At 42.6% G+C, this 72,089-nt stretch overlaps 1 protein-coding gene across 1 annotated transcript; it reads right to left on the bottom strand.

Moving 5' to 3' along the window:
- Positions 1-42,332: 42,332 nt before the first annotated feature.
- LOC138759106 (basic proline-rich protein-like) lies at positions 42,333-44,525 on the bottom strand. Its single transcript, XM_069929060.1, has one exon. It carries the CDS (start codon positions 44,523-44,525, stop codon positions 42,333-42,335), a length of 2,193 nt encoding a protein of 730 aa, XP_069785161.1.
- Between the last annotated feature and the right edge of the window lie 27,564 nt (positions 44,526-72,089).

Raw genomic sequence — 72,089 nt, 5'->3', positions numbered from 1 at the left:
GTTTACCTATCTCGGCTGCACCATTTCATCAGATGCAAGGATCGACAACAAGATAGACAACAGACTCGCCAAGGCAAATAGCACCTTTGGAAGACTACACAAAAGAGTCTGGAAAAACAACCAACTGAAAAACCTCACAAAGATTAGTGTATACAGAGCTGTTGTCATACCCACACTCCTGTTCGGCTCCGAATCATGGGTCCTCTACCGGCATCACCTACGGCTCCTAGAACGCTTCCACCAGCATTGTCTCTGCTCCATCCTCAACATTCATTGGAGCGACTTCATCACCAAGATCAAAGTACTAGAGATGGTAGAGGCCGACAGCATCGAATCCACGCGGCTGCAGATTCAACTGCGCTGGGTAGGTCACGTCTCCGGAATGGAGGACCATCGCCTTCCCAAGATCGTGTTATATGGCGAGCTCTCCACTGGCCACCGTGACAGAGGTGCACCAAAGAAAAGGTACAAGGACTGCCTAAAGAAATCTCTTGGTGCCTGCCACATTGACCACCGCCAGTGGGCTGATAACGCCTCAAACCGTGCATCTTGGCGCCTCACAGTTTGGCGGGCAGCAACCTCCTTTGAAGAAGACCGCAGAGCCCACCTCACTGACAAAAGGCAAAGGAGGAAAAACCCAACACCCAACCCCAACCAACCAATTTTCCCTTGCAACTGCTGCAACCGTGTCTGCCTGTCCCGCATCGGACTTGTCAGCCACAAACGAGCCTGCAGCTGACGAGGACATTACCCCTCCATTATTCTTCATCCGCGAAGCCAAGCCAAAGAAAAGAGAAAGAAATAGAATGGGCCAGTGGTCAGGTGTGCATTAATGGGTGGGCAGAGTCCAACCTTGATTGACAGTTGATGCAGATTCTGACTAGGTTCCAGTTGTGTGACCCTCCACAATCCCACCAGGTTCTAGATGGAGAGGTCACATGAGCTTCCACAAGCCACACTCCCACCAGGCTTAGAATTAAAAAGCATAGGTAGAAATTTAGCTCCGTCAGGAAACAATGTAATTGTAAACAACTACTTTTGTTCCCTGTGGTTGATACATATTTCTTAAAATGTACTATTGACTTAGATCTGGGTATGCAGGGCCCAACCATAAAATTTCACAAAACTTGAAAGCATTGTAATTTCAAAGTAGATATGTACAGATTAAATGTGAAATCTCAGTTAAAAGATCAAAGAGAGCCATTAATAATTAGAAGGCATGTTTCTAAAGCAGGCACAAAATACAATGAACCTATGTAAAATACTGACACAGTTGGCAGCAGAAGCATTGGGTTCCATTTTGAACACCAGATTCGAGTAGTCTTATGAAACGCCTAGAGAGAGCACAAAAATGATTTATTAGAATCAGTCCCAGAATGAGGGACTTTAATTGCGTGGATAGACTGGAGATTCCTTGTTCTCCTTGGAACAGAGAAGGTTGACAGAGTGAGTAAAGAAGATCTTCTGTTGCCAGGAAGGTTAAACAACCATAGGGACATAGAAGGAAGCCAATTGTTGAAATAACCAAAGGTGACATTCGGAAAAGTATTATTATACAGTAAAAGTCTTAAATTCTGGACTGGTTGGGGAAAGGGTCAGTCAGAATTTTTGGATTTTCTGGATTCTTGTGATTATACAATGCACGCATGCAGGCAATGGACTCGAGCACACAACAGCCGAGATTTTTCGAGAAGTCCGGATTTCAGGCAAGAGTTTTTGAGATGTTCAGATTCTCGGGTGATCCGGATTTCCCACTTTTACGGTAGTGAGTAGTTAAGAGCTTGAACGGACTGCAGAGGAAGTAGAAGAGATTCTATTGTAATATACAAAAGAAAAATGGATAAATATTGAAAGGAAGGAATTTGTAGGGGTATGGGAAGAGGAAAGGGGGATGGGACTGTCTGGTTTGCTTTCAGAGAGATAAGTTGTGGTATGGACTAAAAGTGAATAATTGATTCTGGGAACTGATGCTAATTCATAGCCACCTGCAGAACAGACCTCTCCCCATCACAAAGATTGGATACAGCTGCTGCTCTGACCTTGGACAACACAAATGACTTATTTGCTGACTATAGTCCTTGAGGAGGTGTGAGGAGGAGATATTTCTACAATATCATTGAAACCAGCTTGCCTGGGTATCAGCAGATGCGAGAACATGGTAAAATAATGACCCGCTTCACAGGGACTGTGCGCCTTTGAAATAGTTCATATCACAATTTTCCATCACACAAAGCTATTTCATCTATGCATTCATCAAGAAACACAAGTTGAAAAACATGTATTTAATTTTTTCCCCCCACATAAGTTTTGTGAGAACAAATGTTATTCTGCATTTCAAATTTTTGGGTGGTGAATTCTGTAAGGGCAAATTTCCATTACTTCCATGGCCAGAACACAGGGGTCACCTCCAAGGGGATAAAGGATTAGCACCAATTTCTCCCCAGCTTAGTGATTATTTCATTGGTGCAATTTGGATGCTAATACTAGAAAATTATCCCTTTTGTCTGTGCTCAAGCATTACTTGTTCCTTCCTTCGTCCTCCCAGTTACTATAACTGGCCAAACCAACGAAAGCTATGATGCTCAAGGAGCTATAAAAGGAAGACACATTAATTAAATTGTGCTCAAGGTCTACTGTTGTCATAAAATCATATTTATGTGTCCATACAATGAAAGGAGCAACTAACTTGACAGAATGGGGTTAAATCCTGAGGAGGTTTTGGTATGGCTGTGACCTTGAGGCTCTGGAAAAATATCTCTGCAGAACATGCTTGACACTGCATATCCATCCTGTTCACTCTCAGTCTCTTCCTTAATCCTCATCTGGATCATCAATTATCTGAAGTTTTAGTGTCAGAGCTCTCTTTTACTCCACTTGATTTTTTTTTACTCCTTAATTTCTCACGCTCTATGTATTCTCTTTCACTTCAGCATATGTCCACCTTTACCTTTGTTTTCACTTTTTCTTGTGCTGAAGTTGACAAACTGGTACTCGTGCAAGCAGGTGATGTGCCAGGAATTCAAGAATTTAAAGCACTTAAGTTTGGAGCCCTTACTTGAAAGCTGTTGATATTAAAGTATGAGGTCTCAATCCGTTCCAGTGGATGTCTTCACTCCGACAGCCAAAAAGCTTTTCAGTTATAACATTATGATTAAATAATGATCTCCCTTTTCTTGTAGTTGGGGCAGGGGGGAGGGAGGGTAATAGCTGTGTCATCTTCTTTACAAGTAGGGGGAATTAATCAAACTGCATGCCAACATAATTCAAATAAGGTTCCATATTTTAACAAATGTGTCATAATTCTTCCTTATATTGTAAGTGATCTTCTCTAGGCAAATGCAACTCTGCATTTCCATATTCTAACATGAGATGGTTAACTGGGAGTCAGGCTTCCATGAAACCACTATATACTTCCTGGCTACAGCTAAGGGAAACTTCACAAAAGAAATCTGGTGTTTTGAAGACTTAAAACTCATTTCCCAAAAGATGCACTTCCGGATTTTGTGGAAAATCCACTTTTGTAATTTTCTTAAGAATGTCCCCTAAATTCACCCAAAAAAGCCTCACCTTTGTATTCATCCAGGTGGAGTGGACAAAAGTTCCAACCTTTACGTCACATTTGAAAAGTCAGATTTTGATTTATGAAATTTTTGTGGTGTGAGGTATAACTGATGTAAGAAATCATATTGCACCAATTTATATCTGGTATTAATGATTCCAATCATACTGTTCATACACAGGTTTTGCTGCCACTCTTCGCTAATTTTTGTATCCAAGTTCGGCTCTCATCTCTCCCTGGATCTATGTAAATTCAGTTTTAGACTCTCATTTTGGAATATGTAATCAATTCTATATTATACATTCCCCTGTCAAATTAGAATCTCCATGTTGTTGAATCTAGGTAAAATCATATCTGGTCCTAATTTTCTCCTTAAGAAAGATTCTAGTTACAGATAGCTGAAGAATATTCAAATAGACAAATCATATTTATTTCTTAATTGTTCAAATGTCATAAACTACCTTTGTACATAACAATCCTCGATATATCCAATCCCTTTCTGGCACCAGATGTCCAGGATCTCATTACCCATAGTCACAGGTATTAAATTATTTTGGGTCCAAGATGTTTTTGGAGATATCCCAATTTTTAATTTGATACATTGATTTAGTTTTTTTTTTAAACATTTGCAGTATATGTTTTAATATTTCTATTTCTTTGAAATTAATTTAAACCTTATTTGAATTAATTTAGTATTCTATTTGTAAATAAATACTTCTGCCATCATTTCATCTATCAAATGTAGCCCAATTTGTGCCCAGGATGGGATAGTGTCTCCATCAAAAAATGATGCAATAAACTTTGCCTGGGCTGTCCAAACATATATATATATATTTTTTTTTAAATCAGGTATTTTTTAGACCTCCCAAGTTATAATCCCACCTTAATTTCTCCATGGAGATTCTAGCCACCTGACCATTCCATAGGAACCTCCTGACACCTTCATTAAGTACTTTTAAAAAAGCTCTGGGATAATGAAATGGGAAATGATTGAAAAAAATATTGAAATCCTGGTATCATCTTCATTTTGATTCAGTTAACACAGCCTATTAATGTTATAGGCAGAGCTCACCATCTAGCTAGGTCCTCCTCAATCTTCTGGAGCAAGGGGGTAATTAGGATTTTAAAAATTACATACATTTTTATTTACTTTTATTCCTAAATATTTTATGCCTTTTTTGGCCACCTGAACTGACTTCGTTGTTGATATTGTTTATAATTTCCATTTGTTCAAGGCCTAATTTCACTCTCATCCAAATTTACCTTATAATTCAAAACTCCCTTAATCTTCCAATATGGTCCTTAAATTAGTCATTGATTTCCCCAAGTCTGTCAAATATACTAATATATCATCAGCAAGAAGATTGATTTTATGATCCACCTGGTCTACCTTGAACCCCTTTATATCTGGATCCCATCCAATGGTTTCCACCAGTGGTTCTATTGCCAGTATAATCAGTGCTGGGGATAATGGGCAGCCTGGACTTATTCAATGGAAAAATTGGAGACATCTGTCCATTTGTAATAATTTTAACTTGGAGTTTATGGTAAAGTGTCTTCATCCAATTAATAAATGTTTGGCCCAATCAAAATTTCTCTCTTCCCCTTGAAAAGTAAATCCCATTCCAATTTGTTGAAGGCCTTTATGAAAGATCTAAATATTATTGACATCTGGAGAAGATTGAATCAGAAAGAAAGTTATTCTTCTTACTCTAGGTGACATGATTCCTACATTAGAATGCATTTATTTTTGGATCAACTCAATTGAAAGGATAGTGAAAAACAAATATACAGCTCAACTACTGTCAGATCATGCAACCTTGACATTATAATTGCAGACAAACACACTGTGTTGCATAGACAGTGCTTTAAATACACTACAGTTTGGAAAACCTGAATTTTGTAGTTTTGTTAGAGCTCAAATTGAGTTGTTCTGTGAGATGAACTGCCTCTCTACTGAGGACAACTTCTTAATTTGGATGCTTTGAAGGCTCATTTAAGGAGCCAGATAATTGGATCTATGAAAAGTATAAAATGATAAAGGAAGTTAGTGCTTTAGAACAGGTGATAAGCTCAATTGGAAAAAGATTACCAAAGAAAGGGTACAGAAAAGAAATATAGAAAAATGATGAACAAGAAACTCAAATGCAAAACATTACAAACATACAAGACAGAAAAACTAATTTTATGATCTAGACAGCAGTTTTATGAACTGGTAGAACAAACCCATCAAATCTTGTCCTGGCAAAAAGGGCAGAAGAAAACTCAAGGATAAATTAATACGATCCAAACAGGGGACAGTAAGATCTCATATGAACCAAAAGAAATTAATGAAACATTTGAAAGATTTTATAAAGAATTACATAAATCTGAATTTGGGAAGATCTTATAAAAATATACGAGCTCTTGGATTAGAGCTACTGAATTAAGATAAAGAAGAGAGAAAAGGACTGAATGCCCCTTTCTCAAATGAAGAGATTACACCAACTTTGAGTACTTTAAAAACTGGAAAATCACTGGGTGAAGATGGTTTCCCTGCTAAATTCTATAAAGAATTTAAAGATCGGTGCGGACTAGAAGGGCCTAATGGCTTGTTTCCGTGCTGTAATTGTTATGTTATGTTATCTTCTTATGCCTCTTCTTTTGAAAGTGATGGATCAAGCGGTGGAGACACATACTGTCCCAGAATATTTCTCAACAGCTATCATCACGGTAATCCTAAAAAAGACAGGGATCCCTTAAACCCTGCCTCTTTTAGACTAATCCTTTACTGAATATGGATTATAAAACTATTGCTAAAACATTAGCTAATAGGTTGGCAAAATATCTACCAAAATTAACGAATCCAGAACAAACTGGATTTGTTGAAGGAAGACAATCAGCAAACCACATAGCTAGATTCCTTTCTTTAATACATTAAGCACAATCAGGACTGGATCTGGGAGTGCCGTGGCTCTGGATGCAGATTTCAGATTCATCATCAGAGTACATACATCACATATAACCCTGAGATTCCTTTTTCTTGCGGGCGTGGCAGAGTTACCTCTAATTGGCAGTGCAAAAGGTAAACTGTACACAGTGTAAACAATCAAAAGAACTATTAATAGGCAATGAACGTAAACAACTGACTGGGCAATACAGAGAGAACAAAGAAAATTAATAGAGTGCACAAGTAAGAGTCCTTAAATGAGTCTCTGATTGACTTTGTCGTTGTGAATTCTGATGGTAGAAAGGTAACAGCTGTTCCTGAACCTGGTGGTGTTAGTCTTGTGGCATTTATACCTTTTCCCTAATGGCAACGTGAAAACAAAGCATGTGTTGGGTGGGGTGGAACTTTGATGATTGCTGCTGCTCTCCAACAGCAGCATTTCCTGTGCTCAAAGTTTTGCCTGTCATGTCCTGGGCTGTGTCCAATACCTTTTGGAGGGCTTTACACTCAGGGGTATTGATGTTCCCATACCAGACTGTGATGCAGCCAGTCAGCACATTTTCCACCGCACCTCTGTAGAAATTTTACCAGTGTTTCTGATGTCATACCAATCAAAACTCCGCAAACTCCTGACAAAGTAGAGGTGCTGACGTGCTTTATTCATGATGCCATTGGTGTGTTGGGTCCAGGAAAGATCCTCTGAGATAGTGACTCCCAAGATTTTAAATTTGGTCTCCCTCTCCACCTCTTCTCCCCAGTGATCCCACAATTGTATACCTCTGGCTTTCCTTTCCTGAATTCAACAATCAGCTCCTCAGATGAAAGAAAGTTCAGCTGAAAAAGTAAAAATGGTAGCCTGGCATAGATTCAAACAGACAATCAAGGGATTTCAGAAAAGTCAAGCGACATAACCCAATCCAAAAATTCAATCTTGTCCAACTTCAGAGTAAGCAGGAATTTCGAATAAATCAGCATTTTATTCTGAATTGATTTTATATGGTTTCTGTGTTATGGATGTCACTTAGAAACTTTTTTGGCTTGTTGAATTATTTGTAGTGCCTGAAAACAGGACATTTTGAACAAATTGACAGAATTTATTTTCTTTTTGGCAGGTTTGACTAATTGCTTTGAAAAAAAATGAAATCTCATTGATCTGAAATTGCTATTTTTCATTAATATTCTCCAGCTCAATTCTATTACTTTTAATTATTTATGTCCATCAGCTTTGATATTTGATTAACAACTCAACTGGATCAGTCATCATTTCAGCCAATCATAAATTTTGACCCAAGGGACATCTCATGCTCTTGATTCCTGAAGTGTAATATCTCTGACACTGTTTCCAGGTATGATCTGACAAACATCATTGGGTGGAAATCTTTCAGTCATGTTGTGACATTTTAAACATATGCAAAAGATTGCACCAAAAGTGTTCAAACCTACATTGCATTCATATTTTCTGATGCCATCTCATTCAATGGGCATTTGTGGCAGGTGATTTAATTAGTATCGGAACATTTACAAGACCTGGCTTACTGTTAATTCCAAAGATTTGCTATTAGTGTAAAGACTGGTTCAAAGTAATGGTCAACTCATTCAATGAAACTCTGAATATCTGCAAAGCAAAAGTCCTGTACCCATGGCACAACACTGCTGCCAACAATAAAAGTTTGTGGTATGAATGGAAATCATGGATCAGTCCCATTAGCTCAGAGGCCCATGGTCAGCAATGATGAAACTTAATAATGCATTCACGAACCACCAGCACAATCTTCAACCATTCTAGGAAAGGAAAGTTCAAATTTCAAGACCACAAATTGCATGTTCTACCAGGCATCTTTGTTCACTACCCTCCATTGTTCCTAAGAGACATGGACTACCTAGAATAGATACCTCAATTTACTGGAGAAAACCTCCAAACCAGTCTCTGAAAAATCCTCCAAATCTATTGGCTGAATGAGAGCCAGTTTCAATGCTTCCCTTCAGACCAGCACCTCAACACTAAGCCCTAATTACACTCATGTGGTTCCAATGGGCAAGCCACATTGTTCGCTTGCCTGACAGCAGACTTATGAAATGGCCACTCTATTTTGAGCTCTGTCATGGTAGGTGTTTATCAGTATAGTGTAAATGATTCAGGATATTCTCAAAGCTTCCATGATACCATCCAACATCCCTGGTCCATGCCCACTCCAAATGGAGAAGGAAAATTAGGTATGGCATAAAACAAGAATCTTCATGAGGACCATGTAAAACCCCAGCAAAAAAAAATAACAGAAGAAACACATCACCTCCCAAACCTACATATTTCTCTCAGCATATCCTTTCATCTCCAGAGTCAATATTCCCACATTGATCTCACAGATGCAGTATGCTTTCCTTGATCTCGCAGATCTATATAAAGGAAAGGAGGAAGTAACAAGCATATTTAAGAACATAAGAGATTGCTGATTAATTGGCAATGTGCCCATAAGCCATCTTTTTAAAAATAGCATATTGTATGTGGGCCTCTTCGGAGATGGATTCCTCTTCCAGCTGAAACAATCTGATTAAAGCAAAACATTGTTTAAAAAGTAGACAGAAGCTTTTTATCTTACATAAACCCATGCAGGTATCATTTAGCCATGCCTGTTCAGAAAGAATAAGTCCAACCATATGCTGGATAAGAGATCATAAACCCACAAGGTCAAAACTAACCTTTGGGGATGTTTAATTTAGGGTGTGTTAACAGATGGGTCTCATATGGGAATATGGTAGAGTTCTATTTCTTAATTACTCTCGTTCTCATAATTCTCACTCTATCTTTATGCTCTGAGGTATCTATTTAAAAAAAAATTTCTTTAAGGTATGACTTGTCAACTTAAAATGATCTCTTTGTAAGGGGGAGCAATTCTCCAATTAAAAGGAAAAAAAATTCTTACATACTTAAAGAGACATTCCACTAATACAGCATTCATTCAAGAGACTTATCTCTCTTATACAGAACATATGAAGTTAAAAAGGGATTGGGTTGGACAGCTTTACTATTCTTCGTTTACCACAAAAGCAAGGGGAGTAGCTATACTTGTTAATAAAAACTCAAGGTTTAAACTAATATCAAAAGAAAAAGACAAGAATGGCAGAATTTTAGTTAATTTTGAACTGAGTATAAACAGGGTCACACTGGTTAATGTATATAGCCACAATCACAATGTTCCTGCCTTCTTTAATGATTTGGCATTAAAACATACAACAGCTTTGGATCACTGTCTGGTAGGTGGTGACTCCAATCTGGTCCTTGAGCTAGCAATGGACCAATCTACACCAAGATCTTTTAATCGGTCAAGGCCAGCATCTGTCCTGGATCAGGGCGCAAGGGATTTGGGGATATGGGATATTTGGCGTCAACTTAATCCAAATTTAAAGGACTTTTCCTTCTTTTCAAATGTCCACAGCTCCTATTCTAGAATTGACACATTTCTAATATCCATCCCAAAGTATGGTATCCAGGGTTACTGAATGCCCCCAACTACTGACCATACGTTCTGACTATAATCCAATAAAAATGACTTGGGAGATTGATTTTACACAATCATCATCTTGTAGTTGATGATTTAAAACATATTTGCTAAAGGATCCCGAATTTCTTAGATTTATGAACAGCCACATTGATTTATTTATGGAAACCAATACAAATTCTTCTAACCAGGCTAATATATGGGAGTCTTTAAAAGCACATATGAGAGGACAAGTTCTTCCATATAACATGCATAAGATAAAAGAAAGAAGGAAAACTCTTGTATCCTTAGAGAAAGAATGCTTTTACTAAAAGTGTATTTGTTTATGAAAAATTTGGATATTTTGCTTTAATAAAAACATCAGGTTTTTTTCTTTGCCTTTTATGGTTTATTTAATATCAGGGGAAGGGGTGAAAAATACTTTATTTTTATTATAGCTCTTTACGCTGATCTTTTAGTTTTTCTATCCGATCCAACAAAATTACTACCCTCCCTTCTACAATGTTTCCAACTATATAGATATTTTATTGTGTGAGAAAAAAATCTTATTTGTTTGTATATATTTGCTTGAATCTTTTAAAATAAAATGTTCAAATTAAATTAAATAAAAAACATCTTTATAAAAATAATGTGAATGACCTGCACACACAACCTGTTTCTGATCAAATGTTTTCAACCCAATTTTTTGACAATTCCCTTTCCTCCCTCTGATCTGTTGAGTTCCTCCTGCACATTGTTTTGGTCTCACTCTCTGGCACCTACAAACTCTTGTGTCCCGTGCTTCTTTAGTGATCTGTGACAGATTACATCAGCAACATACTTAGAGAGTAGGATGGCACTAGCCATTGGAATCAAGATGATCTTTTTCAATGAGTGACTGAAAAGTTTGATCCTTGAGCTGCTTGCATTACAGGTGATCTCAGAAGGTAGGATGATGTAAGATTGCTTGCCTTATCTCAAAGATTACCCTTCCTTCTGATACAAAACTTTATCAGGTAGATTTGCATTGGGCTACTGTCCCACATGTTGTGATAGCAATAATATATTTCCTGAAGATATATTTGAAGTGTTTCTTTAGACAGCTGGTTTCTTTTTTCCACTGTTAAACTGGATTTAGAGTAATTATGACAGTGAACAAGCAATAATAATATGCCTCCAAATACACATGGTGACGCTGCCAGAGCTGCTGCAGTATCAATGCTGCCACTGGTGTGGACCCAGGGATATTGGGGAGCAGAGACATAGTGCTTTTCCACAGGGTTCTACCATCCAGTCTAATTACTGATGACCTGTACAGGCTTTAATTGGCCTGTTAAAGGAGGCAGTAGTATTTTACTTTATAATCCTGCATCCGTGGGGGTCTGGGCCCAAGATGGAAGCATCCTCGAGGGATTGAAGAATCCCAGGAAGCTTAAGGCACCATAAAACAGGGAGAACACTCCCTGTTTGATAAGGAGAAGCAGAATGAATAGCGGGTTGTTGGCCACTTGAGGCAAGGGACTCACACCAGAGTGGGAACTGTTGGAATGGCTCAAGATTGGCTGAAAGTAACTGGGATGTGAAAGGAGGCAGAGAGTGGGTGAGACTCCCGAGGGATGTCAGACGCTGAAGGCTTTCTGATCGTATCAGAGGTTCAGATCTGAAGAATGTGTGGCTGCAGAGTCTATGGGAAGGGCCTCCCTTTTGCTTCTCTTTCTCTGACTGCAATAGGTGCCAGGCAATTTCTGCTGTTGGTGAATCTTTGGCTGCCTTACAGCAGATTAAAAGTTATTTCATGTAATGTTACATCGGTTTTATTACATGACAGTAAAAGAATCTTGAATCCTTGGATGCTAAATGCTCAGGACCTCAATCCTGAAGGGACCTTTCATCATTGAGATGGCCCTCCCAGTTTACATTGAGAATCTTATGAAGATGAGGCTGGTGCTAATATTCCAAGGTATTCAATTGTTGTTCATAGGTCACCCAAGTCTCACAGCTGTGGAATAAATATGGGAATATTGCAGCTTTGAAAACTAACGATTGATATATATTCTGTCAAAATGGTGATTGAGCAACTATCAATCAGTCATCCAAAATCTGTGTTTAATCTTGGCATCTGTTTGTCCTCTTAGAGAAATGCTGCCAAGGTAAGCAAAGTGAGTGCATCCCATTTCCTTGCTTGTCATTGTTGGGGCTCATGCTTGACCAGAAAGAGGCCTTTAGTTTTCCTGATATCCAGGATAGGGCATGAAGTAGCTGAGCTGTTCAGAGATCAATATTTGTGTGAAGCCTCAATCTTCAGCTGCCTAAAATTTGATCATGTTATAAATGCTATGTACGTTCCAATCTAGGAAAAAAAAAGTAGTTATCCATATGCTCCGCGGTAGGTTGGAGCTTGCTTGTATTAGAACAAAGTGTGTATTTGTAAAGATGTTTTCTGCCTATGGTTTTCCTTGGGGCATCCTCAGTTTTAAGGCAATGTTTCTGTTCCTCTCTTTCAATTGCCACCAGGACAATTGTTTCTTGGTCACCTGTCCCACAATTCCTGCCTCCATGCTCTATTTTCTGGTGACATTATCTAGCAATATATAAATAGATAGATAAGGTCTGCCATTTTTGGACCACCAGTTCCCACATTACATTAAATCAGGTCATTTATACCTTGCGTGTCCAGCTGAACCCAAGGTTAATGAGCATAAACAATCCTTTACACCCACCCCTCGACTTCAGTAATCTCTTCATTATATCAGCACCCAGGCCTTTCAAACCATCAGCATCAATGATTCAAATGCTCTGTGATCACAATCCCAATCTGCAAACTTCCGTTTCTTCAATTCAAAATTGTGCCCGAGCATGTTAATTTTTTTTGTAAGCTTCTCCCAGCAGATCCTCTCCTCATATTCATTATTATCATTCTCCTCTCTTATATGCTGCACTTTCATTTAATTGCAGCTTTATTCCCTGCTTCCTTTGCTTTTATTCTTGCATTATGTTTAGGTTAGATAGCACAAATTTTTTTTTTTCATGTCGACAATAAACAGTTCAATTCAATATTTTTCCCCCCTGCATTTTACTTGCGGTTCCCTCATCTTCCACTTTAACTTTATTTTGTGGCTGTCTTGGTCCAATGCTCAACAGTTGTCATCTAAATCTTGCATCTTCTTTTCCTTTGTGACCCTCTCTAACATACAGTTCTGATCAAGTATGGTGATTTGGAGCAAGAAGCAGAACTAAGGGAGAACAGATATGGTCACCACCCAGGTGCAAGAAAATGTGCGTAGTAACAGAGAAGGATTTTATTACCTCAAAGAAGAGTTCTTAAATGCCAGGAAACAAACTTGCCACTTAATAAATAAAGAAAACAATACAAATAGAGGGGCACTGAGCACCATACTTGCTGTTCATCTTTTTAACTCTATGATGCATTACAAATCTTGAGGATCTTTTAAAAACTGAAGCTCCAACTCTGTTAGATCTTTGCCCTGGAGCTCATTATAACAAAGGAACTCAGCACCTCTCCTCATTCAGCAAATGTTGCCACCTCGCCAACAGCGAGGAAATACGAGACATCAGCTTGACAGTGGAAGAGGGTCAAATTTCAGACAAGCACGATTTTTTTTGCTTTGTCAGAATCCCAATGAATTTAATCATAAAGGGGGAGAATCTTGGATGAGATCCAGCTTCCTGATGATGTCAATTGTCTTGTACATTTCATCAACATTCAAAAGATCCACAGGATAAAAATAACAAAAATGAAAATGACGGACAGAATGATAATGATAATTTGGGATAATTTTCCAATATGAATTACGTGCCAGGAGCATATAGCATAAAATCAAGCACACCAGATGTTCTGATACATCACACCACCAAGCGGTCGTCCTCTGTAGAAGTGTGAAGTCAGGAAAATTGCTTTATTGACTTTAAATTCTAGGAATGGAATCAGACCAGGTTCAGAGAGACAAAATTTTGTTGGCTGTAAATTTGAATGATCTCAGCTGAGCTGGTGGGCCAGAAAGTTAGCCATAATTTAATTCCCGTTGGCAGCCTTTATCAATGATAACAGAAGGATGGCTGGTGCCGAAAATAGATTCAGCAATTAGAAGAGTAATCACTGCTTCTGCTCATGTAAACTATTGTTTAGGATTCAATAGAATGACTAATTGAACTTGGACATCTTCAAGAAGGCCTGCCTGCATGGTATTAGAAACACACAGACGATGCAGTGATAGAATACAGTGCAATTTTATTTCTTCCTAGATCATGCAACCTCTCTAGATCAAACAGTAGGAAGGATATTTTAAGCATAATGACTTTTGCATAAGATCCATGTAAAAAATGTTTGGAGATGATTAGTTTAAAATTTCTTAAGATTCAGAAGTCATTGGATCTTTTGACTTTCTTTTAGCTAATGTTTATTTCCCCTCTTTCATTGATCTCTGTTTATCTTACAGATAACTGTAAGCACAATGATCATAATGCAAGGATCACATCAGCCTTCTATCAACTGCTCTGGTGGTCCAAGTTTTCTGTACAGGTCATGAAGCCAATTGCATCAAATGGTAAATCAGGAATTTTTCTCAAGTTGTCTATTATCCATCCCATTTGAAATTTAGTTTTGCTTGTTCTCCATTGCCCATGCAGTCATCACACTTGGATTCTCCCTGAGATATTTTTGATGGTTTTCATCTTTTATCCTCTCCAAACCTATCAACTTTGGTGATTTCAGCTTTAACTCATTATACTGTATCTTCCCATCCTCCAAAAAACCTGTTTCTTTGTATAAATGCATCTATTTATATTTGCAACAAGTCTCTAGACTTTAATGAGCCCTGTGATCACGGACATAATGCCACTGATTCTTATCGCCTTCCAATGTACTCTCTTCTGTCCCATACTGCTTAAAGAAAAAAAACTTTCTGCCTACAATGGCACTTGGAAATTCCCAACTACCAAGCAATCTTTTTCATTCACTATGACAATTCTATACTTGGGTCTGACTGTAAGAGGCACTTAGAAAATTCCTGCTGGTGGCAAATCTGTCTGCCTTGAAGCAGGCAAAAAGAAATTTCATGTAATATGACACTGTTTTATTACTATGAGAATAAATTGAATCTTGAATCTCTTGATTTCCCATCAAGCCCTTCCTTTTTCTCCTGATGAGAACTTCCTCCAATACAACCCCAGTTTCCGATCTGTTTATGGAAAGCAACCTCCTCATTAACAGCTATAGCCAGAACAAACAATCATTTAGGCTCTGGCTTCCCTCAGCCAAAACTGCTCACTATTCTGGAATTAAATGGTAATTAACCATCTGTGTATCATTATCTCTGGAATTTTTCAAGGATAAATACTTGATCTGCTTTTATTTCTTTCCTATATACTGTACTTTGAAGTATCCATCTGAAAACATCCTTTCCACACACACAACAATGGTATCCATTTCTACCTCATGTGCCTCGTTTAATACCATGTTTTTGGTTGATCACCTTCTCATGTTATACAAGAGAAAAATATCCCTCTATTAAATGCTGGATAAACCAATGCCTCTGTGTCACAAACTCCATTTTATAGCCCTCTCTTTCACACTGACTAAAACTAAACCAACCTTGGTTTCATAACTGACCAGGAACTGAACTTCCAATGCAATATCTTTGCCACCATTCAGACTGCCCACCTCCACTTTCATTCTATCACCCACCACTTCCCCAGTTCATCTGCTGCGAAAAATCCCTCCATACCCTTGATATCACTCATCTTGATTATTTGATTGGTTTTCCTGCCATTTTTCCCACCTGCCAAGAACACAATTGTTCTGATTTTACCTTGCAATGCTCTGTTCACCCATCAACCTATGCTTACTGAGCAAAATTATTTATTAGTTTAGCAACCAATAATTAACCTCCTTTAAAATATGCTTCACCCCAACCCCCCCGCCCAAATCTCCATAACTTCCTCCACATCTTTAAGATCTCTGCAGCCTTTCAGCAGTTTTCTGATTTCTACCACTCCACCATTCATGATCATGCCTTTAGAAGCTAAAGTGATGAGCTTTGCAATGGGTACCTGATAAATTCTCTGCCTCTTTTTCGGTCACTTGTCCACATTTTGACTAATTTCCTGTTTATTTTTAAATTTTATTCAGTATCCTTTCTGCAAAGTACCTTTTTATATTTGACTACGATAAGGCACTGGCAAAAATGCAATGCACAAAAGTGCTGGAGACACTCAATAGATCATGCAGCAAAGATCCATAGACGATCGACGTTTTGGGGCTCAGCACTTTTTCAGGAGTTTGTGAGTTTAACTTCCGAAGAGTTCAGGCTCCAAACATTGACTGTCTTTTGCTGCTGCATGACTTTATGTTTCTTCAACACTTTTGTGTACTGCACCAGATACTCGCATCTGGAGATTTTCTTGTTTACTTTTCATCAATGCAAGTTGTTATTGGTCATTGCAACTGAATAATTTCCAAGGATGTAAATCTGCATTTTTCTTGTGCATCCCTCCCCCTACCAAATAAGGACTATTCAATGGCAAAGAGAGAGAGTTACGCACAGGTCGAGGGAGAAAAGTTTAAAAAGGAGATTTTGCGGGGCACAGAACTTCAGTGGACCAATCAAATCACAGAAACAAATAAAAGCAAAGCAGGCACAAGCAAAGAGGCCATTGTGCGAGCAGAGCCCGGTTTAAGAGCTGTGAGTTAGAGGCTTGGCAAGCAGAGGTTGAGGACATGCTATAGGTAAAGGTAAGGTTGTGCAAGATCTTTCATAATAACCCAGAGTAGGTAGTGGAGAGGGCATCCAGGGCAGTGTATACTCCCAATGCAGGATGTGGAAAATCTGGGACAGCACATATGTCCCTGATGACGATACCTGCTAGAAATGCATCCAGCTCCATTTTTGCAAGTGCTTTATTGTAGTCAAATATCCAAAGGTACTTTACAAAAAGGTTTCTGAATAAAATTTAAAAAAAAGGAAATTAGCGAAAATGTATACAGATATTGTAAGGAAATAGTCACACTCAAGAGGCAGGTTAGGAGAGAGAAGGGAAAGAGGCAGTCATTGCAGAGCATCCCTGTGATCATTCCCCTTAACAATATACTGCTTTAGATAGTGTTGGGGGCTGAGGGGAGGATGGGATGATGTATCAGGGACAAATCGTGGTCAGGTCTTTGGCACAGAATCTTGCCCTTTGGATCAGAAGGGAAGGTGGTGGGGGGGAGGAGGAGAGCTATGGCAATTGAGGATTTGATCATTTGGCCGATTATACAGGAGGGTCTATGAACAAAATTGAGATTCCCACATGGTATGTTGCCTCCCAGGTGCCAGGTTCAGGGACATAGATCAAATCTGAAGGATTCTCAAGCAGGAGGTTAAGCAGCTAGATGTGTCCACGTTGGTGCCAAATGACATCAATAGGAAAAGGGATGAGGACCTGAAGAGGGAAAATAGGATGTTAGGAAGGAAATTTTAAAAAAAACCTTAAGGATAGTAATTATTGGATTGCTGTCTGTGCCACGCACCAGTGAGGGCAGCAAATAGGGAAGTTCTGGCTGAAGAACTGGTGCACAGGGCAGGGGCTCAGATTTTTACTGGGCAAAAAGGATGGGTTACACCTAAACCATTGGGGGACTAATATCTTGGTGGGCAGGTTTTCTAGAACTGTTTGGAGTTTGGCAGGAGAATGGGAACCAGAATGAGGAGGGAGTGAATAGGGCAGAAGATATACAAGTAGATACATGATGTAGCAAGATTGTGAGGAGGATAGGCAGTCAACAGGGCAAAATTGTTAACTGTGTTCTTGGAAAACAAAATGGAAAAGGGTGATAAATACAGCACGGAAGGACTTATATTTAAATGTCAGACGGATAAAAAAGATTGATGATCTAGTCACGCAGTTGGAAGTTGGCAGGTATGATAGTGTGGCTATCATGGAGTCCTGGCTGAAAGAAGATTACAGCTCGGAACTAAATATCCAAGGATGTATAGTGTATTGGAAGGAAAGGAAGGGAGGTAAATGGGGTGCAGTTGTTCCACTGGTTAATAATGGAATTAAATCTTTGGAGAGAAAAGACATTTAATCAGAAGATTATAGAATCCCTGTGGGTAAAATAAAGAAACTGTAAGGATTAAGAGACTCATGGGAGTTGTCTCCAGGCTTCCAAACAGTAGCCAGGATGTTGCATACGAACTAGAGAGAGATAAAGAAGGCATGCAAAAAGGGTAATGATGAGGGATTTCAATATACAGGTTGTTTGAAAAAAAACAGGTTAGTGCTCGATGAAAAGAGAAGGAATTTGTCAAATGCATTCAGGATGGCTTCTTAGAAGAGCTTGTGGGTGAGCCAACCAGGGAAATAGCAATTCTGGATTTATGTATTGTGTCATGAACCAGAGTTGATAAGAGAGGTGAAGGGAAGGGAGCCCATAGGAGGCAGTGATCATAATATGTTAGAACTCACCCTGAAGTTTGAGAAGGAGAAACTAAAATCTGTATGCCAGTGGAATAAAGGGAACGATGAGGTATGAGAGATGAACTGGCCAAAGTTGATTGGATACCAGCAGGGAGAACAGCTGGAGCTTCTGCAAGAAATAGGAAAGTTTTTTTTCCAATAAAAAAGTTTAAATGGCAAAATTACATAATCATGGCTGATGAGAGAAGCCAAAATAAAAAGGAAAGGAAATAAAAGTTAGTGGGGAAGTAAAGGAAGCTTTAAAATCTTACAGAACTAAAAAGGTCACTAGGAAGAAAAAGATGAACTTTGTAAAGAAACAAGCAAATAATATCAAAAAGAATATCTTAAGCTTTTTAAAATTATATTAAGAGGACAAAAGAGAGAGTAGATAGAGGACTGATAGACAATGTCACTGGAGAAATTGTAATCTCTTCTTTCTCTTTGGCTTGGCTTCATGGACGAAGATTTATGGAGGGGTCCACGTCAGCCGTCCACGCCAGCTGCAGGCTCGTTTGTGGCTGACAAGTCCGATGCAGGACAGGCAGACGCAGTTGCAGCAGTTGCAAGGGAAAATTGGTTGGTTGGGGTTGGGTGTTGGGTTTTTCCTCCTTTGTCTTTTGTCAGTGAGGTGGGCTCTGCGGTCTTCTTCAAACAAGGTTGCTGCCTGCCGAACTGTGAGGTGCCAAGATGCACGGTTTGAGGCGATATCAGCCCACTGGCGGTGGTCAATGTGGCAGGCACCAAGAGATTTCTTTAGGCAGAGACAAGGAGATGGCAGAGGAACTGAATGAATATTTTCTACCAGTCTTCACTGTGGAAAATATTAGCACCTTTCCAGAATATCAGAGAAGAGAGGCAAGCTCAGTCAGGATCACCAGAGAAAAACTGCTTGGGAAGCTGAATGGTTTAAGGATAGATAAGTCTCCCAGACGAGACGAAATGCACCCTTCGAGTTCTGAAAGAAGTAGCTAAAGAGATTGTGAAGGCATGAGCAATGATCTCCCAAGAATCGATAGATTCTGGCATAGTTCTGGAGGACTGAAAAATTGTGTGGTAGAACTGTTTGTACATGTTTGGTTAGCCCACCCCTTGCTAATTGTACCTGTGACTCCTCTCACCTAATTCCCCTAATAAAAGGGGAAACACCAGAACCCCTGCCCCAGAACAAGCTCAGGTCAACAACATGTGATGTGCCATCAGTTTATAGTAATAAAAGCTATCAATCAACTAACCTAGTCTTTGGAGTTATTGATAGCACATCATTTTTTTTGGAATAGACAAGCTGTTGAGACCTGAGAGGCTGGAAATTAACCACAGTCACGAGAAGTATCCAACATATTTGAGCTCTGGCTGCGTTGCTTCAACATGTTTCTGCAGGCCTCCACTGACATCGTACAACCCAACGCAGATAAGCTGCACTTACTGTTGTCACGGGTCGGGCACTGCTCTTACCCTTTAGTCAGAGGCTGCAAGACATTCACCAAAGCCATAAACATTCTAAAAGACCAGTACCTGGCTCAGGTGAACAACGTTTACACCAGGTGCGTCCTAGTCACGCATAAGCAGCAACCCAGGGAGTCGATCAAGGATTACTTTCAGGTCCTGCGAGACTCAGATAGGCCTGTAGATGCAAGGCCATATCAGCAGAGGAGTACATAGAGAAGCTGATCCGACATGCCTGTGTAAATGGCATCAGATCTGATTACATTCACTAGCATCTGCTAGAACAGGACGAGCTGAAATTGCAGAAAGCCATCGAAATGGCTAAAACTCCTGAAGTAGCCCTCTACAAAGTAGTCTCCTCATCCAATGGTGTGGCCACCACATGGAGAATGCAGATGCTGCCATCCTGGGATGTGGGATTGCGGCCATCCCACACCCTGACTGGTGGCCGGCGAGTACCCCAAGTGCTACTTCTGCGGCCCGCAGAAGCACCCCAGGATGCGCTGCCCAGCAGAGAACATGGTCTGTTCTGGCAGTGGGAAGAAAGGACACTCGAGAAGGTATGCAAATCTAAGCAACTTTCTAACCCAATCAGTGCCATGTGCGGAAGCGGGTACGCCGCCATCTTTGACGACATTGCTCCCGACAAACAAAAGCACCGCATGTGCACCATGGGGCCGCCATCTTGAAAGGCAGTGTCTTACCAGACCACGAGCCTGTACAATGCGTCAGACAGTGACACTACTCTAGTTTTGGTCACACTTGGCCAAAACAGCCCTCATCAGCTTAATGATGGATGGAGAGGTAAATATGAGCTGCCTTTTCAATAGTGGAACCACAGAGAGCTTCATCCACCCCGACACAGTGCAGCATTACTTCCTCACAGTAAGACCAGTGAGTTACAGAGTCTCCATGACCTCTAAATACCACTCAGCAGAAATCTATGGCAGCTGTGCAGTGACGCTGACTGTGCGTGACTGTACACAATTTTAAACTGCTTGTGATGTCACAGCTCCGTGCACCTGTACAACTGGGGTTGGACTTTCAGCGCCACCTCAAGAGCCCCATGCACCCCTCAAAGTCTACAACCAACAGTTTTTTTTAAACTGGTCACTCACCCCTCCTAACGTGTCCAACCAGCAACCCTTGACCTGCCCACCACAGGTCCAAAGGGTGGATGAGCACAGGCTGCTGGCCACATTCCCCAACCTCGACAATGTCACTATCTGCAGTCACGACCTGCAAGATGACGCCAACCTCCAGAAATTCCTCCAGTCAGCCAAAATCCTTAATCTCATCTACAACAAGGATAAATGTGTATTCTGCATATCACACCTAACTATACTCAGCTGCATCATGGAGAATGGAGTAATTGGCTCTAATCCTGACCACCTCACCCCCCCCCCCCCCACCCTCACATTGGAGCTCCCACCTCCCCACAGCCTCAGAGCCCTGAAAAAGTGCCTGGGTTTTTTTTTCTCCTACTATGCCCAGTGGGTCTCCAATTATGCAGATTAGCCCCCACCCTCTCATAAAAGCTACCTCATTTCTCCCATTGGCAGAGGCCCGGGAGGCCTTCAACAGCATCAAAGGTGATATTGCCAAGGCCACAATACACGCTGTGGTCAAATCCACCTTGTTCCAGGTGGAGAGGGATTCATCTGATTTTGCCCTGCCCACCACACTTAACCAGGTGGACAGTCCCTTAGCATTTTTTTCCTGCACTCTCCAAGGCCCCGAAATCTGGCACTCCTCCATTGAGGAGGAGGAACAGGCCATTGCTGAGGCAGTATGACACTGGAGGCAGCATCTTACTGACTGACCAATGTGCAGTTGCCTTCATGTTCAACAACAAGCAGCAGGGCAAAAATCAAGAATGATAAAATACTGAGGGAAAATCAAACTCTCCAACTGCAACTGATATCTTGTTCCAACCTGGAAAGCTCAATGAGCCTCTAATGCCCTGTCACGAGGAACTTGAACCAGTGTGCATATAGACCTTTTACAACCACTCAACGCCAACCTCTGCCACCCCGGAGACATCAGGGTCTAACATTTTATCAAAGTCTGCTATCTCCCCTATTCAATTGAGAACATCGGGATGATGACCATGAACTGCCAGGTCTGTGTGGAGTGCAAACCACACTTCTACCAGCCAGACAGGTCACACCTGATTAAAGCCGCCTGCCCCTTTGAGCACCTGAGCATGGATTTCCAGGGGGCCCCTGCCCTCTTTGAACCGCAATGTGTACTTCCTCAACATCATTGATGAGCACTCACGGTTCCCATTTGCCATTCCCTGCCCAGACATGACCGCAGCCGTCATCATCAAAGCCTTGTGCAACCTCTTCACCCTGTCTGGATACCACTACTATATTCATAGCGATTGGGGGTCCTCCTTCATGAGCAATGAGCTGCGCCAATATCTGCTGGCCAGAGGTATCACCTCTAACAGGACCACCAGTTACAACCCCCGAGGGAATGGCCAGGTGGAAAGGGAGAATGCCATCGACTGGAAGGCTGTCCTCCTTGCCCTGAGGTTGAAAGAACTGCCCACTGCCAAGAGGTCCTCGCTGAAGCCTTCCATGCAATCAGATCCCTCCTGTGCACTGCCACCAATGCCACCCCTCATGAAAGGTTGTTTCCCTTCCCCAGAAAAGTTTGCATTGGGGACCATGCTGCCATCCTGGTTGATGTCGCCAGGGCCAGTCCTGCACTGGAAGCATACGAGAAGCCATAGGACTAACCCACTGGTCAAGAGGGTCCACCTCCCCCACGCCCATCCCAATACACCTATGAGGCATACCTGGATGGGCACAAGGACATGGCATCTGTCTGGGACCTGGTGTGTGCTGGAGACCCTGGGACCCCAGCTGACCAACCAGTACATCGGCCCCCTCCAATCACCAATCACACCCTACCCCAGTCCTCGGACAACTGTCTCAGTTCAGTTGCTGGACACTCCACCTGCTGACAAAGACCAAACTGTCCAGGAGCCAACAGCTGAGCCTCAACTGGCACTACGATGGCCAAAATGGCAGACAAGACCACTGGACAGACTAAACCTGTGATGGATATGAACCCCCTTCACCCCACCTGACTTCTTTTTAAAAGAGGGAGTGAATGTAGTGAAACCACTGTATTATTGATTGTAGGGTATGGTTGACCTGTCCCATGCTAATTGTACCTGTGCCTCCTCCCCCTTGATTCCCCAAATAAAGTCAGAAATGCCATAACCCCTCGCCCAGAACAAGCTCAGGTCTCGGGTCAGCAATATGAGACGTGCCTTCTGCTTATGGTAATGAAAGCCTATCAATCAGGTAACTTCTAGTCTTTGGAGTTATTGAGAGCGCATCAAATTGCAAAGGTTACTTTGCTATTTAAAAAGGAATGAGGCAGCAGAAAGGAAATTATAGACCTGTTAGCTTAACATCGGTGTTAGAGTCGATTGTAAAGGATGAGGTTATGGAGTACCTGGAAATGCAGAACAAGATAGGCCAAAGCCACCCTGGTTTCCTTAAAGGAGAATCTTGGCTGATGAACCCATTGCAATTCTTCGAAGTAAGAAACAGGCGAGAGAAAGTAAATGTAGTGAATGATGTGTTTGGATTTTCAGAAGGCTTTTGAAAAGGTGCCACACACGAGGCCACCTAATGAGCAAGGTAAGTGCCCATGGTATAACAGAAAGTATGTAAGCATGGGCAGTGCACTGGTTGATTAGCAGGAAGCAGAGTTAGAATACAGGTTGGCTGTCGATGTTCCACAAAGCTGGCGTTTGGGACTCTTCTTTTTAGCTGTATATTAATGTTTGAGATTATGGAATAAAAGGCTTTGCAGCCAAGCTTACAGATGATACAAAGATAAGTGGATGAGCAGATAGTGAACAGATGAGGAAACAGGGAGGCTGCAAAGGACTTAGAATAGGAGAATGGGCAGAGAAGTGGTAAATGAAATTTAATGCTGGAAAGTGTTTGGACATGCATTTTGGTAGAAATTTTCAAAATGAGAAGAAAATTGAAAATAACCAGATGCAAAGGGACCTGGGCATCCTCAAACAGGACAGCCTGAAGGTCAACTTGCAGGTTGAGTAAGAGTGAAGAAGCCAAATACTGGCATTCATTTCAAGAGGAACCAAATACTCAAAGTGAGGTATCGCCAATGCCTTCTAAAGCTGCAGCAGGCTTTATAGGGCATTGGTGAGACCTCACTAAGTATTGCGAGCAGTTTTGGGATCTCATTTAAGAAAGGATGTTCAGATGTGGAGACAGTTTAGAGGAGGTTCACAAGGATGATTCCAGGAATGAAAGGCTGAAAGGGTAATCATAGGAGGAGCATTTGACAACTCTTGGCCTGTACTCATTGGAATTTAGGAGAATGAGGGGGGAATCCCATTGAAATATTTCTAATGTTGAAAAGCATGGGACAGCAGATGTAAAAAGGTTGTTTGCCATTGTGGGAGAGTTGAGGGCAAGAGGGAAAAATTCAGGATTTAAAGGCATCCACTCTGAACAAAGATATGGAGGAATTTCTTTCGCCAGAGGGTGGGAAATCCATGGAATTTGTTGCCACAGGTGGTTGTGGAGGCCAAGTCATTGGATTTATTTAAGACAGATTGCTAGTTTCTTGATTATCCAGGGCATCAAGGTTATTTGGAGAAGGCTGGGCAGTGGGGATGAATGGGAAAATGGATCAGCTTATGATTAAATGGCAGGACAGACTCGATGGGCTGAATAGCCTATTTCTGCTCCTTTGTCTTATGGTCTTAAGGCAAATGCAATGGTGGCCTTCCTATCTGGAGGAATAGCATGCAAGAGCAGAGATGAGATGTTGAGGTTTTATAAGGCACTGGTAAAGCCTCAATTAGAGGACGGGGTAGAATATTTGGCTCCTTATTTAAGAAAGGATGTGCTGGCATTGGAATGGGTTCAGAGAAGATTCACAAGAATCATTCCTGAAATGAAGGGATTAGCAATACGAGGAACATTTGGCAACTCTTGGACTGCACTCCTTGGAGTTTAAAAAAAAATAAGAGGGACTTCATAGAAGCATTTGGAATGTGACAGAGTTGTTTCCCATGGCAGGGGAGTCTCAGGCAAGAGGGCACATCTTCAGATTGAAAAGGTGACCATTTAAAACAGATGTGAAGGAATTTCTTTTCCCAGAGAGTCGTGAGGCTCTGGAATTTGCTAGCACAGGTAGCTCAGGAGGCCAGGTCATTGGGTGAATTAAGGCAGAGACTGATCTCTGAATAGTCAGGGTATCAAGGGTTATGGGGAAGGCATGGGGAGTGGGGTTGAGTGGGAGAATGGATCAGTTCATGATGGAATAGCAAAGCTGACTTGATTGGCCAAATGGCCTGCCTCTGCTTCTATACCTTATGGTCTTCTGTTCTGATCGTATACTTTACACATGAAAACTATCATGACTTAGATTCACAGATGCTATTAAAGGTAAGCTAGATAAGTACACAAAGAAAAAAGGAATAAAATGAAAAAATAAATAAAATTGAAAGTGAGAGAAAACAAGTTTGGGGAGTGGGAGAAAAATTCACTATGAGCACAAATGTTCCTCTGAAAAGCCCAAATTCTGGACTGTCGGATGTTATAATATCTAATCAGCAATCTGCATTCAAGTGTCGAGAAGGAATATTGAATTTTTTTCATCTGCTGTTTACATATTAAAGTAACAAGACAGTTTAAGTGATAGGATAGTTCACACTAATTTGCTAAAAGAAAAATTCTAAAATAACATTATAAAGAAGGCAAATCACTCAACACTAAACTTCATTTCTGCATTTCCCATGTACAAACAATATAATCTCTGCACATGCATTTATATGCAACTCTCCTGTCTTTGGCTAGAGAAAAATCTAATTTAGCAATTTTTTTAAAGAATACATTGCAAATTATGAATGTTTCAGTTCTGAGATTCGATTCTTGGCAGCTTGCTCAATATTAGCATGTTAAGCAAATATTTGCCAATTTCAGAACTTGCTACTTGCAGCTGCAAAGTACTTATTTAACCTGAGCATAAATCATGTTGGTTCAACTTAGTTATACTCTGTGGACAAGATTTTATGATCACGGCATCGTTTAATAATGGGTCGGTTGTTGCCATGAGTTCATAAAGGTATCAAGTGCATTTAATCCATATTACCTGAGGCAGAAGCTCTTCTGTCAATCTCAACCAGCAGTATCCAGTTGCGAAACAAAGCCGATAAATATTTCTTGGCAGGATTGACTTCATTTCAGCTTGGAATGTCACCAATTATAGTTTAACAAATGTCTGGATTCCTTCAAGGTCAGGAAATTATCAATAGCCAATTGACCCATTAGTCCCAAAGACATATAGTTCATGATTAGGAATGGGTTTTACCACATCTGATCCATAGTCCTTCCTGTGATCCTATCTTTGTTATTCTGTCAATACAATGTTTTTTGGCTGTGGTCCAGCAAGGCTAAACTGTTGCAGATCAGAGGATGCAGGTTCAAGCCAAATCATCCAGCCCAGACCCACTACAGATTGTTCTCCAAGGTTATCTGCAGTCTGCTTCATTGAACAGCAGTTTCCCTCCAACAACCATGTTCCAACCACTGAGATTCCTCTGTTTAAGACCACTGAGGCAAGCACAAACATATCAGATACCAATGTAACAGTGCCCAATGTAGGGCAGCAAAATAGATCTGGTGAATGAGATGGGTTTGTGCAGCCCAGAAACATTTCCCATTGTAGGGGCTCCACAAGGTTTACTTCATTTTGCTTCTGGCAACTTACTTTGTTCGTCATCCTGGGTGTTTTGACAGTTCCCAGGAATCCCCAGTGCAAACATCATTCCTTTAAATAAACAGCCAGTGCACCCATCCAGGAAACGTATGGGGACCAGAAGAGTGTTGGAAGTCAGAGAATGGAGAGGCTCAGCTCTCTCCCTACTCACGTACCATGGATCCCTCGGCTCAGGTACAACCTGCTTCTAGGATACTGACAAGGTACTGGGATTTGAGCTGGGCCTGACTCCAGGGACCAGAGATCAAAGAACCAGGCCAGATCTAATCCTAGCTTCCAGGCCTGAATCCAGGCACATTCACCTCTTGTTCATTGTACTGCTGGGTAAAATTTTCAGTGGGCACATGTCCTCAATCAGATGGAAACTACCAAATATTCCATATGTAGTCCCATCAAATCCTAGACATAATTGAGTAAGACATCTTTATTTCTTTACACATATCCTCTGAAAATAAAGGCTAACATTCTGCTTGCTTTGCTAATTATTTATTCATCTGTATTTTAGCTTTTAGGTACTCATGTATGATGTCAACATTACCTAATTTAGCATCATTTAAATACACTTTGCTTTTCTATTTTATGAAGCAAAGTGGATAGCTTCACGATTCCATTTTATATTCCACCTGCCATATTTTTTTTTGCTCACTCACTCACTCAGCTTGTGAATATCACCTTGAAGCATCTTTATATCCTCCTCTGTCCTGAACAAGTTTTGTTTCATCTGCAAACTTTGAAATATGATGAATGATTTCCACCGCCACCCCCCCCCCCACCCCCCACCCCCACCCAATGCATATATTGCTTCATCACTGGAAATGTCACAAATCCCTGGAGCACAGTACTGGTCGCAGACTGTCAACCAAAGAAAGCTCAGTTTATTGACTTTTACCTGATATACCAAGTCTCAATCCAGAACATTCTATCATCTCCAAATTCATGAGCTCCAACCTTTTATGTAGCCGTCATCAAGAACAACACATCCGATGCTTCCCACTTACTGGATTTCTGATATTCATTACATCATCAGAACATCCTTTTTCAAGAATGCTTCCAGGATAAAAGACAGTTTCAAATGGAGATACTCTGTAAGCTTGGATTATTCTCCCTTCAAGTATAAAATGTTAAATGGAGCTTCAACTGAGGTTTTCAAAATATTAATAGGTTTTACAAGATTAAGTAAAGATAAGCAATTTTGAAGGAGCAATGAAGCAGATTTGACAATAACTTTCAGAGTTGCATTGGCTAAATTTAGTAAAAGAAAATATTTGCATGTCTGTGAAGACAGAATGAAAATGATTGCTTAGCTTGTTTAAGTAGACCGAGTGCACACCTTCCAGGCAAAATCCCCAATGGTTTAAATCAGTGGTTCTAACCTTTTTATTTCCACTCACATACCGCTTTAAGTATTGCCTATGCCATGGGTGCTCTGTGATTAGTAAGGGATTGCTTAAGGTGGTATGTGGGTGGAAAGAATAAGGTTGAGAACCATTGGTTTAAATTGAAATTGTTGGCCTTCACTAAGGTCCTCTTTACTAGTGAACTCCAAGGTCTTCACAACTGTGATTTTTTTTTTGCATGGCTAAATAGTTGTTGATTCTCATGGTTGATTCAGAGATTTGAGTTTTTTTTTTAAAAAGAGACAAAATTAATGCCATGACGGTTGGTTCAGATGGATATAAAAAGATTCCAAGGGCATTGCTGAGAAGTAGAAGAGAGTAGCTATTTCTGGTGTTCTGGATGATATTTATTTCTCAATCATCCTTACAATTAAAAGAGCAGAAAATCTCGAATCAGCCATTCTCAACTTATTTTTTGGCTATGGATGTCCCTCCTTAGGACTCTGCTCAAAGTTTATGGGTCCATTTTCCTGTGAAGCAGTTACATTTCATTGATTTCTTCTTGTAATTGAAGATTCTAACCTATTTTTTAACCTGTTTTTTTTCTTAATTTCCAGCTCTTGGTTCTGCAGAGCTGAGAACCTTTTTTTTAAAACTTGCAGCTTTGGGTTCTGCAAGGCTGAGAACATAATTGTTTTTAGAATCAGCAGACATAAGCAAAATTCTACCGAGGGGCCAGAGATGCTGTTATCTGAAGAAAGGACATCTGTGTTCCAAGAACATTTAATCTTCCTGCTTGTTTTGGTCACAGATTGTCAGAGGCCTAGCCTTGATGTAGAATAAACCATTGTATTCAAAATGATAAGCTGAAAATTATGTTATTCGTTAATTAATCTAGCATGCTAGCTTGCTTGCTTATCTTTCTTGCTGTGCTGGGAATAGGTGCTTGGGTAAGCTGTTTTTGGGTAGTATAAGCCATGGTCCCGCTGCTGAAGTTTGAGACTCTCTGAGAGGTGGCAACATCTCTCAGCAAGAAGAAGAACTTCTGGAGTCCTGCCAACGTCCCGGTCAGGAGAGGTGGAGAAGCTGCTACCGTCAGTGTGCAGTCGTTGCCTCGCTTCGGCAGTTGGGACCAGTCCAAGTGTTGATAAGTCTAGTTGGGAAGGGCTTGCATATTGTAGTGTGAAATCAGCTTTTCAATTTGTAATAAACATTTGTATAATCTGAACTGCTCTCGGTGTGTGTGTCTATTTTCTTTCGGTAGTTCAAACACTGTGACCAATCTAAAACGAACAAAGTGAGAGGTACAAATTCATCCAAGACAATTGGTGCTGCGAGCAGGGTTGGTCTCAAGATGTTTCGCCGAAAGAAAGAGATGAGCCCTGAGCAGTTCTTGATTCCTGGATGGACTTCCAAAGACGATGGGTTTGGCATGTTGGCCAATACCCTGTCTTTGTTGGGACCACCCATTAGTTGGGATGAGAAGTTAGATTCATCAAGTGCACCTCTGGGAGAGCGGGTTGCCACTCTCCTTAGAGAAAGAAAATTTCCTGATAACAAGGGGACGCTGACGGATGGTTTTTGGTTGCTGGCCACAGCCTTATGCCACTCCGTTCAGCGTGAAGCAGAATCAGTTCAAAGAGAAGTAGAATCTCAGCGTAAGAGAAAGCAATTGGAGGAGGAGCTAGACGCCATGCGACAACGCTGTTCCATGATGAGCGAGATTGTTCGCACCAGTCAGGACAGAGCCAAAGAATTGCAAGATAAGCATGTCCAAACGATCTGCCGTAATATTAAACTCCGGCAGCAGCTCTGTGCAGATAAGGAAAGGCAAGGAGTAGAACCCGATCCATATCGTATTCGTGCCATGATAATGAATGGTGACGATCCTGATGTAATTGAGGATTGGGATGGGAATATCTGGAATTATGACCATGGTAATAATACAGATACTCCTCAGCATGTGTCTAACATACTACCCTCTCTACCTGCTGTTCACGCCCACCCCGTAAGGCAGCAGACTTCCCAAACAGACAGAAGGGGAGATGATGTAAGGGTAGAGATGGAAGGGATAGATACCTTGGTCTCCCAAGTGGACCCAGGGGAAAATACCCAAACCCCTGCTTATACTCCATGGCCTACTCCCTCTATGGGATGGCCTCGACCTCCTCCCCTAGACTGGGTGGAGGGTCCTGTGGGCCAAAGTGGGAACAGGGGTCGGAAACAGTCAATGATGCATGATTTCTCTGTAAAAGAGCTGGCTGCCATTGGAGATCGATTTAGGCAAAAGGCAGGAGAAACTCTGGCGGCCTGGCTCCTGCATGTCTGGGAACAAGGAGGGGGTAATGTATTTTTAACCCCTGAGGAATTGTTGGGATTAGGAACATTGTCTACTGATATCAGAGTCACTGCTGAGCTGCGGGGTAGAGGGAGAGAGATGGATTACTTACTTACTACTCTAAGGGACGCCCTGCTATGAGTATACCCATCACCAGTAGATTGGGACTTACATTTGCAGAACAATTGGAGAACCCCAGAGGAAGGCATAGCAGTAATTCGTCAACAGGCCCTGGCCTCTGCCTTGTATGCAGGGCGTTTGAGGCTGTGGGTACATGGGGGGAGCCCTGATGAAGAGATATTCACGGCCGGAATGCACACCAGATTGGTTCGTTCCGCCCAACCCACTACACGGGAGCTGGTTCTGTCCGTAACTAGTCCACTAATTGGGCACCCTGTGTCTGAGGCGGTGCATGCCTTATCTGGGCTTCGAGAATTAGAACTGGGAGGTAAAATCCACTCATGTACAACCCGGGTTAAATCAGAAAAGCTGGATGAAAAGAGAGGGGCTGATGCTAATAATGGACTGACAAGAAAGGACCTTTTTCTAACCTTGTTAAAGTTAGGCTTACCTAAAAGTGATATTGATGGGAAACCTACTGCAGTCCTTTATGCCCTTTATAAGAGAAAAGCAGGGGAACATCATCCCCAGCTGCTGAGTCCTCCTGGCCCAGCTGTGCTTTCTGCTCCCCCTGCTGCTTCTATCGAGCAGGCTTCTTCTGCTCCAGTTACCCGTGATGAGATACAACAAATGGTTAACAAGGCACTAATGGATAATAGTGGCATGTGGGCCTGGAAGCCCCCGAACCCTACTAAAGCATGAAGGTGTGGGCAGGGCTCCCGTGTCTACACCATTGAGATACAGTGGATATACGGGGACCCACGGCCCTACATACCATTAACAATCCATTGGGGTGGGGGTAATGACCGCCAATATTTGGCCTTGGTCGATACCAGTGCGGAGCACTCGGTGATTCCGGGTAACTGGACCGACCTTTCAAATAGAGGGGTTGGGAGGGGCGGTCACCCTGGCAAAGGAAATAAAAGTCCGTGCCACGGTGGTTGATAGCCCTTCCCCTATCTGGTTACATGCTCTCGTGGCTGCTACTGACGAGTGTATCCTGGGTATTAATATGTTGGCCAGTATGGCCCTTAATACTAGCCAAGGGGGATTTGCATTTGGAATTCGGACTATTACAAAAAAAACTAGTAGTGGGTCAGGCTAAGTGGGATCCTGTGATGGTGCCACCCCCCATGAAACCAGTGTGCATTCCACAATATCGCCTCCCTGGAGGGCAAGAAGAGATTAGTGCCACCATTGATGCTTTGCAAGAAGAAGGGGTAGTGAGGCCCGCAACGTCGCCCTTTAATAGCCCTGTTTGGCCGGTCCAGAAGCCGGACGGCTCCTGGAGAATGACAATTGATTATCTCTTTTTGAACAAACATGCCCCACCACTTGCTTCGGCAGTTCCGGACATTGTTACCCTTATTGAAAACATTGCTACTGGGAACTCAGGAACATGGTATGCTGTCATTGATCTTGCTAACGCCTTCTTCAGTATTCTTATAGCTGAGGACTCACAGGATCAGTTCGCCTTTACCTGGAAGGGGCGCCAGTATACCTTCACTCGCCTCCCTCAGGGTTATGTACACTCTCCCACTATTTGCCACAGCCTAATTGCCCGTGACCTGGAGACAGTGCCAGTATCGCCTTCCCTCTCGATTCACCATTATATTGATGATGTGATGACCCAAGGGGCCACGGAAGAGATGGTACAGGAAGGTTTGGAGAGTGGCATGCTGGAGAACAAGTGGTTCCCGATAAAGTTCGCAATAAAATCGCAGACTTGGCCACTCCTACTAACAAACAAGAGACCCAGCGTTTCCTGGGGTTATTGGGATACTGGCGACGCCCTATTCCACACTTGGCATTGCTTTTACGTCCTCTGTATAAGGTTACCCGAAAGAAAAGAGACTTTGAATGAGGTGATGATCAGGAAAGAGCGTTCCAGTCCGCCAAGCAGGTTATTCTTCAGGCCCTGCCCATTGCACCCCGCATTCCAGATACCCCCTACGAACTACAGGTCTCCGTTACTGATGATGTGGCTTGCTGGAGCCTCTGGCAGAAACAAGAGGGTCGTCGAGTCCCGCTGGGATTCTGGTCATGTACCATGCCTGAGGCTGCCACTCGTTATTCTGCTTTAGAACAACAGTTACTAGCCTGTTACTGGGCCCTGCTGGAGACTGAAAGAATGACAGGTGATGCAGATGTTCAATTGAGACCTGCACTTCCAATAATGAATTGGGTTCTGGCTAATGATGCTAATCTAAAGATCGGGCGGGCGCAGCAGTCTTCTATTTTTAAATGGAAGTGGTATATTCAGAGTCGTGCAACCAGAGGGCCTGAAGGGGTGGGCCGCATACACGAACAGGTGGCTGATTTTCCGTCTCGTCATGAGGACGTTGAACCTGCCTTGCCCCCTCCTTTACCCCCTTCACCAGTTCAGTGGGGTAAACCATATGATTTGCTCACTCCAGCAGAACAAGAGGATGCCTGGTTTACTGATGGTAGCAGCCGGTGGGTGCAAGGAAAGCAAAAGTGGAAGGCAGTGGCTTACCATCCCAAGTCAGGAACTCACTTATCAGAGGAGAGGGATGGTAGCTCCAGTCAGTATGCTGAGTTGAAGGCAGTCACTTTACCACTAGATCCCCATGATCACCCTCTTCGCCTGTTTACTGATTCCTGGGCTGTGGCTAATGGACTTGTAGTATGGATGCCTGATTGGCAAAAGAATGACTGGATGATACATGACCGCCCAGTGTGGGGCAAAGAGCTGTGGCAGCTGTTGTGGGATGCTTCCCACCACCGTGAGATAACTGTGTATCACGTTGATGCCCATACTAATGTGGCGAATAACATGGCACAACATAATGCAGTAGCAGATCAGCTTGCCACCATCAGCCGTGCTGATACCGTCCCCCTGGCTCGATGGGCACATGAACAGTGGTCATTTGGGGGAGAAGGGATCAGCTATGTGGGCCCGAACACATGCTTTACCCGTCCATTAGGACGATGTCCGCATGGTCGTGCGTACATGCCCAGAATGTCAACTTGTGAAGTCCCGTGTCGTTCCTCCTGGTCCTCATGGCCGAATTTCTGTTATTATTCAGCATGTCTCGAAGTCTGTTTGTGAGCTCCAGCGTCTGGGTATTGTGGCCAACAAGGATAGTTTGAGCCTTGGTTGGAATCCTTTTTCATGGTTAGCTGATACATTCGGGGGGTTGGGCACCATATTCTCCGTTGGTTGCTCGCATTATTGCTTGTTTTTGTGATTATTGTAGTTTTGATTTCTCTTTTACGCTCTTTTTGTACTCAAATGCTTGTCAAGTCTCGTGTCTGACAGCCTACGACCAAGGGGTGGAATGTAATGGAAGATTCTAACCTATTTTTTAAAACCTGTTTTTTTCTTAATTTTCAGCTCTTGGTTTTGCAAGGCTGAGAACCTGCTTGTGTTTTAGAATCAGCAGACATAAGCAAAATTTCACCAAGGGGCCAGAGATGCTGTTATCTGAAGAAAGGACATCTGTGTACCAAGAACATTTAATCTTCCTGTTTGTTTTGGTCACAGACTGTCAGAGGCCTAGCCTTGATGTAGAATAAACCATTGTATTCAAAATGATAAGCTGAAAATTATGTTATTCATTAATTAACCTAGCATGCTAGCTTACTTGCTTATCTTTCTTGCTGTGCTGGGAAGAGGTGCTTGGGTAAGCAGTTTTTGGGTAATATAAGCCATGGTCCCGCTGCTGAAGTTTGAGACTCTCCGAGAGGTGGCAACATCTCTCAGCAAGAAGAAGAAGAACTTCTGGGGTCCAGCCAACGTCCCGGTCAGGGGAGGTGGAGAAGCTGCTACCGGCGCCCTGACAACCTACTACAAGTGTGCAGTCGTTGCCTCGCTTCGGCAGTTGGGACCAGTCCAAGTGATGATAAGCATATTGTAGTGTGAAATCAGCTTTTGAATTTGTAATAAACATTTGTATAATCTGAACTGCTCTTGGTGTGTGTGTCTATTTTCTTTCGGTAGTTCAAACACTGTGACCAATCTAAAACGAACAAAGTGAGAGGTACAATTTTACCCAAGACACTTCTGTACTTCTCTCTTACTGACTACATAAAAATCATAAAAAATATTTTATGATTTTGGTCCCGACCCCCTCCCTTAACTGTGCTGTGCCCCCATTGAGAATGGTTGATCTAGATATTAACCTATCATTTATACTAAAAATTTGTTTCCTATATTCAACGCTGGTGGAATTTGTGACTGCCAGATGTAGACCATTTTATCTACAGAGGGAATGCACCAGTCTTCATAGTCGCAGTGTATGTCACTCCGGCACTAATGCCAAGGAGGCAATCCGTGAACTGTATGGGGCTATAAATGAACTGCAGACCACATGGCCTAACGAACTGATTATTATCACTGAAGACTTCAACCAGATGAACCTCAAGTAAGGGCTACCCAAATTGCATCAGTATGTGGACTTTGCTTTGAGAAGGGAAAACATGTTGGACATTTCGAACACGTATTGGGTGGAGCCCTGCCCCCACCTTGGATACTCAGACCACATCACTGTAATGTTAATCCCAGCATACAGACTGCTCATCAGATGCTCCAGACCAGTTCAGAAGCTGGGGGGGCTGGGGTGGGGCCATTCAAGAGCTCCAAGACTGCTTTGAGTGCACTGACTGGAACATGATCAAGGAAGCAACTGGTGGCGACTCCATCAATCTGGAGGGGTATATGGCATCAGTAACCAGCTACATTAGTAAGTGTACTGACGACATCACTGTGCCCAAGTCCATCACTACTTGCTCCAATCAGAAGCCATGGATGACTGCAAAGCTGCACGTGCTGCTCAGGAACTGAGACGCTGCTTTCAGAGTGGATGACAAGATAGCCCTAGCTATTACAAGGGAAAAGCTGTCTAAGTCCATCAGGAAAGAAAAGTGTGCACATGTCCAGCGCATTCACAGTCAATTCCTATACAGCAAGGACACATGATGCATGTGAAAGGGGATCCAAGATATCACCAACCACAAGACTACACCATCTACCTGAACTGATGATGCCTCCCTCCCAGACACACTGAACAACTTCTACATTCATTTTGAAGTGAAAAACAACATTGCAGCGAAGAAGACCACCTCTCCTCCAAATGACCAGGTGTTGTGACTTGCAATGGCTGTCGTGAAGAGAAAGCTAAGCAAAGTTAACCCGCATAAAGCTGTTGGACAAGATAATATTCCCGGCAGAGTGCTCAGGGGATGTGCGGCTCAGCTGGCAGATGTTCTCACCGACATCTTTAATATCTCCCTGAGAAGTGCCATGGTCACAACATGCTTCAAAGCCTCCACTATTGTCCCCGAGCCAAAGAAGTCATCTGTATTCTGCCTCAATGATTACCGCCATGTCACACTCACATCCATCATCATGAAGTGCTTCGAGAGGCTCGTCATGGGGCACATCAAGCTCCTGCTGCCCCGTCACTAGATTCCCTGCAGTTTGCATGCAGGCCCAACCGCTAGCCAGACAATGCCAAAGCCACGCCCTTCCATCTAGCCCTCACTCACCTGGAAAACAAGGACTCCTATGTTCGAATGTTATTTATTGACTTCAGCTCAGAATTCAACATTGTCATACCACAGTACCTGATAAGGAAGTTGAGCCAGCTGGGTCTTAACACCTCCCTCTGCAAATGGATTCTCGACTTCCTGTCGGGGAGACCTCAGGTAATCCGGTTCAGTAACAGTACCTGCCACTTTAGTTAAGCATATCACCACCATTCGGGGCCCCAAACAGTCCTTCCAAGTGAGCATGGGGACCCCAGTACTGAGTGTTTACCCCACTGCTGTTCACTCTGTTGACCCACGACAGTGCAGCTAAACATCATCAAGTTCACTGACAACACGATCGTGATGGGTCTTATTAGTAAGAATGATGGGTACAGGGATGAGGTGCAGTTACTAACAAACTGGTGCAGAGCCAACAACCTGCAAAATAAAAGATAGTTGTTGACTTCAAGAGGGCCCTGGGGGAATCACGCTCCACTGACGGCTCCACTGTTGAGGTCGTCAAGAGTGCACTTGGCAGATAATCTTACCTGGTCCCTTAACACCAGCTCCATAGCCAAGAAAGCCCAGCAGCACCTCTACTTCCTGCAAAGGCTGAGGAAAGTTCATCTCCCATCCCCCATCCTCACTACATTCTACAGAGGATGTATCGAGAGCATCCTGTGCAACTGCATCACCGCCTGCTTTGGAAGCTCTACCACCTCGATCCGCAAAACGCTGCAGAGGATAGTGAAGTCTGCAGAAAACATCACTTGGGGGTTCTCTTCCTACCATGAAGGACGTCTGCAACAGTTGATGCAGGTGAAAGGCAATAAACATTGTGAAGGACTCCACACACCTCTCTTGTAAACTTCTGCCATCTGGTAGGAGGTGCAACAGCATTTGGGCTCTTATGTCCAAATTGGGCAACAATATTTTCCCCCCAAGCCATCAGATTCCAGAACATTAATGGATAGGGTACCATGGACTTTTACTGAACACATCTTAATTTTTAAAAAAGTTGAAGCATTTAACTTCTATTCTGACTTATATTTATGTAAATATGTTCCGTGGTCCTGGAGAAACGCTATCTCGTGCTAGCATTGTAGGAACGATAAATAAAGGTGAGTTGACATTATAATTTACTTAATTTTTCAATTGATTGGTTTTAAAATGCTTTAAGATATCATGAAAGTTGTTGTATAATATATTGTTCTTTTGCTCATCAAATTGGAAAAACTGATCAGTGAGATGTGCCACACATTACCTGAAATAGATGTATGACAATTACTATAATGTACTGCACAAGTGGTAGAAATTTAGTTTCTGATTCAGAAGATATGGGATTCAAAACCTATTGTAGTTACTTGAGCAGAAGCTAGCTAAAGAAGTTGCAATGGGTTAAATAGAAAAGAGTGACAATTTATGCAGAATATGAAAAGCCACACAGATTCGATGGATCAAATAACCTGCTACTCTGCTCTACATAATGTATAATTATCTTTCTTGATTGAGAGATCTTGTGGTGTGCAAACTGGCTCCTGCAGTTCCTACATTACAATAGAGACAGAGCGATGTGATGTCTGTGTTCATCTCAAGAATTTGTGTACTAAATCACACCTCAAAATTATTTGCTTTTGAAGTGCATTTACTGTCATTTTTGCAGGGTTCAAAATTATTAGACTAAACTTCACATCAAACTGTCTATACTAAATGTACATTTTACACTCATGAAAAATGTGCAAAACCTATTTAAAAAACTTAAACCGATCAATTGTGAATCTGAAATTTCATTTCCATGTTCCGAGATATTTACAAATGAATGCATGTCACTGTTAACAAATAACGTGATTTATGAATATTTCCAACATTTTCACACTGAAATTTTAAGTTAATAGCCAAAGAAAGAATTTAAATTGCCTGATAACTTATGAGGGTCTGAGTGGTGCCTTTAATACACCAAATAAATCCAAGTCTTTTTATTTTGCAGTATGATTCATGCAAATAGCTATTTACCCTGAGGTTTGCAGGAGGTCACAGAGAAAGGGAGGCAACCTATGGTTCACTTCACACCAAGACATGCAGTAATAGAATTCCCTTTTCTTTTTATTCCCTTTTCTTTGCGGTGAGAACACCAGTTTCCCAACATAGCAGAATGGAGCCTAAGCAGATGTCTATTTTAAGTATACAGAATAGAAAACTGAGTTTTAGAACTGGAGAATCAAGGGGTTGTAACAAATACTGTTGGGTTGGGTTAAGCAGGTACTGGTGCATGGAAGCATCATATATTAAGCCAAAGGTTTACTCATTTCATCCATTCAATTGAATCTCTTGTGGCCACAATCAAAATTTGACCAGAGAGTTTGCCCTTCAATGCAACTCTGGCACAACCAGTTCTGGATGTTCTTATATCTGGATTTTAGTCATTTACATTTTTAATCAAAGCAGAACATTAACAGAACTCAAAGAATGCTGGCCTCTAAATTTAGTAATAAGGATGTTTTGAAAAGTACAATACCTGTACGACACATTTTTTAACAGCAGTAACAATTTAAATACAATCATGAAAATATATCAGCTGTAGAATCCTGTTGTGTACCTTTATCAGTAGCAGCTCACGATTGCAAGTGCTCTCCAGCTATCTCTTCTGTTATATATTTGTATTGCAACAATCATCTGAAATAATCAGAACATCAAGGCACTCTTTGAAACTGAACTTGACAGCTTGGTGTACAGGGGGTTGCCTGAAACCATCTGATATGCTTAACTAAAGTGGCAGGCTCTATTTTAATTTTACCTACTTAAAATATAAAATATATAAAGCCTTGAGATAGAGTAAATTTTCAATGTACAATACATAACAGATTTGAAAAGATAAATTTAAATATAGACATTTATGTATTTTCAGAGTACTTCCCATATGCAGGAGTGAAACATGCAAGACTGCAGATGCAGTGAGTGAAGTAAAAAGACAATGCTGGAGTTAATGTCACCTGCAACATGATCCCACCACCAGACTCATCTTCTCTTCTCCTCCCCTCTCCATCTTCCATAGAGACTGCTCCCTCTGTGACATCCTTGTCCATTCGTCCCCTCCCACCAATCACCCCCTTTGCATCATCCTGTGACCACAGAAAATGGCACACTTGCACCCACACCTCCTCACTCACCACCATTCGGGGCCCCAGATAGTCCTTCCAAGTGAAGCAGCATTTCATTTGTGAATCTGTGAGAGTGATCTACTGCATCCAATGCTCCCATTGTGGACTTCTCTACCTCGGAGAGACTGGACGTGGACTGGGAGATCACTTCGCTGAGCACCTTCGCTCTGTCCTCATCAAAACTGGGATCTCACAGTGGCCAACCATTTCAATTCTGCGCCCCATTCCCATGCCACCATGTCTGTCCATTGCCTCATGCACTGCCAAACCAAGGCCATTCATAAATTGAAGGAGCAATGCCTATATTCCATCTGGGCAGTAAACATTTGGATAGCATTAACACTGGCTTCTCCCTGTTCTCCTCTATCCCCATTTTCTTTTCTCCAGCTCTCCATTCTCGATTCACAGAGCTATGCCCCTCTCCATTTTATTTTGTGCTCTCCCTCCCTCATGCACTATTACCACTTGCAAGTAGGACTGCACTCTTTCCCCCTGCCCCCTCGCCATTTTATTCAGGCACCTGTCTACATTTTGTATATACCGTGATGAAGGACACAATCCAAAAACGTCAGTGATGTATCATTATCCTTGCTATCTAAAGTACGCTGTTTGACCTGCTGAGTTTCTCCAGCAATGTGTTTTCACTGACTTTCTGCAGGCGTCAATGTGTGCACAAGTACAATGCCAATTGCAAGCTATCCTTTCTCATGACTGCTCTATCATGTGACTTTGAAATTTTAAGTTACAGTTCACTTTTGAGATTTTTTTTCTTAAGCCTTGGTCTAACTTTTTTTCTGGAAATCGAGATGTTGAAATTGTTCCTGCGAGCAAGTTAAGAGACAGGGAAGAATTACCACCTGCCACATCACCCTGTAGTGAAAGAAAATCTGAGATTTTGAAATGTGGTCAATCTTCGAGCTATGCACAGAAACACACATTTTCATCTTGGAGCCCAATGGCTAAATAATGCACAAAGTACTTATTGAATTATTTTTTTAAAACCATGTTGCCTCCATCAATTTGTGGTTATGATCACCAGTGAAGCAGTTTGTGTTTAGCAGGCCCCGCTTACTGTTCTTTTGTTTCTTACATTATGTGCCAAATTGAAAAGATTAACTGAGAAGCACAAATACCCCTGAATGGTTATTGGTGCAGAAACAGGACACACTTTGCAGCCAGCTGAAACACTTTTGTCCAAGACTTACATTTGTAATTACCACCAGCATCTTGATTATCCCTTTGCTTGTACTTCTGACCACAATGGCTCTGAAGGGACTCAAGAGAGTTGGTTTATTCCAGTCCTCTGCTTTTTGGTTAAAAGCTATCTCCTGTAAGCAGCAGAACAAATGGCAGCAAATTAGCTCATGTTTCAGACTACTGTATACATTTCAACCACTGCTTGAGCACATTTTTGACAAGGTTAAAGTAAAACAGATTTTGGTTTCAAAGTGTTTAAAACATTAGGTGTGTTGAAATTGCAGCTACTCAGGTAATGGTCATCTTCAATATTCCCCACCATTCCTTTGTTTTAGTTTTGGCCTGGTCCATCGGTTTTTAACCGGTTTTAATCTTTCATTAAAATTAATCAGACACCTTGATTAAACAACCTCGTTATGTAGAAATTGATTTCTGATAATGTTGCTTTATTCAGAATCACTCTCATTTTTGATATGACCACATAGCAAAATAAATTGGTTCCAGAACTCGGGATAACCCAAAATGCCCTATTCAGTGATTTTTTCCTTTGATTTTCTTTGAACCACACAAAGATTCTTTAAAGTCCATTTATTACTTTGCCATTGATACAAAAGAGCTATTCTCACAGATCCTGGTGCCATTCTGCACAGGTTCAGAATAATCATCAAATTTCTCAGCAGTGTGCTTTCTGGTTTTCACTTCTGACATTTCAAACAAAAGAAAAGAGGTTCCAAAATGAACAAAACATTTGTAACATACTTAGTCACCTTTTCAATCCAAAGTTCCCCCTTCAATTCCTGCAACTGTCATCGATTGTTACTGGTTAATCACAATTTGATGATTTAGACAGTGGGCATTTGCAAATATTACTTTCTTGATGGTGTTGAGCTCCTGTTGGGTTTGTGATTACTTGAATGGGTTCATGTACTGGAAGGTGGTTTTTCCAACAACCTAGAGGGGAAAAACCTCACAAAGAATAGCGTATACAGAGCCGTTGTCATACCCACACTCCTGTTCGGCTCCGAATCATGGGTCCTCTACCGGCATCACCTACGGCTCCTAGAATGCTTCCACCAGCGTCGTCTCCGCTCCATCCTCAACATTCATTGGAGCGACTTCATCCCTAACATCGAAGTACTCGAGATGGCAGAGGCCGACAGCATTGAATCCACGCTGCTAAAGATCCAACTGCGCTGGGTAGGTCACGTCTCCAGATTGGAGGACCATCGCCTTCCCAAGATCGTGTTATATGGCGAGCTCTCCACTGGCCACCGTGACAGAGGTGCACCAAAGAAGAGGTACAAGGACTGCCTAAAGAAATCTCTTGGTGCCTGCCACATTGACCACCGCCAGTGGGCTGATATCGCCTCCAACCGTGCATCTTGGCGCCTCACAGTTCGGCGGGCAGCAACCTCCTTTGAAGAAGACCACAGAGCCCACCTCACTGACAAAAGACAAAGGAGGAAAAACCCAACACCCAACCCCAATCAACCAAATTTCCCTTGCAACCGCTGCAACCATGTCTGCCTGTCCCGCATCGGACTTGTCAGCCACAAATGAGCCTGCAGCTGACGTGGACATTACCCCTCCATAAATCTTGGTCCGTGAAGCCAAGCCAAAGAGAAGAGAGGGGAAGGGGTGTAGCAGAGGGACATGAATGTTTGATTGCAGATGTCTTTCACCAGTCCACAGTGACAGGGACGTTCAAGGTTCAAGTTCCTTCCTTCAATGGCCAAAAATAAAATCTCTGAATGCAAAGGTGAGCAGAAAAAGGCATTCTGCAAGTTATACTGAGCTTCTGCCTTTATGTTTGTGGGAGTTGAGGCCAAACACTTGCTGGGACTGACACAGAGAGTGTGATACATCAATGGCCAAAGCTACTGTGGACCCAGAAGCTGAGATTTCCTGACAACATGGACCCAAGCAGTAAAGCAAATGAGACTGCAGGAGTAAATGTTCTGGGGGTAGACAGTGACAGATATGATTGAGCTGATGCCTCACAGCTCCAAATGTGGGTTCAATCTTGACCTCAGATACTCTCAGTGTGGACTTTCATCCAGTTGCTCCCATTTCCTCTGACATTCCAAGATTGTATATTTCCCCTGGTTTTTTGGAGAGTGGCAGAATCTGGGGAGAATAAAATGAGATGGGGGCGGGGAGGGCCCCCGGTGGACGGGGCGGGGAGGGCCCCCGGTGGACGGGGCGGGGAGGGCCCCCGGTGGACGGGGCGGGGAGGGCCCCCGGTGGACGGGGCGGGGAGGGCCCCCGGTGGACGGGGCGGGGAGGGCCCCCGGTGGACGGGGCGGGGAGGGCCCCCGGTGGACGGGGCGGGGAGGGCCCCCGGTGGACGGGGCGGGGAGGGCCCCCGGTGGACGGGGCGGGGAGGGCCCCCGGTGGACGGGGCGGGGAGGGCCCCCGGTGGACGGGGCGGGGAGGGCCCCCGGTGGACGGGGCGGGGAGGGCCCCCGGTGGACGGGGCGGGGAGGGCCCCCGGTGGACGGGGCGGGGAGGGCCCCCGGTGGACGGGGCGGGGAGGGCCCCCGGTGGACGGGGCGGGGAGGGCCCCCGGTGGACGGGGCGGGGAGGGCCCCCGGTGGACGGGGCGGGGAGGGCCCCCGGTGGACGGGGCGGGGAGGGCCCCCGGTGGACGGGGCGGGGAGGGCCCCCGGTGGACGGGGCGGGGAGGGCCCCCGGTGGACGGGGCGGGGAGGGCCCCCGGTGGACGGGGCGGGGAGGGCCCCCGGTGGACGGGGCGGGGAGGGCCCCCCGGTGGACGGGGCGGGGAGGGCCCCCGGTGGACGGGGCGGGGAGGGCCCCCGGTGGACGGGGCGGGGAGGGCCCCCGGTGGACGGGGCGGGGAGGGCCCCCGGTGGACGGGGCGGGGAGGGCCCCCGGTGGACGGGGCGGGGAGGGCCCCCGGTGGACGGGGCGGGGAGGGCCCCCGGTGGACGGGGCGGGGAGGGCCCCCGGTGGACGGGGCGGGGAGGGCCCCCGGTGGACGGGGCGGGGAGGGCCCCCGGTGGACGGGGCGGGGAGGGCCCCCGGTGGACGGGGCGGGGAGGGCCCCCGGTGGACGGGGCGGGGAGGGCCCCCGGTGGACGGGGCGGGGAGGGCCCCCGGTGGACGGGGCGGGGAGGGCCCCCGGTGGACGGGGCGGGGAGGGCCCCCGGTGGACGGGGCGGGGAGGGCCCCCGGTGGACGGGGCGGGGAGGGCCCCCGGTGGACGGGGCGGGGAGGGCCCCCGGTGGACGGGGCGGGGAGGGCCCCCGGTGGACGGGGCGGGGAGGGCCCCCGGTGGACGGGGCGGGGAGGGCCCCCGGTGGACGGGGCGGGGAGGGCCCCCGGTGGACGGGGCGGGGAGGGCCCCCGGTGGACGGGGCGGGGAGGGCCCCCGGTGGACGGGGCGGGGAGGGCCCCCGGTGGACGGGGCGGGGAGGGCCCCCGGTGGACGGGGCGGGGGAGGGCCCCCGGTGGACGGGGCGGGGAGGGCCCCCGGTGGACGGGGCGGGGAGGGCCCCCGGTGGACGGGGCGGGGAGGGCCCCCGGTGGACGGGGCGGGGAGGGCCCCCGGTGGACGGGGCGGGGAGGGCCCCCGGTGGACGGGGCGGGGAGGGCCCCCGGTGGACGGGGCGGGGAGGGCCCCCGGTGGACGGGGCGGGGAGGGCCCCCGGTGGACGGGGCGGGGAGGGCCCCCCGGTGGACGGGGCGGGGAGGGCCCCCGGTGGACGGGGCGGGGAGGGCCCCCGGTGGACGGGGCGGGGAGGGCCCCCGGTGGACGGGGCGGGGAGGGCCCCCGGTGGACGGGGCGGGGAGGGCCCCCGGTGGACGGGGCGGGGAGGGCCCCCGGTGGACGGGGCGGGGAGGGCCCCCGGTGGACGGGGCGGGGAGGGCCCCCGGTGGACGGGGCGGGGAGGGCCCCCGGTGGACGGGGCGGGGAGGGCCCCCGGTGGACGGGGCGGGGAGGGCCCCCGGTGGACGGGGCGGGGAGGGCCCCCGGTGGACGGGGCGGGGAGGGCCCCCGGTGGACGGGGCGGGGAGGGCCCCCGGTGGACGGGGCGGGGAGGGCCCCCGGTGGACGGGGCGGGGAGGGCCCCCGGTGGACGGGGCGGGGAGGGCCCCCGGTGGACGGGGCGGGGAGGGCCCCCGGTGGACGGGGCGGGGAGGGCCCCCGGTGGACGGGGCGGGGAGGGGTCCCTGATGGATGGTGCAGACAGCGTGTTCCAGCCACCCATTGGAACCAGGAGGTAATAACTGCTATTTCTTCTAAATCATGTGGTATTTGTTCCACAGCTTTCATCTCCAAAGTCCAATCCTAAATCCTAGCTGGTTTGGAGGTGGGGTGATGAGTGTGGCCAGTAGCAGATAAAGGTGTCATTGGTGCAATTAAGCCCTGTGGAGAATTTATCCTGTAATCCTTGATAGTTACTGGAGATATTGTGAATAAAAAGAACTGAAGAAGGAACTCATCAGGTCAGGCAGCATTTGTGGAAGAAAAGGGACAGTCAAAATGTTTCAACTTGACCTGAAATGCCGGCTACCCCTTCTTCGTCTGGCTCCTCTGGTAGTATGCTGTTTTCTGCTAAAAACCTCAGCATCTCGGATATGGAACTAACATATTATAAGCCATTTCAAACCAGATCAGGAAATGTTCTTCACCCAGTGTTCAGTGAACCTGTGCAAAGGCAGCAAGCCAAAGAGTGAAGTTGAATTTCCCAATGCTGAAAGAATATGGGACAAAGTAAATAATCATTGTTGTTCTTTGCAGGGTATAGATTTAAGGTGAGAGGGGAAAAACTTAAAAAGAGACTGAAGTATTATTTTTATCCACACATATATACGGATATACGGAACAGCAGCTAGAGGAAGTGGTAATGGTGAGTACAATTGAGGTGTTCAAAAGACATTTAGACAGGTACCTGGACAGGACAGGTGAAGAGGAATATGGACCATACCTGACAAATAGGATAAACTGGGTAGATAACTTCATCAGAATTGGGTGGAAGGGACTTTGATTCTATGGATTGAAACGGGATACTATAGAATATGCCTGAAGGGCTATTGCTGTTTCTATTGTCCAAGTTTCTGCGTTTCCATAAATGATCCTGATTTTCCAGACCAGCACAATACTGTCTGATCTGATTCAGATCTGAATGCTTTAGCAGATTGTGCACCCTGACCCAAACTGACCTGAAGCTGAATCATAAAATCAGTCTCTGGCACTGGTCCTCATTTGATAACACACAGTTAAAAGTTCCAGTTCAAGAGCTGAGAACATTTCCACTTTTTAAACTGAAAATGTAGCCATTTATTCTTATTTAAAAAAAGGTTTAATCCCTCTTTAAAAAAAAGTGTGAACCAGTACAGGTTTGTAGGAGAAAGAGCCTGTTGACTTGATCTAATCACATCAGTATAGAATTGATTGAAACAAGAAAGTCTGCAGATTCTGAGATTGTAATTAATACACAAAAGTGCTGGAGAAACTCAGCAGATCACACAGCATTCGTAGGAGGCAAAGATACAAAGCGACTATGTTAGTCCTGTGCCCTTCATAATGGTGAGCCCTCACTTCAGGCTTCAAGTACTATTTTCTCCCTCTCAGAATAGGCTTTCTATCACACTTAAGACAGATATTAAACCTGATGCCAGGGTATCTCGCCATATATTAATGGAGTAGCACAGTTAGTGTTGGGTTTAGCACAACACAGCCACCTGGTTTCAAATCTGGCACTGCCTGTCAGGTGTTGGCACATTCTCCCCATGTCTGTTTGGGTATCCTTCAAGTACTCCAGTGCCTGCTACCCTTCAAAAGTTATCAGTGATATAAGTAAATTTTTAACTGGGCTGGAAGAGCCTGTTACCATGCTGTATTTCTAATTTTAAATATAATTCAGTAAAACCTCATTAGAACACAATAGTTGGGGTCCAAGATTTCATAACATGTTACAGCTTAGTTGCGGAACAGATGCATATATGTCAGAGTGCCCATGGATAATCAAACCCAAATATTACCAGTTTTTGAAGGATCCACTATCTACAACTAACAATTTCAATGAAAGAAAACAAGTGGATTCTTTTAATATTGATATTCTGAATCTAAATCAACTTATTTGGCAAAGTTTTGGGTCCACAGACCCCCCACACTATAAGCGATTCCGTGGATTAACGAATCGCATTCTAACGAGGTTTCACTGTATTTAAATATAAATTTTAAAATATAAATTAAAATGCTTACAGTAAATACATAAATAGAACAAAAAATGATTGTGCCTTACAGCAGATGGGAATCATCACATATTCCCGTTCCGAACTATTGCAGATCAAAATGATAGCCACGGAAATTGATATACCTGTAAGTAACAATGCATTCAGCAGGTTGAAAGACTGAGCGATTGACAGAAATGACAAACTCAGGAGAACCGCAGGTGATTCAGGCAGCCATCACATTGGCCCTTTAAGGAAGATCCAACCATGCAGAGGGGGCATTACAGGTTAGACCAAGACTCCAGGCCCCAAGTCTCCAACTCCCTACCATCCTTCTAGCTATTGCAAATAAACTGGATGAATTCAGAGCCAGTTTACAGCAGAAGGGGGACATCAGGGATTGCTGTGTGATGTATTTCACTGGAACATGGCTTAATGAGAGCATTCTGGACACCTTCACCTTCCATCGTGTGGACTAGACACTGGCATCAGGTAAAGGCAGAGGCGACGGCATTTGCTTCATTATCAATTCATCGTGGTGCACAAACATGGTGGTTATGTCCCAATCCTGCTCTCCTGACCTAGAACATCTGGAGATCAAGTGTCTTCCAAGGGAGCTCTCCTCTATCATCCGCTATGTACGTTCTTCCCCAGGCTGACATCAGATTGGCACTGAAGGGGCTGAGTAGTGTTATCAGCAACCACAACCCGATCATTGTAGGGGACTTCAACCAGCCCAGTCTGAAGAAGTCTCTGACAAACTATGACCAACACATTATCTGCATAACCAGAGGAGCCAACATACTTTGTAAAAAGATTTATTTAGTATTTTTTCAATAAAAATAAACAGACTTTTACAGAATAAGTAGTCTAATAATAAAACGGTAAAACAAACCCACCCCTCCCACAACAGATCCCTAAAGGGAAGCATTAAAAATAACCAAAAACATGCAGTAATTTACAATATTACTAAATCCATATTTTTCATATACGGTGTCCACATCTTAACAAAGTCATAATTATTATGTAAATTATATGTTATTTTCGCCATATAAATACACGACTTCAACTCTTGATGCCATCGAATTACATTTAACTCCGCTTCATCTTTCCAGGACATAGCAATACATTTACGAGCAACTCTCAATGTTAGGCGAATAAACGCTGTCTGAAATTTATCCAACCCCAAGTCCACTAATGGAGTAAAATGACCAAACAAAAAAATTTTGGATCTAAAGGAAATTGAAATTTAAACAAACTTTGAAGAAGATTCCTAATTTTAAACCAGAAGAGGATGAACTTTACCACAAAACCAAACAGAATGTAGAAATGTTCCAAAACATAATCCACACCTGAAACACAGATCTGAATTACTAAATCCATATTTTTTTCAATTTTTCAGGGGTCAAATATAACTGATGCAAAAAATTATAATTAACCATACTATATCTTACATTAATTAATTTAGTCAACCCATCATAACACATATTTTCCCAATCCACCTGACTCATCTCACAATTTAAATCATGCTCCCATTTAATCCTCAATGTATCCAATTCTTTTTTAACCATAGTATCTTGTAATAATGCATACATCTGATATAAAACCCTTATCTAAAAAATATGAAACCAGAGATTCAAATTTAGTTAACTTAGAAATTTTCATTTCTCTTCCAAAATTATCTTTCACTAATGCCCTAATTTGGTAATAAACAAACAGATAATTCTCTAAAATCCCAAATTTTTTTTAAGCCGATTAAATGATAAAAATTCACCTTCTTCAAAACAATCCTGCATTTTTTTTATTCCTTTAATCCACCAATCTAAAACTCTATTATTCAATGAAAAAGGAATCAATTTATTTTGATATATTGGGGTTTGAATTGATAAACTACCTTTTGATCCTATTAATAAATTCCTTTTAGTCCAAATTTCTAATAAATGTTTCAAAGTTGGTACATTATATTTATGTAGTAAGACAGTATTCCATTTAAATACAAACTGATGGGGACAAGGTTCCAATATCGCAGCCAATTCCACCCTAGCCCAACAAGAAGGGTTCAAAATATCTAACATATGATTAATAAATCTTAATTGAGCTGCTTCATAATAATTTTAAAAATTAGGTAATTGCAAACCTCCCAAAGCATACTACCAGGTCAATTTAAGCATTGCTACTCTTGCTAATTTTCCTTTCCATAAAAATTCGAACTACTTTATTTAAACCTTGAAAAAATTATTTCGGAAGAGAACAAGGAATTGATTGAAACAAATATTGAATTCGCAGAAAAATATTCTTCTTTATACAATTTACTCAACCTATTAAAGTTAAATGTAAATCTTTCCATTTAATCAAAACTGCTTTAATCTTTCTCATTAATGGTACATAATTTAAATTATACAATGATTGGAAATTTACATCAATCATTATCCCTAAGTACTTAATTTTATCAGTCCATCGAAATTTACTAATTTGTCTAGATTGATCATAATTTCCTTCAGAAATTGGTGGTATTTCACTTTTATTCCAATTCACTTTATATCCAGATAATTTACCATATAATTCTAAACAATTTTGCAAATAAATTAAAGATTGATCCAGATTAGTTAATATCAAAACATCATCAACAAATAAATTAATCATATTCATCCTGTCCAATCCTTATACCTGTAATATCCTCATTCTGCCTGATAGCCTGAGCTAACGGTTCAATGACTACTGTTACACCACCATTAAGAACACCTACCAAGCCATGTCATGTCCATGCTTTGACAAGTCTGAAAACTTGGCTGTACATCTACTCCTATTGTACAAGCAGAGACTGAGGACTGCAGCACCAGTGTGTCATAGTGATAAATAATATAGTTCGGTTCTCAACTATAATGCCTTGCAGGATAATATAGATTGGTTATCAATTTTAATGGCTGGCATGTTGCACAGGATCACAAGGGAGTAAAAAAAAACAGTAATGGTGGAATAAAAGTGAGCATATTTGAACTCAACCCAAGAGTGTTGACTTTATTTGATCTCAGGATACGGCACAGTGGTGAAGGTGATGAAAGTACATTCAAGAAGTGGAGGAGTACCTGCAGGACTACTTTGAATCAGTAGACTACACCTTATTCATCTTCAAACTTGAATGTCACATCTTCAACACTTCACTGCAGCAGTACATCATTCCTGCAGGATTTAAGACAGTCACCATCATCCCGCTACCCAAGAGGGTGACAATAATGGGCCTCAATGACTACTGCCCTATGCCACTATTATGAAATGCTTTGAGTGACTGGTGATGGAACCCACCTCCCAGAGATGCTGGACCCATTTCAATTTGCCTATAGAAGAAACGATTTCCCAGATGATGCTATAGCCTTGTCACTTCACTCCATCCTGGCCCACCTGGAGAATGACACCAGGCTGCTGTTCATCGACTTCAGCTCAGCATTTAAATATGATCATTCCCCAGAGGGTGGTGGAGAAGCTGTCCTCGTTGGGACTCAACAGCCCTCTTTGTAGGTGGATCCTGGACTTCCCAATGAAAGACCACAATCTGTCAAGGTCCATAGCAGTATGTTAAGCACTGTCACAGTGAGCACCTTCGCATCCCAGGGCTGTGTGCTCAGTCCACTTCTGATCTATAAATGCATCACCAGATCCAGCTCCAACAGTAGCATCAAGTTTGCAGATGACACAACAGTATTTGGCCTCATCAGCAACAATGATGAATCACACTACCGAGGAGGTGGAAAAGCTCATGAATGGTGCAAGAATAACAACCTGAATCTCAACGAGAAGAAGATGAAGGAGATGATCATGAACTTCAGGAGGACCTTCCTCTAGGAAGGATTACCTTCCACTATACATCAACAACTCTGTAGTAGAGAGAGTGGAGAACACCAATTTTCTTGGAGTTCACTTAACTAGTGACCTATTGTGGATATTTAACATCTGATGAGGAGGGAGCAACAGCATTACACTTCCTCAGAAGGCTGAGGTGAGCAAAGCCACCAGCCACCATTATGTCAACCTTCTACAAGACCTCCATCAAGAACACCCTGGCTGGCTATATCACAGTGTGATATGGTTGCTGTGGAGAAATGAATTGGAGGTCAATCCACAGGACCATAAGAGTGGTAGAGATGATCACTGGAGTCTCCTTCCCCCCCATCAACAATGATCTACCAGGGTTATTGTCTGAAGAGGATGTAAAAAATCATCGAGAACCCTTTCCAACCTGCACACAGCATCTTTTAGCCGCTCCCACTAGGGAAGTGATACAGACCTATCAGAACCAGCACCTCCAAGCTGAGGAATGGGCAGTGAGAATGCTGAACAACCAAAGAAAATGCTCACACTAACCAGTCTCTCATATGTACAAAACACTTAATTTATAGATGAAAGACGTCCTGCAGATGTATTGTTTGTCTGTATGCATGTTATGTCTGGTTGTGTGTCTGCATGTTTTGCTCTGAGGATTGGAGCACTGTCTTTTATTGGGTTGTACTTGTACAATCAGATGACAATAAACTTTGCTTGAATTCACAGGATAGGAAAATGCAACAAAGGGAGATCATATAAAGGTTTTATATCACTTCATTCAAAGACAAAGCAATGTCTCAAGAAAGCAGCCTCTCTTATCAAGGACCATCTTCTCACTGCTAACATTGGGGAGGTGGTACAGGAGCTGAAGACAAACATCCAATGTTACAAAAACAGCTGCTTCCCCTCAGCCATCAGATTTCTGAATGGTCAATGAAGCATAGACACTACCTCATTTTTTTCTCTTATTTTGCACTACTTATTTATTTAAAGAAATGTAATTTATGGTAATATTTGCACAATACTGCAAATTTTGTGGTACATATTGATGACAATAAATTTGATTCTGATAATAATAATTGAGCATTCTTTTCTGCCATTTTCCAATATTTTGAAACCCAGCCCTGTGAATTCCTTAATATCACAAAATCCATAATTTGCTATGGCTCCAATCTTGGAAATGCAGGACTATAACATTATTCTTGAATAATAATACACCAGAAAATAACTTTCAAGATGTTGCAGATCTTTGTGATGTCTCATCCAAAATAATATCTGATTGTTCCAAAGGAATATTTTTATAAAAACACACACATATATATATATATATATATATATATATATATGTTATGGAGTCCAGAGGATTCCAAAACCAGCAGCAATAGATATGCACCACAATACAAGGTTATTTAAACAAAAGTAGTTTTAAATTATATTTGAACAAGAAAACAGAATTGAACTTTAACTTTTGACTTAACCTTCTTCTTCTTTGGCTTGGCTTTGCGGACGAAGATTTATGGAGGGGTATGTCCACGTCTGCTTTTTGAAGGGGAGGACGTGGACCTGTCCTCGGGCCTGCACAAAGGAGCTTTTAGGTGGAGTGCAGTGTGCGCAGTACTGGCCCCACCCTTTACTCCCATGGTTCGTGTGCCGTGGCCAAGCAAGCTGGGACGTGGCAGCGAGGTTTTATATCGGAGTGACCTTCTCCTATGCAGGTTGCTTAACCGGGCTGAAGAGGCCTGCCTCCCCTTTTAGGTCGAACCATTTCTGGAGATCTACGACCGCTTAACCTACCTAACTACTTAATCCCCCCTCTAATACTAAGTGCAGGTGTGTGTAATGTATATTTAAGTTTAGAAAGGTTCTTTGGCTCACAGTCCAATCTCACTGGTTGCAAACAATTCTTGTTTTGTGCTCAGAAGTTAGTATTAACAAAGTTCACCAGTCCTTGGTGCTTAACAGGCAAATGGTTACCATTCAGGAGGGTTCTTGCTGGTTTTCAGAGAGACATTCCTTTTCCAGGACATCCACAACTGATTCCTTCTCTATCAGTCTTGCTGATGAAACTTGCTCCCTTCAGGGTTCTCCAGATGATCCGCTTTCTTTCAGGTACCTTTCTGATCGCCAGTCTTCTCCTTTGTCCAGGCAGTCTTCCAAAGTTTGCCAGCTTGTCCTTCTGGAACTGATTTCTGTCTCCTCTCTCGGTGTTTCACACCCTCCCTCTCTGAGGGCAAAACTCTTCTCCTCTGCCTGCAAAGATCACATGCTCTCCCAGGCAAGCTGCTGTTGATACTTCTGCAAAAGTCCCTGTATTTTATAGTATGTGTGTGCAAGCTGCTCTAACAATTCCTCCCAAACCACCTCTAAATACCCTGTCACTATATCTATAGATCTATATATCTATATATATCAGATCAGAGTGAATCTTCAAATTAATGGTTTAAAAAAAGGAAAATCATGAAGTAAAATCTAATTAGGCAAGTTAAAAGATCAGTAACACTACACAAGGGATTAAACATTTTTCATTGCTAACAGTAGATGGAACTCTGCAGTTACTGTTTTTTTAGTAAATTTAGAGAACAAGTCACAATATAGAATGAGTTACATTAGTTGCTAAAAATAACATTTTGTTGATATATATGCAAAAGATAAATCAAGGTATTAAAATGTTTCTTCATCAATGGAAGTATTTATTCAATTATTTGCTATTTAAAATCAGACAAAGTAATAAACACAAATTTCTGGATACTGCTTCACAACTTTTGTAGCATGTCAAAGAATCTTTTACCTTGAATGTATCCATTTATCTTTCCATAGATGGCACCTGCCCTGTTCAATATTTCAAACATGTTCTGGGAGAGAAAAAAGATTCATCAAGTATCCAGTCAAATTCCATAAAAGTTTAGTTTTGAATATCTTGGTGTGCACGGTGCAATGGATTTTTATGCTTTGAATTACCTCATTGATCTTTTTGCATGTTGACTAGTTGTTTAAAAATAAATGCTGGAATTATGCAGGTCAGTTGCTACAAGGAGGACAGAGCTTTTGGGAGTAAATCTTTCATCAGCGCTACCTTGAAAATATGGAGCACTTGTTATGATAAAACATTTATCTCTCTTCTCTTTGGCTTGGCTTCGCGGACGAAGATTTATGGAAAAATGACCAAATTTGGTTGCAAAATCTATATATTAGATAAAATCAGATTGGTATTAAGTGACCTTGATTTTTGATGAACTATAGAAGCACATGCTAGCAATGCTATTTCATTCAAAAAGAGGCAGCAAACAAAAGCCCACTCTAATAGTGTGCTGCAACAAAGAAACAATGATGTTGGCCGTAATATGGAGAAAGCAGCATACCACGTTTCTCATGCTATGAGATGGCAATTGTGCTGACTTGCCTCCACTTCCATCTCCAGCATTCCTAGACCAATGTCAAAGAAACTGACCTGAAAAGAGACACAAGATAACATGTGGTCTTTTTCTTCCTTGGGTACTCTGTTCTTCTTTTAACCTTGGTCAGACATTTTGCAGTAAGCAGTAACAAGGTTATGACGACTAAGTATGATACAACGTCCTCTTTCTTATCATTATGTGCAGAATCCCTCCGTGTTAATAGTGTCATACCATTCATTACTTCAGTTGTCCCTCATCACCTGGAAGAAATTCATCAAATACTGGCCCACCAAACCTTCAAATGGGAAAGGTTGCATTATTTGCCTGGGAGAGATGTATGATTAGAAAGAAATTAATGGAGACAAAGGTGTTGTATGTGCGCAGAAGTCAGTAGTTCCAGCCATGGAGGTCTGGTGGGGAAGGCAATTGCTTGACATTCCCACTAAGCAGTTCACATCATATTTCACACTCTGCGCTGGTTCAAATTCCAGATTTGGTTCACTATTCATCCCTCCTCCGTGCAGGTTCACAGTGGAAAAAATAAGAAGGAGCACTTCATGATAAGTAATTGCAAAGAGAGCAGGGGAGTGTGAACTTCATCACCAGATATAATTTGACCACATTTGTAGAAGGATTACTTCCTAAAACACTGTTAATTTAGCTTGCAAAATCTTTAAACTGCTTTGCTTTGTTAAGTTAAAAAAAAAGCAAGGAGGGATAGGGTGAGGGGAGAGAATGACAAGTTGTATTTGAATGTGCCTTGCAGCTTTCACAGAAAAGTTGTGTGAGTGGCAGTTCCTTGAATGTTTCACAAAGTCTTCTGCCTCAAAGGCAAGCCAAGATATTATATATCAATTGCCATTTACCAACCTCTTTGGATGGAAAAGTTGTGAGAGTATGATAAGTTGTAAGTGTGTAGATCACATAGAATGTGGAACATATTGCAGATCCCTTCTTGATTCTTCCCCATTGCTCTTCCTGATGCCTTCAATGAAGACTCTGGTGAAGGAATTTTAGCACCCTATGGTTTTTAATCTGAGAGAAGGCTCGTCATTCATCACCAATCTATTCACTTGCTTATTATGCTGGAAGAACATAATGAAAGCAGAAATTTATTGATGAACATGTTGTGGCAACTTTCAGAGTTTCATTTAACTGTAAAGTTCTTATCTCATATATTCAACATGGAGCACAAGGAGTTTACAAAATCACACAGTATTAAGCATATATTAACGACAAACAAATGGATCATTTTGTGTCTTGATGAACCTACATTGCTGATGCAGTCTCTCCCGCATCTTCAAAAGCAAACACGTACAATGTGGGATGGCATGGTTGGTGTAGCAGTTAGTGCAACATCCTTACAGCGCCAGCGATCAGGACCAGGGTTCAAATCCCACGCTGTCTGCAAGGAGTGGGTAAGTTCTCCCCATGTCTGTGTAGGCAGTGCAGGAGTGCGGACAGGCGCACACAGTCAGACAGTCCAGTGGTTCTATCTCCACCCCTCCATCATCATCTCTGTGGAACACGTGACATGACGAACAGGGCTTTCGATTGTATTATGCAGCAAAACATTCCAATATTTTCACCCACCAAAGCAAGTTCAGTTCAATCCTTTGTGAAGGGAATCAAATACAATTTTTCAGGGCATTTGAAACTCCAGCAGGTAAAGCTGTGTTAAATAGATTTTAATGCAGGCAGATGAGTCACCCAGCTTCAATCTAAAAAGATTAGAACAGACTACATTTTAAATAGTGAGATCTTGAAGCAATGAAGAAAGAGACGAGGTCAGTTGTGCATAACTTATTAAAATATTATTAGCAAGTATAAAAAATAATCAAAAAAACTAATGGCATGTTGCCATTATATCTGGAGTACAAGGATAAAAGGAGATAAAAGTTTTGCCACAGTGCAAAGAACTGGTTAGATTAAACGTTTGGTTCTGAAAATGTGGCACCACATTTGGTTCTGAAAATATTCTACATTTTGAAAGAGCCGGAAATCTGGAATTCTTATCCATAAATGGAAACATTCCACACTAATTATTCATTTCCATTTTGAAGTTGATACATTTTCAATAACCAAGTTTGTTGATGAGACCGAGCAGTGACTTTTGAGCTAAATCATACATCAGCCATGATTCCGAGAATAGCAAAGCTGGCTTAAGGGGATAAATAGAACCATAGAATATTATAGCAGAGAAACAGAACCTTCAGCTCATCTAGTCCATGCCAAACCATTTCAAAAACTCCCATCAACCTGCAACCAGACCATACCCTCCCACCCACGGACTTACCCAATCTTCTTTTAAATGTCAAAATCAAGTCCTCATCCATTACTTCTGTTGGCAGGTCATTCCACACTCTCTTCACCCTCTGAGTGGTTTCCCCTAAATATTTCACCTTTAACCCATGTCCTCTCGTTCTTATCTCACTGAACCAAAATGGAAAAAGCCTAGTTGCATTTACCCCATCAAGACCCTTCATAATTTTGTATTCCTCCCTTCATTCTCCAACACTCCAGGGAATCAAGTCCTAACATATTCAACCTTTCCCTATAATTCAGCTCTTCAAGTCATGTTAAGTGCCTTGCAAATTTTCTCTGCACTCCTTCACTTTTATTAATATCTTTCCTGTTTATTAGATGGCCAAAACTGCAGGCCATTGTCCAAGCTAAATATGTTTAAAATGAGCTTCAAACCATTTCAAGAAAGTGAAAGAGAGAGCATGCGAGGGAAAGAGAAAGTGAGGGAGATATCTGTATGTCAGTATCCATGTTCGTCTGATGGTAGTAAAGAATGAGGAAAGCACGACGTCTCCGAGTCCTAATTGTGTAAGTGCATACATAACAGTGATGATGAGGAATGAAATGAAACTTATGCATGATCCATGCGCCAACCGGGAGAAGGAAGAAAAAGGATTAAGGTAAAAGGTGACGATCTAACAAGTTCCACAAGTTCCCACCAAAAAGAGTCAAAGCAAAAATGCACCAAGATGGTGGAGGGAAAATTTGGAGAATTCAACGATGCACGTGAAAGTTGGGGTAATTATGTAGAACGGTTTAACTACTATTGCATAGCCCATAATATTAATGGAGCCCTGATAAACTGAAAACGTGCCCTCTTCCTCAATATAATGGGCAGCAAAACATTCGATCTCCTTAAAACCTTACTGTTCCCAGAGGACCCAGGGACGAAGACATATACTGATTTATGCACAGCACTGGGGAACCACTTAAGCCCCAGACCATCAATTATGCCAGAGAGGCAACAGTTCTATGAAAGAAAACAAATACCAGGGGAGGCAGTAAGTTGTGTCAACTGTCCAAACTCTGTCACTTCGAGCAGTTTCTTACCCAAGCACCATGAGACAGATTGGTGATGGGGTTGGCAGATTGCCAGACAAAACAGAAATTACTGGCAATGGACGATGAAGTAACTCTCAAGATCACTTATAGAACTGCCTGGAGCTCAGAAATGGCTGACAAAAATTTGGATGTGGGCCAACAAGACCTTCTGGTGTGGAGGTCTTCCCGTCAACAATGCTTCCCTTGCAGGAAATACAACCATTGCCCAGATAACTGTTTCTTCAAAAATTCGAAATGCCACTGTTGCAACAAAGAAGGACATATCAAAGCTAGCTGTCCGCTAATTAAAGAAACAGAAAAATGCAGGTGGTCTCCATATGATGATAACCACCCAGCCAAGGTCAAAGCACTGGCAGCGAGAGAGTGATAGACTGAGAGAGCGAGCAACCCTAGCAACAAGGATAGCAAGAGCTCTGAGGACAACAAAGCAACAGCTGAAGTCTTCCACATTGAGAGATAAATGGAAAAAGCACAACAATCTATATTCAGGTGAAAATCAACAATGAACCTCTGAAAATGGAGCTTGACACAGAGACTGAAGTGTCTCTAACGCCATTACATTCAAAGCAACACTTGCTACTACATCTTCCAGTGAAAATAACTGGAATAATACTGAAATGTATTACTGGAGACAAAGTCAAAGTGTTTGAAAATGTACAGTTAAGGTGCAATACAAGCAACAACAACCAAAAACATTATCTCTTTACATCGTAGATACTCAAGGACCAGCACTTTTTGGAAGAAACTGGCTACAATACATTCTTCTAGACTGGCTGGAGATCAGTTCAATACTAACTGTAAAACAAGAAGGCAACACCCAGCCAGAACTCAACCAAATCCTCAACAACCACACTGTGGTCTTCTAACAAGTATTGGGAAAGATCAAATGGATTCAAGCCAAACTGCAATTAAAAGAGAATGTGGAAGCCAGAACAGTTCTTTTGCAATGAAAATAAAATTTGAAGCTGAGTTAAATAGATTAAAAGATGAAGGCATATTAGAACAAATAGGATACAGTGATGGGCAGTGCCCGTCATACCTGTATGAAAACCAAACTCAGATTCACATTTGCAGCGATTACAAAATCACCATCAACCAGGCACTAAAAGTACCAGAACACCCCATGCCCAAAGCAGAAGAACACTTCCAAGCACTAAATGCAGGGCAAAAGTTCACAAAACTAGATTTGTCACAGGCATATCAACAAATAGAGTTGGATAAAGAATCAAGACAACATGTGACAATCAATACCCACCTGGGACTGTTCACCTATACATGCATGCCATACAGAATCTCAGCAGGAGACAAATTACTACACTGAATATCAATGGGATGTTACCTTGATGATGTCATCATCATGGGTTGAAATGACAGAGAACACTTACAAAGCCTTGAAAAGGTCCTTAGCAGACTACAACAGGCCAACGTACGACCACGACAGGATAAGTGTGTCTTCATGCTGCCCTCAGTGACATACTTGGGATTTTAAATCGACAAGGGGGTAAGAATGGATCCGGCGGCCACAGAAGCTGTTTGCCCCATATCCAACCTACAAGTCACTATCGAAAACATATCCCTAACATGTCTGCACTATGCAGCCCCCTAAACCGCTTACTCAAAGATCAAAAATGGTACTGGAAACTAAAAACACAGTTGATCAACTAAAAGAAATATTAACGTCAACAAATGAGGTTCTGATCCACTATGACCCAAACAAGGAAGTAACTCTAGCCGTTGATGCTTCACCAGTAGGACTGGGAGCAGTATTGGTCCCAAATCACAGAGAAAGGTGAGCAACCAGTGGTATCTGCCTCACGGACATTAACTGCAAGCGAATGCAATTACGCACAACTGGTAAAGGAAGGATTAGTAATAATTTTTGGTGTAAAAAGATTCCACTAATATCTCTACGGAAGAACTTTCACCCTAATCACTGACAACAAACCTCTAAGTTTGATTCTGGGGCCCCCACAAAGGGATACCAATATTAGCTGCAGCCAGAATTCAGAGATGGGCCATGCTACTAGCCGCATACAACTACGAGGTAAAACATAAACTGGAAACACTCAATGACCATGCAGGTACCTTATTACCCTAACCCTAACCCTTATCACGCTTACTACTACCAGAAACTGAACAAAAATAAATTATTAAATGGACAGCAGAAGCAGCGGCTATCAACTAAGAACAACTACAACAACTACCCATTACAGCCCAGATGATCATTAAATAAACCTGAAAGGAGGCAATGTTAAGCAAAGTCTTGTACTTAATAGATGGCCAGAATCTGAGGTCATACCAGAAGACCTGGAAGCTTACTTCACATGCTACCATGAACTTCCAGTTGAAGAAGGATGTTTACTATGGGATACCTGTAAAATTATCCCGGTCAAATGGGAAAACACCATATTATCAGAGCAGAACCACAACCATCCAGGAATGGTTCAAATGAAAGCACTGGTCTGGATGCATGTTTGGTGGCCATCAATAGACAGAGGCATTGAAACAACAGTGAGAGAATGCAAAATATGTCAGTCAATGCAGCCAAAAATGCCACAGGCCGATGCAAACCCATGAAAATGGCCTTCCAGACCCTGGCATCAGATTCATGTAGACTTCGCGGGGCCATTCATGGCAGAGACTTTCCTTTTAGTGGTGGATGCACATTCCAAATGGGCAGTAGCTTCGCGTATGAAAAACACCAATACTGATTCTACAAATGAACATCTATGGGCCACGTTTGCCACATACGGATTACCTCACGAAATGGTCACGGACAATGGACCCTAGTTTACATCAGAACCTTTTAAGAGATTTACTGTATGTGCGACAACCATATCAGACATATTCTGTGGGCACCCCATCACCCAACAACTAATGGGGAGGCAGAACGCTTTACACAAACATTTAAAAAGGCGATGAAAACCAAGAAACTCCTAAACGCCTCCTGGACTCACAGAATTGCAGATTTCCTATTGGGTTACAGGAACACATCGCATTCTACCACAAAACACACCCCAGCAGAATTGAGGTTTGGCCGCAATCTGCAGACAAGACTGTTCGCAGTTCACCCGGATCTGGGGCTCCATTTAGAAAAATCCACATTGCCACAAACCTTACCTCGAACTCTGGAGGTGGGTGAGAGAGTACTGGTACAAGATTACAGTCAACACAAAGACCCATGGGTGGTAGGGGTGATCCTACAAAAGTTGAGCCCCTGTTCATACTCTGTTCTAGTGGGGGGTCAGACTGTGGAAATGACACATTGACGAATTGCAGCCATTGTCTGACACTAAAGTCCACAAACCACCTCACAACCTGGAGGATGTAGAACCAGACCTGCCGTGGGATGCCACGGCAATCCAACCCCTTTGGCTGAGTAAAGGGGGGTGGGGTGGGGGGGAGGGAAAGAGAGAGAGAGAGAGAGAGAGAGATACACACATGTAGCCCAGTAACTGAAACAAGCAGCCCAGCATGTAGAACACCAGAAGCCAGTAAAGGCCGGCAATCGCTATCGACTCAACTATCTATGGGTCCCACCCAGAACAGCCCCGAGCAAATACCGGTCCAGCATACTATGCCCAGGTGGTCCAAGAGAGAAAGACAACCCAAGCACATTAAGGACGATGTCCTATAATTATTAAGTGCTGTTCCATATTATAATCACTCAGTATATGTACCCTAATTCTCACGAGTAGTTATGGGCCTGATGTAGTAACGATAAGAGGCCACATCATGATGTCAAGCCTATATATATATCTCTATATATCGTGTGTGTGGGTGCGTGGGTGCGTGGGTGCGTGGGTGCGTGGGTGCGTGGGTGCGTGGGTGCGTGGGTGCGTGGGTGCGTGGGTGCGTGGGTGCGTGGGTGCGTGGGTGCGTGGGTGCGTGGGTGCGTGGGTGCGTGGGTGCGTGGGTGCGTGGGTGCGTGGGTGCGTGGGTGCGTGGGTGCGTGGGTGCGTGGGTGCGTGGGTGCGTGGGTGCGTGGGTGCGTGGGTGCGTGGGTGCGTGGGTGCGTGGGTGCGTGGGTGCGTGGGTGCGTGGGTGCGTGGGTGCGTGGGTGCGTGGGTGCGTGGGTGCGTGGCCATGTTAGTCTGATGGTATTAAAGAATGAGAATGCACTATGTCTCCAAGTCCTAATTGTGTAATTGCATACACAAGAGAGACAGAGGCACAGCAAAAGCACAGGAAAGTGGCAAAATACTGATAATACAAAATAAATACAGAAAATACTGGTAATCAGTGGATAAACAGTAATGAAAGGAGTAAAACATGGGGAAGTTCTTAGGATGAAGACTAGAAAAGTTCAATTATAGTTTTTGCTCAGAAGTGGTTTCAGATTTGTAGGTGCAAACACTTTTATGAGGGTGTTATGATCATTCAAGTGGCCCAAGGAATAAAAGCCTTGAATTCATCATAGTAAAATGGTTTCATGATTATGCAACTGAAGATCAGGAGTGACATTATCAGTCATATAATTTTGTCCAGGATCAGCAAGCACACTCAGACAACATGATGGCAGCACATTCCAACCCCTAGTTTCCCCCTCCCACCACAATCACCTTCAAATGTGAAAAGGCAAACCACTAGTCCATACAACAGCACCCCTGCACTGACTTTTGCTTCAAAAATTACCTATAAAATTTTTTAAGGACTTGGCAAGCTGGATTTTGCCTGTTGCCAGTTGGCTCATTACTGATATGTGTCCCATCAATCCAGGGCAATTCTCTTAAATGTCAGCAGCTTCCTCAGCTTGAGGTGAAAGAAGCTGTGCTAGTCAGATTCAAGTGTTGGGGAGTGCAGGATGGAGCAAATGGATGGTGGCATTTGCAATCTCTTTGGCCTTCACATAGGAATGTTGCATTTTCATTGTATCCCCATGTGACTAATCTATCAATTGATTAATAAATGTGCAATGAGAAAGAAAATAAACTGCTGAAAGAACTCAGCATGCTGCGCAGCTACACTGATCTGATGCATCTCTCTCTCTCTCTCTCTCTCACACACACACTCACACACACACACACACACACACACACACACACACACACTCACACACACACTCACACACACACTCACACACACACTCACACACACACTCACACACACACTCACACACACACTCACACACACACTCACACACACACTCACACACACACTCACACACACACTCACACACACACTCACACACACACTCACACACACAATATATAATTACATTAAGTGCAAAAGTGAAGGTTGGAACCATGGAGGATGAGAAAGGAGAATTGATATTAGACAAGAGGAAATGGTTGAGGCTTTAAATAACTATTTTGTGTCAGTATTCATGGTGGAGGATGCACTGAACATGCTTAAGGACAGATGTTATGGATGGATGGATGAGAGGTGTTTTCAAGAATAGGTTCAAAGAGAATCAAGACTGGACACCTGTTATGAACAAACAATAGTTTTTATTTGCACCCAGGGGAATTTACAAAAAAGGGACACACTGACAGTCTAGCCTACACAGCACACAGGCATGGTGTACAGAGAAACAAGGGTTTAACATTTGAACACCCACTACACTGAGAAATGATAGGTTAACTTCTTAAGCACCAACCATCCACAGGCAGAGTGTACAGCGAAACTAAATGATCACATACACATGAACCTGACCCCCAGTGTCGTCGCTGTTCAGGATCCGTGATGGTCCCATTGCAGTTGACCCTCTGAAACTGCCTGTGGCTCACAGCCTGGAGTTCAGCAATGGCCACAACTAATGAACACATACACTGCAATAACACAAATAACTACACATTGGATGCAAATAAATCACTGCTAAACATTCTCAACTCCTGAGTGGGAACATAAGGGTTAAGCACACAGTACTCACCAATTATCTCTATCTCTAGCAGACACAGCACACTAACAAACAATATATCAATTACAACAAACAAATATGTTAAGTGAACCTGATTGTCTCCAGCAATGTCCACGGCTTGGGATCCCAGATGGACCCATTGCATTCAGACCTCAAGCTGCCCATGGCCTGCAGTCTGGTGTTCAGTTATGGTCTCCATGCAGCAAACAAAAAGAAAGAGAGAAAGCAAGGGACTGCATATGCTCAGCTTTTTCAATTCAAGACCTGCCCACATGACTTGCATCAGCCTCAACTGTAGGCGGATCTAAACATTGATTGGCGCCAAGAGGACTAATCACACATCAGCTGCCAGGGCCAATCATGCATCAGGTTCATAGGTAGGCAAGTCCCAGCTAGGGAGGTCAATGACCCTCCACAATCCAAACTCTCCCCTGTCCCACAGGTTCACCAACTTCCCCAGGAGATATTTTGCCCAAGGGAGTAGTCCCTAGCTTGTTTAATTTGTGCAGTGAACTGGAATTCACTGTCTGTCTGTTGTTCTGATGGCTGGCTCCACCCTCACCTACCCCAATATAAACCCTGATTCACCTCAGGGCTATTGTGTCTACCAGCCAATGATTGTAAGCTGTTAAAAACGTGTTGTACTCCTCACAAGTTTCTGAGTGCAATCAGTCATGTTACGATTTGTTCAACTGCTCTCATGTGTGGTGAGTGAGTGGTATTCCCCAAATGGCTCGAATTGTATTGTATGTGTACCGTTTCTAACCGATAACAGCACTGGCATCACCTCCTTCCGCATGCAGGAAATCCAAGGCCACCCTGACTCCTCCTTATGCTGAAGTGCTGCAGCCACCTCATTGGCCAGCAATGGTCATTTGTCTGGATGCTCCTTTGGATTTGCAAGGCAATATGGTGGCATGCATCCCAGATAGCAGGTGCTGTAGCATCCCATGGGTGACTGGGGGGTCGATCTGACAGCCACGCATCTAGGACATACCATTTTTCCCCCAGGGAGCACCAACCTTCACTGGGCTGTCGGCTACAGACCCACCTATGCCTGGATATTGTTCCTGCTTGCACTCCCATTGATTGCTTGGAGCAGTGCTGTTTGTACTGTCTAATCAACATTCCCAAGACCTGCTCACCATTTGGGGACTTGCTCTGAGAGTCGCGACTTTGAATTGGTCAGATTTTGCACAGGGAAAGACTTGCCCTTGAGCCACCCACACCACAGAGGGTTGCTGGATTTGTGGTTATTACTGGTGTGGGGCAAAGTTAGCTGGCAATCATTCCCTCCCCAACAAATAATTATCGAAACCCAAGGAGCTGGAGAGTTTCTCTCCAGAGTCTCTCTTTTCAATGTCGGCAGGGATCAGCACACCTTCAGTATCATTCAAATTGTTGGCTCCGTTGGCGCATTCATCAGCACTGCGTCATCCACAACTCAATGTCGCCATCAACTGCTTCCAGCACCCGCAGATGAGTCATCCTGTGAATGGAGGAAACTCACTAGCTCCAGGTTAGATTACGCAAAAACATCCCAAATGCACAGGTCCAGTCAAAACTCTTTGAACTCTTCTTGCAGCCCCAAATGTTGCATTCAATTCTTAAAAAAAATTTAGACGTAGAGCATAGTAACAGGCTATTTCGGCCCATGAGCCCATGCCGCCCATTTACACCCCATTAACTTACAAACCCCAATACGTTTCGAACAGTGGGAGAAAACCAGAGCACCTGGAGGAAACCCACACAGACACAGGAAGAATGTACAAACTCCTTACAGACATCACAGGATTCGAAACCTGGTCCTAATTGTTGGCACTGTAACGGTGGTGTACTAACTGTTTCGCTAACCGTGCTATCCCAGTCAGGAATAGGTTCAGCAGGTTCAATGAGATTCAAGGCTGGACATATGCTATTATTTACACAAAAGGAAATTTCACAAAAAGAGCACGCACTGACAGACTAACGTACACAGCACATAGCCACAGTATACTGAGAAATAAGGGATTAACTTCTTTAGCATCCATCACCCACAAGCACAGTATACTGTGAAACAAGCTCATGACTTGATCTCCAGTTTTGTCACTGCTTGGGTCCATGATGGGCCCACTGCAGTCAGCCCTCTGAAGCTTCCTGGGGCTCAAGCCTAGAGTTCAGCAATGATCACAACTAACAAACATGTACACTTCATTAAGACACAAATAACTACACATTCGATGTGAATAAATCATTGCTAATTCAACTCCCGATTGGGAACATGAGGGTTAAAAATCTCTCTATCTCTAGAGGCATAGCACACAAACAAACAATAAATTAATTACAACTAACAAGCCCATTAAATGAACCTGGTCTCCAGTATTGCCCATGGCTCTGGATGCAGGACAGGCCCATTGCAATTGGCCCTCCAGAACTGCCCATGACCTGCAACCTGGAGAGAGGGAGGGAGGGAGAGAGAGAGAGAGAGAGAGAGAGAGAGAGAGAGAGAGAGAGAGAGAGAGAGAGAGAGAGAGAGAACAGTGGACAGTGAGGAAGATTACTGTAGATTAAAAGGTGATTTAGGAAGGCTGGAGGTGTGGGCTGAGAAATGGCTGATGGAATTTAATACAGATAAGTGTGAGGTGTTATATTTTGGAAAGGCAAATCTAAATAGGTCATATGCATTAAATAGTAGGCTATTGAAATGTGCAGAGCAACAAAGGGATTTAGGAGTTATGGTAAATAGTACCCTCAAGGCTGATACTCAGATGGTGTGGTGAAGAATGCATTTGGAATGTTGGCCTTCATAAATCAGAGTATTGAATTCAAGAGTAGGGAGGTGATGATGAAATTGTACAAGGCATTGGTGAGGCCAAATTTGGAGTACTGTGTACAGTTTTGGTCACCAAATTATAGGAAAGATATAAACAAAATAGAGAGAGTGCAGAGAAGGTTCACGAGAATGTTGACAGGATTTCAAGGTTTGAGTTACAGGGAAAGGTTGTGCAGACTGGGGCTTTTTTCTCTGGAGCGTCGAAGATTGAGAGGGGACTTGATAGAGGTGTTTAAGATTTTAAAAGGGACAGACAGAGTAAACGTGGATAGGCTTTTTCAATTAAGAGTGGGGGAGATTCAAACTAGAGGGCATGGTTTAAGATTGAAGAGGGAAGATTATAAGGGGAACATGAGGGAAAATTTCTTTGCGCAAAGGGTGGTGGGGATGTGGAATGAGCTTCCGACAGACGTGGTCGAGGCGGGATCATTGGTTACGTTTAAGGAAAGACTAGATAGTTACATGGATAGGAGAGGACTGGAGGGGTATGGACCGGATGCTGGTCAGTGGGACTAGGAGGCATGGACTAGTAGGGCCGAAGTGGCCTGTTCTGTGCTGTAAGAGGTTATATGGTTATATGAAAAGAGAGAGAGAGAGAATGTGCTTGGCTTTCTTGATGCAAGGCCCATCCATATGAATTGTGAGGACAAATTGTGTGTTAGCCTCTCCTGTGGGCAGATCTAACCATTGACTGGCACCTGGAGGACCAATCACACATCGTGACCCTTCGCAATCCACACTCCCACCAGGTTCCAGATGGAGTGGCCACCTGACCCTCCACAATCGACACCACAGGAGGTGAGGACCTGGATGTAATAGCTATCACTAAGGAGATCACACTCAGAAAACATGTGTCTAAAGATAGATAAATCCATTAGTCCCGATGGAATGCATCCAGGGTACTGAAAGAAATATTACAAGTTACAGATGAAGCTTTGGTGATAATTTACCAAAATTCTCTGGATTCTGGGCAGGTTCTGGTAGTTTGGAAGATGGTGACTGTCACGCCACTATTCAAAAAAGGATGTTGGCAGACAGGGATCTATAGTTCGGTTACTTTAACATCAGTAGTTGGGAAAATGCTTGTGCTATCTTTAAAAATAAATAACGAAACATCTAGAGTGCAATGGATCCATCGGGCAGATGCAGCATGGTTTCAGCAAAAGCAGGTCCTGTTTGACAAACTTACTGAAGTTCTTTGAGGACAGTAGATAGAGGGGAGCAGATGAACTTTTTTTTAAACCTGAGTTTTCAGAAGACGTTCCATAAGGTGCTGCATGAAAGACATCCATAAGATAAGGATACATGGAATTGAGGATGATGTATTAGGTTGGATGGAGAATTGGTTGACCAATAGAAAGCAGACAGTTAAGGTGCAGGTGTGTTTCTCTGATTGGCAATTGGTAGTGAGCGGAGTGCCGCAGGGGTCTGTGCTGTGTCCACAACTGTTCACAGTATGCATAAATGATCTGGAAGAGGGGACAGAATGTAGTTTATCTCAGTTTGCTTATGACATTGAGTGGAAACGCAAATTGTGCAGAGTTTACAGAGTCTGGAGAGAGATATAGAAAGATTAAATGAGTGGGCAAAGGTCTGGCAGGTGGAGTGCAATGTTGGTAAATGGAAAGTTATCCACTTTGGAAGGAAAAATTGAAAATCAGAATACTATTTAAATGGCAAGCAATTGCAGTTTGTTGATGTGCAGAAGGTCTTGGGAGTGCTTGTGTATGAATTGCAAAAGATTAGTTTTCAAGTGCAGCAGGCTATCAAGAAGGCAAATGAAATGTTAGCCTTCATTGCCAGAGGGATTGAATTTAGGAGGCAAGAGGTTATGCTGCAACTATACAAGGAAGTGGTGAGAATACATCTGTAGCACTGCATGCAGTTTGGGTGTCCTTACTTGAAGAAAGATGTACTGGCTTTGGAGAAGATGCAGAGGAATTTCTCCAGGGTTGAAGCGGTTAGCCTGGGAGGGGGGGTGGGGGGGGGGGGGAGATTGAGTCGCCTGGGGCCAAACTCATTGGAATTTAGAAGAATGAGAGGGAGAACGTATAGTAACATATAAATTATGAAAGGCATAGATAAGATTGAGGTAGATAAGTTGTTTCTATTGGTGGGGGAGACCCGAACTAAGGGACATAGCCTCAAGATTCGGGGTAGTAAATTTAGGATAGAGACGAGGAGGAACTGCTTTTCCCAGAGGGTGGCAAATCTGTTGAACTCACTGCCTGTGGAAGCAGTGGAGGCGACCTCAGTAAATATATTTAAAACAAGATTGGATAGATTTCTACATAATAAAAGGAATTAAGGGATATGCGGAAAAGGCAGGCAGGTGGAGATGTACTTATCCGATCAGCCTTGAACACACAACTCCTAGTTATTATGTTCTTATTGCTCCAGATTCCAGTCTCTAGACTCTTGCATCTCCAATGAATCAATGTTCTCAGAATTTATTGAGCTGAAGATAGACTTAATAAAAGGGTATATAAAATAATATTCTATTAATGGCTGCATATATTCTGGCTCTCATAAGTACACATCATCTTGCATCTGCCATTCAATATTATGCTATCATTTATTTCTACACCACTTTCATGCACTAATCTAACATTTCTAGATTCTGTTAATATCTGCAGAATTAATTATCCATCTTCTGGAATGTTAAGATTTCCATGGTACAATATCTAAAGACAGTTCATCCATAAGGGGCCAGCACTTCTTGTTCCATTCTTCTGCAACTTGATCCCAGTACATTCTTAATTACATTCCAGTTATCCCAAGAGAAATTGGCTTTCAACTTGATTGTATGAACTAATTGAAAGTTTCTTAGAGTAAGGCATCCATCTAATATGGTATGTTTAATGCAATTAATAAAACACAGCTTGTATTGTTTCTTTTACCTTCCTTGCTACATTAATTACTGTTCATCAATGTCATTGTCACTTTATATTTGCAAGAGATAAAGGAAATATTGTTTTTCTTTTTGTAATTTCGAGATACAATGCGCTAACAGGCCTTTCCAGCCAAAGCCTGAACCACTCAAGTACACCCTTGTGATAAATTAACCTTCAAAACGTAGGAGGAAACAAGCACCCAGAGGAAACCTACTCAGACATGGGGAGAAGATACAAACAGGTAGCACTGGGGGTGTGGCAAGATGGCGTAAGGAATAGACGTGCCTTCCAGTCCTCTCCCGACTCTTTGCTGTTGTTTTGTCTTTAAATGCCCGTTAAAATCTTTACAAGGTTAGATATAGTTAGAGCTGTTAAACTAGTTTCCAATGGTACAATTGTTGAAAAAAAGCAAGAAAAAACGGCAACAGATTGTTAAGAAATTACATTTTCCGAAGATATCAGAGCCTACCTGTTTACAAGAAGCCAGGACTCAGCGTGGAATGGATCCAGGAGGAGAAGCATAGGAATCAGCAGCGGAGCTCCGTTCTCTGCCGGTAGGGCTCTTTAAAAATGGCACCCGGCAGCCCTTAGAACAAAGGGCTAGCCAGGTGCGTGTATTTCAGTCAATGCCCGCTATGAGCGCTGTCACAGAGCCTTTGGCAGCTGAAACAGCTGGGAAGCCGCCAGCTGAAGGCTTGCAGTTAAGGGGACGTCCACTGATTGATGAGGCAGTGGCGCTGCGAAGTACACCACCTGAAATGAAGATTCCTATAAACCTTGATGCGTCGGAGATGCTTGACAGAACATGGCTTGGGGATAACCCTTGCCATCAACCTCCAAATATTACTGGGGAGGTTATGCCGGGGGTTTCTACACAAAGTCACACTGCAAGAAAAGCAGTTAAATTAAGGAAGGGAATACAAGACCTTTTGGCTATTCAGAAACAATTGGACCCTACTGTGTCTGAATCTACTTCAGTGGATAAGTTTCTTAAGAGTCTTGAATCTAAGTTAACTGCTATATTGAAAGAATTTGTTAAAGCTTTAGATCAACTTGATACTAAACTTAATACCTTGGTGGATATTAATACTCAACAGATAGCTGATTATGGAGCTTTTAAGCTTAAAACGAGTGAAAGACTTGATTTTTGTGACCAAGGTTTAGTTGAGGTACAAGATCAATTACAAGGTGTCAATAAAACAGTTGAAACTTTACAAATTCAGAATAAAAATTTAATGAAAAGGTTGATTATTTGGAGAATCAATCCAGATAGAATAACATAAAAATTATTGGTTTACCAGAAGATATGGAAGGATCAGATCCAAGAAAATTCTTTACTGAGTGGATTCCTCAAGTATTAGGACAAGATAAGTTCCCGGAAGGCTTAATACTGGAACATGCACATAGATCTTTGAGAAGAAAGCCTTCTTCTGGACAAAAGCCACGACCTGTTTTGGTTCATTGTTTAAATTATTATGATAGAGAGACAATTTTGCGTGTGGCCATAAGAAGTGCACAACAAAGATCTCCTTTGATGGTTCAGAATAATCGTGTTTTTTTTTATCCGGATTTGAGTCAAGAAGTTATGTCTCAATGACGTGAATTTAATTCTGTGAAAGAAGTGTTGTGGAAAAAAGGTTATAAAGCAACATTTAGATATCCTGCGGTACTGAAGATTTTTCAAGATGGTTACCAATCAAAATTTTTTGATGATCCTAAAGAAGCTATGGATTTTGCTCAATCGTTACCAATTATACAATTTCAGGAAAGACGTAGTTCTTCACGGTCTCCAAAGAGAGTGGAGATACAAGATGGGAATCGAATTCCAAGGAGAAATGGAAATAATGGTGGTCGAAGTGATAAAGTTGATTAAAAAATACTAAAAAGAATTTTTTTTTCTCTTTTTGAGAAAATTTTAAATAATGATGATAGTTTATGTGAAATGTGAGTTGGGAGAGGGAGCTGGATGGGCACTAATTTCCAGAAGTCATCAGCTACGTGTGAGTTATCTCACACCCGATATTGTGTGGGAGTTACCGCAATGAGCGGTTGACCCAGGAGGAGGTAGCAGTTGCCTCCTGCCTGGTTTTTTTTTTCTTATTAATTTTTGGATTGAGGAGTGAAGGTTTTTTTTTATTATTTTTAATTTTTTTTTAATACTTTGTTTTGTAGTTTTAGGAGGAGATAAGGGGAGGGGGTGTTTTTTTTTCTCTTTCTCTCTTTTTTTTCTTTTTTTTCTCCTCTTTTTTTGTGTGTTCTTTTAAGTAATGTTTAAATTTAAATTTGTTTTTTTAATACTTATGGTTTTAATAATTTTATTAAGTATAAGAAAGCATTTGCTTGTTTAAAAAATTAAAAGTTGATGTTTTTTTGTAAAGTTTATTTAGTAGATAAGGAATATTTGAAATTTAAATCTGAATGGGATGGATAAGCTTTTTATTTTTTATTTAACTTCAAGGTGAAACGAGTGGTAATTCTGGTGTAAATTATTTTATTATCTTAGTTACAGAACGAAGGGAATAATGGTGAAAGTTATAAATTGAATTGTACAATTCTTAATAAGGCTTGAATTTTGTTTGTTGTTTATGCTCCATTTGTTGAAGATATAGTTTTTGTTGTAGATGTGTTTTTATTATTTGGATATGTGAATTTTAAAGTAATGATTGGGGATATTTAAATGTGGTATTGGGGCTTTTATTGGATAAGTATTCAAGAGCAAAAGGGAAAGATGGTGGAAGAGTACTAAAATTGAATTATACAAAGCTTAATGAGGTTTGGATTTTGTTTTAAGATGGTAGTTTATGTGACTAATATGATGATAGATGTGAAGTTAGTTGATATTTGGTTAAGGTTTATTTTTATAGAGAAAGTTTTTTTTAATCTTTTTTCTCATGCTACAATTCTTTTTTAAGAATTGATTATTGTTTAATGTTTTTGTTTTTTTTGTAAGTGGGTTTTTTTTCTCTTACATATATTACTAATCTTATTAATCCTTCACTCTTTATTGTGGGGGGGGAGAAGGAAGGGGGGTTGGATTAATTTGAGTTGGTTTATTAATGTTGTGTAATAATTATTGGGGGGGTATAGTTTGTTTAGATTACTGATGTTGTATTGTAATTTCATTATTTCATTTTTAAATTTTTTTTAATGTTATCTTATATCTTATTCATGTTATAAAATCTTAAATAAAGCTTAAAAAACAGGTAGCACTGAATTTGAACCTGGTTTGGTAGCACGGTAATAGCATTGCACTAACTGCTACACTATGCATGCTGTTGGAAATGCTGTATCTGCAATATAAAATGATCAGACCCGGTACCATTTAGAAAGAGTAAAAGAGATAATGTTTTACATCAATAATCTTTCATCAGAATGAGAAGATTTCAATGATGTAATAGTTTTAAAGTACAGAGCTATGGGAAGGGGGAAAGAAAGAACAGAAAGTCATT

This window comes from Narcine bancroftii, chromosome 1 (assembly GCF_036971445.1).
Source record: "Narcine bancroftii isolate sNarBan1 chromosome 1, sNarBan1.hap1, whole genome shotgun sequence".
In the NCBI taxonomy this organism is placed as follows: Eukaryota; Metazoa; Chordata; class Chondrichthyes; order Torpediniformes; family Narcinidae; genus Narcine; species Narcine bancroftii.
This window is presented reverse-complemented; position numbering and strand designations above follow the sequence as displayed.

Coding starts and splice junctions, on each gene's coding strand:
- LOC138759106 (XM_069929060.1), bottom strand. CDS start 44,525: ATGGGTGGCTGGAACACGCTGTCTGCACCATCCATCAGGGACCCCTCC.